This window comes from Thalia democratica, chromosome 7 (genome assembly GCF_965202585.1).
Source record: "Thalia democratica chromosome 7, ktThaDemo2.hap1.1, whole genome shotgun sequence".
NCBI classification, from domain to species: Eukaryota; Metazoa; Chordata; class Thaliacea; order Salpida; family Salpidae; genus Thalia; species Thalia democratica.
Window position 1 is genome coordinate 36,461,125 of NC_139171.1, and position 72,089 is coordinate 36,533,213.

Genomic DNA, 72,089 nt, shown 5'->3' on the forward strand with positions numbered 1-72,089 from the left:
GTATGCTTCTGCATTAAATTTATGAAAAAAACTGTTTTCAAAAACTCAATCTTAAAAGGTTTAAACCAATTAAAAATTAAAAACTAAATTTTTGCACAACTTTGTGTAAACTTGTTAGTTAACTTTCTACATAAAAGAATAAAGTTTAATTTGTTTGACATTTTAATTGACAAAATTTAATTATACTATAATAATAATTTCACATGAAGAACTCACTTAAATGCATACATAATAACTTCATTATGACTTGTATGTCTTTCCTAGCAACTGTTCTGAATGCAGTAAATAAAACTTAAAAGCTTAACATTATTGTAAAAAAACCTGCAAAAAGAAAGTTTAAAGAAATAGCTAAAGAAATATCTCAGATCAAAGTACAACTTAATGCCTAACAACTGAAACAAAATAATCTCAAATTAAAATTTTTTTTATGTCTTTTAGATGTTCATACACAATCTATTTTAAATAACTGAAAACATAATTTTGATTTTAAAACAATTTCACATTACCTAATAAAAAAATCTTAATACTGTTTTTTTAAGTATGCAATTTCTAAATCAATAGTTTTAATTTTATTTTCAAGTTTATTTGCGTTGTCCTTAGCAGCTATTCCTCTTGCTAATAATCCTTTCATTGCTTCTAAATCAGACTGTTTGTTGGCATCTGCAGTATATTTGTCATAGTCTTCATTCAAACATTTGAGTTGCATTGTAAGTTTACTTTTTTGTTCTCGTAACTTGCTCAAAGCATCACTTTTATTTGGAACATTTTTAGCAAAGCGCTGTTGCTCAAGATATGCCAAATATTGGGCCCTAGAAGATTTTACAAATTTTAACAATTCAGAACTTAGTTCAACTGTGCTTGGTTCTAGACTGTTTGCATATAGATGATCTGTGATCATTCTTCGGGACCTTATTGTCATCTCTCCCATATTAGTTGATATTACTTACTTATTTAAGCTAAAGCCCCGTTCAACACTTGCCTGGCCATTGTGAAGCACAAAAACAGCCTCAAGGACTCTTGTTAAATCTTTATACTTGCTTGGGATATCGAGTGTGTCAAAATAAAAGGTGTCTAAACTGTGACTTTTTTCAAGAAAATTTTCAAAAAGTATTTGAGTGTTAGAAGAACTTAACAAATCAAAACTACATAAGTAACTAAAAATAAAAAGTTTATTAGAACTTTTCAATGAATAGTTAACAACAACTTTCATTTCTCTAAACTGTTTGATTTTACTTAAGTAAATATAAATTTAAAACTTAAAAAAACTACAATGCTAATACTAAAAATATTGAAGAACTAGCCGCAAGGCTAAAAAAATTCTAAATAACCACTTAAATAATAAAAATTACTACTTTTGAACAAGATATTGAAACTGGATTAACTAAACCTCATTCTAGATCTAAAAAAAAAATTCCCTGAGATTTTCAAAAACTTCCCTGAAATTTAGAAAAAAAATCAAAACTTCCCTGAGTTTCCCTGAGTTAAAAGAAAAATGCCAAAATTCCCTGAGTTTCCCTGAGATTCCCTGAGTTTCCCTGAGATTTTCTACAGTTTGAAAATTCCCTGAGATTCCCTGAGTTCCCTGAGTGTGTGGCAACCCTGAGATAAGGTTATAATTCAGACTTTTAAATTTATTTATAGTTTTAAATTACTAAACAAGTATTTTGCCTTACAAGTGACAAATCTGTTAACTAATCAGGTTTAAAAAAAAACAATTTAATACAAGGTTATTAAATTTTATAAGTAAAACTACACAACTTGACTAGATAATCTTCAATTTAAAATTATAGTATGTTATGAAATTTTGTACCTTTAATCTTAAAACAGCAAAAATTAAAAATTACTTTTATCAAAAAAAAATCATAGCTTCTTCTATTTATTACTGATAAATTTTTAAGCAAACAAACATGTTGTTTACATTAAATATTTAAGTAAACAATATAAATCCAAAAAAGTAACCACGTTTTTGTTTAAGTTAAAAAGTCAAAGTTTAACTAATAACTTACCAAGGTTATTTTAAACTTCAAAACTAAATTTAAAGTTTTTTTGATTATTTAAGTGTAGCTTTTTTTATCCTCATTCAAACCTACATTACTTCCAGTTAGCTGGTAAAATCAATGGGTAGAAACTGTACTATTAAATAATATAAAAATATATCAATAAACTTTTATTTTGACTATGAACCATTAACACCTTGTACAAAGCTAAAAATGAAACATTATTTTAAGTTAAAAAATTCAAATATCTATTAAATTATACTAAATAAAAAAAGCTACAAACTTTATCATTTTCCATTTAAAAAATACTTATAACCAAAGTTCCAATTGTGACAAAAAGCATATCAGCACATAACTATGAATTTTCAAAGCAGGCTGTTTTAAAGAATTATTTTTGAATAGTGTGGTTGTAAAACTTGTATTTTTGCACTGAATTTGTTTAAACTAAGTGCTTTACAGTCAAAGCATAAGAAAGCATATCAATTCCAACCCTTAAATTTACAAAAACTCTAAAATGACAACTCTGTTTACAAATACCTAAACATGTATACAGGTTTAATTCAATATTTTACATACTTACACATAGCATATTGACAAATATTTTTAAAAGAAATATTAACATATATCAAGTTTGCAATCACTGTTTGAATATTTTCTCAAGGAATTTTTAATCATTGTTTTCAAATAAAACTTTAAGTTTGTGTCAATATAAAGATATTTAAACCATTTCTAACCAACTGAAAATTATATAGTTCGTTTTATATAATTATATAGTTTATGTTTTTTTATAGAAAGTCTAAAACAAAGATGATTTAGCAGTAGTAAATTATTTTTCTAAATTCAACTATTTACAATCATTCAGTAATTTCTAAACACCACATATGTTTGTTTTATTATTAATATGACTAATTATCAGCTGTAAACAAAAAGAGTTAACAATACAAAATCATATTTAATTTAAGAGATAAATATATTTTTTACTCAGCAAATGCATAATTAATCAAAATATCCCCAGTATAAAAGATTACATAAACAGTTTTGTGATAAAACTACTCACTTAAACTTTTATTTACATTTTTATTTTTAACCAACTTATAAATTAAAAACTCTAAAACTTCTATTTTGAGTTATTTTTTGTAAGTTTACGATTATATTTAATAAAATTAAGTTTTGAAATCTTATTTATTAAATGTTTGCTTACTTTTCTTTGCAAAAAAACAGGATTAAAAATAATGTATAGTAAATTGGTAGGCATTATGAAAACTTAAAAAACTATTCACTTAAAAATCTAAGTAACTTAAAGTTGATTAGAGACACAATAAAACTATTTGAATATAAGCATCTTTTCGAGTTTTTTTTTTAATATTTTTGAAACTATATACAGGGTTTCCTCAAAAACTTTACCATTTAATTTTATATTTTGTCTATTTCCAATACAACTAAATTAATTAAGCCTTCAACTGTAATTTTTTTAAATAATAAAGCTTAAAATTCTAAATAAAAGAATTATTATTAAATTTAGATTAATTATTAGTTAGTAGTAATTTTTTTTAGGATTAAATTAAAAAAAAAAATTCTTTTCAATTTCTTAGATCTTTTAAACATTACAATGAACATTTCCTAAAAATTTGAGGTAGTTATGTCAAAAGACGCAGATTTTTAGTGATTTCTAGTTATTTGCCATTTTAATTTGCACCTTCCATAAGTAACCTATTTTAGTCGCCCACTTTGACATGATATATCTCAAAAATAATTTTCAGTTTAGAAAATCTGTAAAAAGAAACTTGCAGCTTAGTTTAAACACGATAAAATAAAACTTCACTGTGAAAATATGAATTAACCCTTTGGACACAGGTCAAATATGCACGAAGGGTAAAATATGCTCCAAGACACTTTTGCACAAACACACTTTTGCACAAGAGTAAATATAAAAATATTATCAAAAATTTCTATAAATAAAAAGTAAAAAAACTAAAAGATAAATTAATGAAAAAAAATAATAATAAGTTACCAACCAAGGGTAAGAGTTAGGAGTAACAATGGTAATGAAAATAAATACGAAAATAACTAATAAACACTATTATAAAAAATAACTAAACAAAAATAAAATAATTAAAAACAAAAAAGTTACCGTTTGAGGGTAAGGGTTAGGGGTAACAGTGACAGTAAAATAAAAAAATAATAACTAATATAAACAAAAAAAAATTTTTTTAATAATCAATAAAAAACAAAAAGAAGAAAAAAAAATGCTACTGACCAAGTGTAAGGGTTAGGGGTAAGAGTATTTGTAAAAATAAAGCAAATAAAAAGTTAAAATTAATAAAATAGAAAAATTTAAATTAATAAAAAAATGTCTTTGTGCAAAAGTAACCCTTTGAGCATATTTGACTCCTACCTCTCCCCCCTAAACCCTTAGTCAAGAAAAACTATCATGAATGACCTTTATTTAGCCCAAGTCATCTTGAGTTTTTTATCCTTCAATAAAAATGTTTTTATCTCTGGCACAAACTACTTATACCACATAAGCATTTTTCTTCTAAACAATAAAAAGGAAAGGTGTACAGTCTCCACATAAAAAGATTACTATGTCTGTATTTATTAAAAATATTTTTTTTGAAAACGGAGAATTTTTTCAAAATACATGTGTAAACTTAATGAAACTATTTTAGTTAATTTTAGCGTTAAAATTATATTCTTCAAATATTTTAACTTATATAATTAAAATATATAATTAAATTCTCATGTAACAGTCAGGGTTGCCACTCTTCAAGTCAAAACTGCCAAGAGTCATACTGAGATTTTCAAACATTTTTAAATAGCCTTAAAATTATTTTTTTTTTTAAACTGGTTATAAAAAACCAATTAAGTGAAAATGGATATATTAAGACTCATTCAAGATCTAAAAAGTGGACTTCTTATTAAACTAGGGTTTTCACTATTTTAACCGATAAAAAAAATTCCTAAGTGACCTAAAACTGTCCTGAATCATCTTAAGTTTCTTTAAATCTATAAAAAATAATTATTTTTCAAAATTAATAAAAATCAAGCTCTTTAACAAACTAATTTATAAAATCAAAATACAGTAGATTCCCGCTTAAGTACGCAAATTGAACCCGACCAAAAAGTGCGTACTTAGCAGAGGTAGTGCGTACTTTTTGACGACATAGTACAATATGAAATTTAATTGTTTGTTTACTTACTTACAACTAGCTACCAAATAATTAAGGCAAATAAACAAGTCGTTTTATTTTAAATAACATTTAATACATAATTCTAATCTGCAGAATTTTTTTATAAATTTTAAAATGATTTATTTTTTCTATAAAAAGTTTCTACATATTTAATACATACATTTAATATAGAAAGTCAATGTCTCTCAATGATTCAAAAAAGAGTATTAAGCCATATTTTTTATATTTTGTTTTGTTAGATGGAAAGTACCAAACTAGATTGTGTTTACCAAAAATTTTCAAAACATCATTTATGACTTAACTCAGTTGTATTTGTAGGTTTTTTTAATTTTGTCATCTAGATTTATTTATTTTTCAGCAATACAGCTCAAGTATCATTATACTTTTCACTAGTTTTTTAACATTTAATAACAGGACTGTCACAATCTCAGGCCACTTAGATTACTCAGGATTACTCACCCAAGTTCAATAGTTGTGAAAGTCTCAGGCTAACTCAACAGGTTGACCATTCTACCTGGAAATATATCCTATATAATAAATATATAATAAACTGTTTTTATTTTTGTCTTTTTGGATAAGTGCGTACTTAAGGTGGGGTGCGTATCAAAAAAAGTGCGTACTTTTTATATACAGCGGTAGTATACTGTATTGAAACTAAACCAATAAAAATTTTATTTAAAGTCAATAAAGAAAAAAATTATTCTGAGATTTTTTTTATGTTAAAACTATTGTGAATTGAAAAAAGTATCTTGAGTCAGCCTGAGTTTAAAAAACAATTCAAAATATCCTGAGTTATCCTGAGTTTGTGGCAACCCTTTGGTAACCAACTTGATCTGCCCTATATTTTTGAAGATATAAACTATATAAGGCAAATATTTTTTTATTCATTTTTGCATACAGGTTTATTATTTTAAGAATAGTTTACAAACATTGAAGACAAATAAAACATTGTAGACAAAAAAATATTATTTTTATTGTTTTCTCAAACATAACATTTAGGTTTGTCTTTACAAATTCAATAAAAACAAAACACAGTCTCAATTTACCGAAAGCTTGTGGTCTGATAATCAAAATGGTATGAGCTTTATGTTAACTTGAGCATGTCTAACATCATACTTAGGTCAAGGCTAATGATGTCTTAGACTTTAGCGGATGTTTCATTATGTCTTAAAAAAATGCACTTCTTTTTTGTATAATTGTTGGTCATATGTTTTGATTTTTCAATGTACAACTCAGAAAGTTTTCAAAGCCTGAATTAGGACCCTTTAGCCATCAGGCTGCTCATATAATGTAACACATTTTCGCTTATAAAACATTTTTCTATTTCAAAGTTAGAAAATAAAAACAAAATTGTTGTGCAGAGTGACCCTCACCAAGTCCAAACTGTAGTGTGTTTAAAACATACCAAAAAGATATTTTATATAGGAAAATAAGAAATTTAATAAAAATTCTAAGCCATGAAAACTAGCCTGAGAATTACAAAAACTTCATACAAGTCTAAATCAGCCTTAGTTTCTCATAAACGTTCAAACTAGTCAGAGTTGGCTTGATTTAACCTGAGGCAGCCTAGATTTAAAAAATTTTTAATTTATTCTGAATTATCCTGAGTATCATAAAAGTGTAGTAACCCTGTTTTCCACTACATATTTTTAAGCCTAGTTTATTTTACTACACAATAACCTCTTGCAAATCTACTCATTCTTGTTTGCTATGCATTTTAGAAATCTCAAAACATAAATAAAAATTATCTTTTTTTGTAGTTAAAGTAAAGGTTTTTTTAGAACAGTAATGAAGAAACATTTTAAGAAAATTTAAAGTAAATATTTTGAAAATAAAGATTACTATTTTTAGTTTTTGTCTTCTACAAGGAGCCTATGGAACTCTTCAGCTTTGCTCTTTATATTTTAGGTGTCTTTGCCTCCCTTTTTATCTTTAAGTTAAACTATGTTTTATATTTAATATATATTAATGATAAAAATTAAAATGTAAATATAATTTTAATAACAGTCAGTGGCAAAACTCCTTTTTCTGCAGAACAATAAACATGTAAAATAAGTTAGCACAGGATGTGGTTTTGTGTGGAAGGGTGGAACATTTTCGATTAAAACTAAAAATAAATAGATTTAAATAATATTAACACCAGTAAAATACAGTGATTATCAATTAAAAATTCATTATAATGATGGTTTGAAGTAATTTTTACTTACTTATTTTAAAGTATTAGTATCACTAAGAATAATTTTCTTTCCTGCGCCTTCCACCTACAGATTATAAATTGTTGTATATAGTTTTTGTAAATGTGTAATCTTTTATAGTCAATACATAAGTTTGTATATTGAAATTTATTTTGTTAATGTTATTTGTGCATACTAAGTTATATTTGATCATACAGGACTATTTGTTTGTAATTTTTTTTACTATGTTATAATTATTTTTTTAATTTTCATTGAATGTAATTTTCTTGTATCTTTTTGTGTGTATTGTTTAAGCAGCTCAGGTTTTAATTCCCGAGTCCATCTTCACACAATAAACTCCAATAATAATAATAACATAATAACAATAATATTCAATTCCTCAAAAAATATATGGCATAAAACTTCATTCAGATTCAATAAGTCTCTTATTTATGGCTAATTTATTACTTGCCAACCTGTTAAACCTGTTTTGCACACAATGCAGAAAGATCTTTCTCTTACTATTTACAAGACAAGTTTAATCTTAGGTAGTCAAGAAACAAACTAGAAAAATACTTTTTTTACACTTAAACTGTTTTGTTAAAACAATGTTCTGATTTATGTGCAAGTTGAAAGAAAATTATTTTTGCCAAAAATAAAGTGAGAGAGCCCTTGTACTGTATTTTAATGAATTCATTACTAAAATAAAACCAATATAGTAAGTATGATTGCTACCTCTCTTTAGTTATGCACTTTTGCTATAAACACAATGTGTGTAGATTCTAGAGAGGTGACTGAACTTTTAGTTATCCAATATATTGATATTTTATATGATTTTAGATTTTCATAATGTTTCCATTTTTTTCATTTGGATATTGTTATCACTTTACTAGTGAATATTATTTACTAAGCATTCGTTTTTTAAATCTATTGATATCTTGGAATTGATTAATTTATACATTTAACATTTATTTTTAAACATTTAAAATATTTTATAAACAGTAATTCTATTCAAAACTGCATTTAAAAAACTAATTATGGCTTGCTGACCAAAACGTCTTTCACACAGGAATGATTGACCACAGTTGTGAACATTTTTGTCTCCTTTTATTTAAAATTACAAAAGTTTTAAGATTATTAAAGTAAATACTAAAATTACAAAAAAAAATATTTTTCTTTAATTTTAGGTTATTACCCTTTTTTAAAACATTTTCGTTCAGTAAAAACCGTTATATAAAAACCAGTTACCATTGTTTTTTAAATACACAATAATTAAGTTAGAACCGACTACAGTTTACCTCCACTAAATAAACATATTAAAAATATATAACCGCGTTTAGTTTAACAGTATTTAATAATATATCAAATAAGTACTAATAAGTTTTAACTATCAATACAACTAAAAAAATTTGAATTTTTTACTTTTTAAAAGTTATTAAATGTCAGTAAAATACGGCAGTTCGTTTTTAGCATAAACGTGTTTTTGTAAATGAAACAACTAGCGGGTATTTTATTTTAATTGCAACGTTTACCAACTAAAAGTTTTATTTCAATACTAGGACTTATTAAGTACGCAACCTAGTCTAACAGAAAAACTTTAAGAAACAAAAAATAAAAAAATATTAGATAGTATATTTCTTGTATTTGAAAAGTAATTCTGCCAATATTAGCCCAATACTAGCATTTATTTCAAGACTAAATGTTTAAATTCTTTACAAAATAACAAATAAAGTAAACAAAAGTTTGTGATAATAATTATTTCTTATAACAGTTTAGTTTAACCGTCATTTCTAGAATATACAAAAAAAACTTTTTTTCTCATTTGTACTTTTCTTCTAGTTACAAAAAAAAAAGTATAAACGGCTTATTCAAATAAAACGAAATTAGAGTTTGTTTGAATAAAATTCTGTTTAATATTAAAACAATTAGAATTTTAAAAAATCTCAGTTTTTTGTCCTGTGTAAGCATATTAAAAATAAATAATTTGAAATATTTTTTTAATCTAAGAAGTTTTACGTAAAGACGTGATCTCTAAATAACATAACTGAATTAAAAGAACAGAGTTTTCGTTTTTTAAGTCGATCATTTCAATAAGTCTAACTTATGCATATAATATAAAATAATAATAAACGAGGTTATAAAATTTTAAATAAACACATATTTGGTTTTGTTATGTTTGCTCACAAAAACTATTTTAACACGGTATTTTAGTTTTGGATATTTATTTTATACGTTTTTAAGGTGCTTCTAATCAGAACATTCCATGTTAAAAAATGGTTACAACTTTTAGTTAAAAACTAAAACTTTTTAATGTTTAACATTTTTTTATTAGAATTTATATATGTAGGTAGGCTAACTTTTATATAAAACTTAAGAAAATAATTAAAACAAACAAAAAATTTTGAGTTAGGTTTTTAATCAATATTATGTACGTAGCAGTTACCACGACTTTTATAATAATAAAAAATAAGTGGTTTATAAAACTGAAGATTATAAATTATATCATACATTTAAAACAGGGGTTGGCAAACTGCGGCCCGCAAAGGGTAAATCTGCGGCCTACGAGCATGTAAATGTGGACCGCTAAGCAAAAATACATTGGAAGTCAAACTTTTTTCGGTAAAAAGGTTTCGAATTAATTTGACTAATTTCGTTTTAAGTGCCTGTATAACATTTTAAAACAATTAAAAATCTTTTGCTTAAAAATGTGAAAAAGACAGATAAAATTTTGAACATTAAGTTTTTCTCAGTTTTATAATAACTTTCTTCGTACAACAGCAAGTTATTTTCTAAAAAAAGAATGCAAAAAATGCTTGGATTTAGTAAGTTAGTGATATACATGGTTGACAAAAAACTTGAAATTGTGAAAAAAAACTTGAATTTTGAATTTAAACTACTAAAAACCTTGAATTAAAAAAAAAATCACTGAAAAAAAACAGGAAAAACCCTGATTTTTAGATAACTTTTACATGTTAATGACACAAAAAACCTATTGTATAGATAAGGTTATTTTGTCATCGTCATTTTTTTTAACAAAAAACACATTTAAAGAAGCTTTACGATATCTTATCTATGTCATTATACTATTTAACACTTTTTTTTATCTTAAACATAATTTTTGACTAAAAACAGATCGTGAGAAACGTGTAACTTTAAAAACTGGAAGACTTTTTGAAAACCTGGATAAAATTTACCAAAAATATTTGGCAATCCTGTATATAATACCTTTTTAGTAAATAAACTAAGTGCAAGTGTTTTCAATTTTTTACAGTAGTTAACTAAAATGTCATTTCTTGACAGTTTAGGTATTTTGTTTAACATGTATTTTATACCTAGGTTTCTTTTATAGATGTTTTATCACTATAAGTTATACTTGAGTGTGCATAAAAACATTTAAAATAAATTGCAATAATAATAATAAAGTAATACGAAATAAAGTTTATTTTAATTTGGTTTTGAAACATTTTGAATATTTAGAACTTTTCTTTGTAATTTAATTTAATTTCCAGGCACACCAATGTACGATGATGATCATATTTCAAACCACTTTTTTGTTTAATAATTAAGTTAGGTTAAGTGTACTTTATGCAAAGTTTTCTATTATAACTATTTCTACATGTTATATCGAAGTGTGTACAGACACATTTATAACAACATAAATAAGACATAAATTAAAATAAATTTTGTTGGGTGTACATTTTTATTTTTCAATTAATAGTTTTTTTTTGCAAAATAAGTTATTTCCTATGCATTGCACACTACAATACACAGACGCTGTTTTTTGGAACTACCTATATTAATACAAACTAGATTTAGGGATGGTAAATTTATTAAGTTTATATATTTTTAATCAAAATAGTTCAAAATGAAGCAAATCAACAACTAAACATTGCCACAAACTCAGACTAAGTCAGGAAAGTTTGAACATTTTTCAAGTTTCATGCCAATTTAGGCATTTTTTCAGTTTTTGGCTTGAATTGCTTTTTTCATTCTGAAATATCAGGCTAGTTTTTAGTGAAACGGATGAAAATTCCAGAAGACAAAATTGCACGAGGTTACTAAGTTGCACGAAGACAAAATTGCACGATGGCACAAAATTGCACGAAGAAAGTTTTGCACTAAGGGTAAATTTTGCACGAGTTACAATTTTGCACGGGAGTAAAAAAAAGAGATAAAAAAAATAAATGAAACAAAAAAGTCACTGACCCAGGGTAAGGGTTAAGGGTAACAGTGATAGTAAAGATAAAAAATAGTTAATAAAAACTTTTTTTAAGTAGAATACGTAAATATTAATTAATTAATTAAAAACAAAAGCTACCGACCGAGGTAAGGGTTAGGGGTAACAGTGATAGTAAAAAAAATAATAATGATTAAGAAAAAAAATAATTTTTAAAAAAAGTTACTGACCGAGGGTAAGGGTAGGGGTAACAGTGATAGTAAAAACAACTAATAAATAAATTAATTAATTAGAATTAATAAATGACTCATCAAAAAAAAATCAAACCATGCAAAAATGTCTCCGTGCATAAGTATCTTCGTGCAATTTTGTACGCTTGTGCAAATTTTACAGCTACCCAGTTTTTATTCACTCAGGCTGGATGTTTTGCTTTGAAAAGAGGCAAAGTAAAGTTATGATGTAAGTTTTGTTTAACTTACAGTTTGATTTCGATTATAGTATATGTTAAAAGTTACGTCTTAAAGCTGATAATTTAAAATTTATTTTATATTAATTGTATACATATAACTTTGAACAATCAGTGTTGCCAAAAAAACTTTGAATTCCAGAAAACCTTTTAATTAGACAACTTATGCTAATAAAATCTCGAAGAGCCTGAATCTTGAGAATTTCTAATAAAACCTGGAATTTAAACAATTTTTGCATGTTTTAATAATTACTATAATGATCAGTAAAAAATAAGTTTTTCTACTCTATTAACGGCTTAGTAAACTTTGAACTTTCGTTAAAAATGTTAAAGAAACTTATTTGTTCATTAAAGCTGACTTACTATAATTTTTTTATTTTTTATTTAAATTCACTGTTAATAAACTTCGTAATTTTTTGTTTTGTAAACTTTATTTTGAACAGGTTTGCCAAACAAACACGCTAGCAAGGGCGTGTCTAGACTTTTTTCACAATTTTTTTCAAATATTTTCAATTTTTTTTGTTATGAAAAAGTGGTTCAAAATATAATAAATGTATAAAAACGACCCATAAATGCTTTTCAAGTCTTGTATTTATAGAGAATAGAGTCTTAAGTAAAATAATAAAAATATTAAGTAACTTATTAAGTTTTTAAGATATTACATAGTTGATTAAGCCTTGATTATACTAGTTAAAATAAATTATAATCGAACAGATATGCGTAACTTAAATGAGCATTTAAAGTAATAAATTGAATAAAAGTAATACTTTCTTTAGTGTGACTAAAACTAAAACCAAAATTTTATTTAAATGTCACTAAAATTAAAACTGCGGCCCGCAATGATTTTGGAAACTTGAAATTTGGCACGCGAGCACCAACTACTTGCCGACCCCTGGTTTAGAAGAATGTAAATTAGTCATTAAAGCGGTTAGGTAATTAATATATTTATATAGTTCCTAAATAATTAATTTCTTAAACTTAAAACAATTACTTTAAAATTTAACGTAAATGTTTTTTAGAGGAAATATATAGTTAAGGTTATTTTCTAAAACTGTTACCTATTTGTATTTAAGTCTAGAAGTATGACGATTGAACTTTAAGAAACCGTTGTTTTAAAACCCCTAAAACTGTATAACTCAGACTATGGCATTTTTGCTTACAAGCTAAACTATAAAAAAAAGAATACTTATATTTATTTAACTTTATGCCGTTTGCTACCTACTTGAAGTAAAAACTCTAGTTAGATCTTAAGTATTTACTTTGTTCATAAATAATATTTATTAATTTCAACTACCATACTTTTTTTTCGTTACGTTATGCTAGTTAAAATTTTAACTAAAAACAAAATAAAAACTGTTTGGTTTTTTTTTTTAGAATCAACCAAATGGTTTACAAAAAACTTTTCTAACATCTACTTAAGTAAAGGTTGTCTAAGTTTAACCTAAAAAGATAAATGACCAGTTTGAGTTACTAAAACAACGAATGTTTTTTTCTTTTATAATGGTATTCTCTATAGCTTTACAAATAGTTTCTAAAGCTAAGCTATAAAACTTTAAAAAAAAAACAGTTATTTTCCTATGTTTTAAATTCTTAATTGTTTTTTTTTTCAGTTTAAAAGTATTAAAGTGGCAAAGACACTTGAGCAAAATAATAATTTTATATCATTAATTACTTAAGAATTTAAATATGCAGTTTTTATAGTTGAATTTTTATATAGTACTAAAATACTAACTTACAAGCTGAGTGTAAATGTAACCAATCTGTTAACTTTTTCTTTTATTGAGTTTCCGTTTTTTATACATTTTTTACGTAGGTGCAAGTACTATGTTTTCACATAGCACACTATAAAATTCTAAACTAACTGTTTCAAGTTGTAAATAAACTTACTTTAATACTTTATTTTATTAATTTTAACAGTTCAAAAATTATGTTACTATCATTAACTCTTAGAATAAGTAGAGTTTTTTAGTATTACGTTATTATATATTGAAGTAAAAGAAAAATGAGTACTTTGATTGCAAAAAACTTTGACTAAATATTTTTTATTCTTTAAATAATAACTTATAATTAAAAATATTTAACTAGTATATTTAAGTCAAAAACTGTATTTCAATTAATCTTAATGATAAAGAACTAAACTATTCAGTTTAACTGAAAGTGAACTTTTTTAAGTAAACTTATAAACTTTGAAGTACTTAAGTTTGAATATTTAGATTATATTTATGTTTTTTTACGAATGAAACTTATTAGATAGTTTTTTATTTCAAACAGTAGTAAGTAAAATAGCAACAAAAAGTTGATATTTTAAAGCTTTACGTAGCAAGTTCAAAATTCATCATATTTAACTGAGTAATGTTTTGAAACAAGTACTAATTTGACACATAGGTTTAAAATACTTAAAAAACTAAAAGTATCTGTAACTAATACAACTTAAATAAAATTTTCTTTTAGTTCTATGCTAGTTATAAAAAGTTTAAAAAAATCATTTACTTAACGTCAAGTTCTACTTTATATATAAACCTAACTCTAAAAAACTTTAAATTGTAAATAACGAAGCTTTATTTTTTTACTGCAAATGATTGTTGCACGCTTTAACTTTATTTTTATTTTTGCTAGATTTGTGTAGCCAACTTGTGTTATACATTTACTAAATAAACCAGTTTAACATTGGACAATTGGTATAACAACTACAGTGTTAAAAATTTTGTAGCCATACTAAATTGGTTGCAGCTTTGACAGTAAAACGAGCAAATGTGCCTTTACAAAAAAGAGATCACCTTCCACACGCGCGAGCTGCAAGAGCTCCACAAGAGCAGGAGGTCGAAGATCAAGTTCAAAGTGATCGACGAGCTGCGCAACGGGAGGTACAGGATCGAGCTGGTGCAGCTGGAAGGGGTCCCGCTGAAGCTGGTCAAGAAGAGCTGCGGCGAGGAGAGGTGCAAGAGCTTGAACAGGGAAAAGAACATGCTGAAGGAGGTCGAGCACGAGAACGTGGTGAGGATGTTCGCCCACTCGACAAGCTACTCGTGGGCTCACAGCTTCACATCGGAGATCTTCGTGGAGTACTGCTTCAAGGGCAACTTGAAAAAGTATTTGAGAGGAGTCAAGAGGATGAGCAAGGCGCTGTTCATGCGCCAGTCGAAAGCCCTGCTGCGCCAGATGTTCGACGCCGTCCGTTATCTGCACTCCAAGTCCGTCTTCCACGGAGACCTGAAGCCGGCCAACATGATGGTGACCGGTCAGCTAACGCTGAAGCTCATCGACTTTGAGATGGCGGGAAAGTTCGAAAATGGCGTGAAGATGTTCGCGGGCACGACGAGGGGAACCACCTCGTTCAAGTCGCCCGAGTGCCACTGGCGGATGCCCCGGTGCCCGGCCAAGTGCGACGTGTGGGCGCTAGGTGTCGTGATGATCGTCGTGCACGCCGGGGAGTACAGGTGGCACCGGCCCGATCACAGCGACCGGGACTTTGCGTGGTTCATGGACAAGTTGGAGGGCGGGCTGAGGGACGGGGTGAAGCGGCTGAGGGAAGAGGAAAAGGAGGTGGTGATGATGTGTTTGGAGAAGGACCCGGATGTGAGGAGCGAAGTGGGGGAAATCGTGAACACCGATTGGTACAAGAACCAGGGGGGCGCGTTGTGAAAAATAACGAACTTGCAAATCATGAAAGCTGATTTAATTTCATTAAATTTTACGGTTGAGATAACTGGCTGCTTTACGATGTGCAATCAGTAGCTGGTAAATTTACAGACGTTTTACTTTTTAAACTGCACTTTTTTTCTATTGCAATTGGTTTAAAACAAACTTCAAACTAGTTTATTTTAAGAACAAAGTTATGTATTTCAAAAAAAAAGTTTATTAATAGCTAACAACTACCGTTTTTTATTTCAAAATGTTGAAATACCTGTAAATATTTATATTATTTACATAAATATAATAATAAAGCAATTGGTGTAGTTTGTAATCGAGCACAACAAAAAATTCTATTCTTAAAAATTTTGTTCATAAGACCTGTTGTATAATAAGAAAAGCTTATAATATACAAAATGTATGCTATGTATTAGATACCTATAAGTTTTGTACTCTATTAATTTTTACTACAAAAACAGACTCAATAGTACAAAAGTTTTTATAGTTTAAGTTTATTAGTTCTACAACTTTTTCTATATGATTACAGTTAGTTTAAACATTAAAACTAGCTGATATTTTGCACTTATGTGCATAAATATATAGGTTAATTTACAAAACAATTAAAACAAAAAAATAACTTTATTTGACAAAACTTTTTTATATATATTTTTTAAGTTCAGTAAATGCTGACTACTTTTTTATTATATTTAAACCGAGACTAAGCAAGCGGTTAATCAGTGGAAGTTTAGTCACTGTTATTGCTTTTAGTCATTTATTTTCACAGATAAAAATGCAGAGTTTAGTATAAGTTGCAAAGTATAATGTATTGTATTAATAAAGCTTTAATTTTTTTAATAATATTATGTAACTGTATTATATATAAAACATCCGTAAAAAGTATTTGCATAGGTATATAAAAGTATTTAATGAAACTATAGTTAATAAAATGTGTTAAGTCACTGTACTACAAGTCATGTAAATTTACAAAAACAAAATTTTATAAACAATTTCAACTTATTTGAATCTTTCTCAAATTGATTATTATCAAAACAATTAAACTCCCTTTATAAACTTATATATAAGTACTTTAGCCATTTAAAACTCATACATTTATTTAAAGTTATTGAATCATTTCCTAATTAACATTTTCTACTTAACTTAAAATACTTAAAAGCAAGTAAACTATATAGTGCTTTTTTCTTGATAACTTGCTTTTAATAGTTAAAACAACTTTATTGGTTCAAAAAGTTTAAATTAATGTAAATTTTAATGAATTTAAGATAATATGATTTTATTTAACTGTGTTTCGTTTAATTTGGCTCCCAAAAAGTCTTAAATATACATGCTTCTAAATTAATACGTTTTTGGTATGGTCTTTAATTATCGAGATATAATTTATTTTGTAATTAATATACACAGTAGCCAAGTTAACTGATTGTTCTTTAAAATAGTTTAGACATATATGTACTAAAAATAACTTATTATATAAACGATTTATAGTTCACAAGTATGGGTAAAATTTAGCTGTGCTGTAAATAAATATAAATATATATATTTATTTATCTAACTAGTTATATAACAACAGTTTTATACAGCCGTTTCGTATAATATATTTCTACCTCATTTATTCCTCAGTAAAGCTTAAGTTTATTAAACACGTTTTACAGAAATTTAAAATTTGAAATTTTCTTAAGTATTATGACGTAGTGATAATGAAGGTTTTTGTGCAGTAAGCTAAATTTAAAAAATACACTGACTTTAGTTTTGTTACCGGTTTAAGAATTTGTGTATCTAAAAAAAGTTAAAGTGATTGCTGTTAAAAATTTTGCAAAGTATGGAAAGGAAAGGTTGTATTAAAAAATGTTTTAAACTGCTCGTGTGCTTGGCTTAATTTCAATTTGATTTGATATTTAGTTAGGTTTGATTTTGCTAAAAAAACATTTTTGATAATGAATGATTATATTTTTTCTTTCGCTTTTCTTGTTTAGTGTTATGGTCTTGTCTTATTTATCAGTTTTGATTTTTTCTAACTTGCAAAGTCTGCAGCCTAATTTAGTATAAAATTTTGGTTTTGTCCTGTTTAGTATTTCCTACTTAATTTTATAGTCTGTAATATTATCTTTTAAATTCCAAATGTAGTTTGCCAGTTCTGTTGTTTGTCTTTTATTAATGGTAGTTAATGAAGATTTTAAGGTTCCTATATCTTTGTTTAAATATAATGTTTGGTTTCTTTATTGGATGTTACTTTTGCTCTATAGATTATGTTAGAAACTCGGCCTTGGTTGATAAAGGGCAGGGTTCTTTGGGGGAATTAAAAAGTTTATCTTTTGTATAACTTTTATTGTTTATATTGTCTTTTTTTTAATTTTATTGTTGTTATTTTGCTTCTAAAATTAGTTGTGCAAGTGTATGATATTTCAATTGTGTTGCGGTAGAATATTTTTTATATGGATTGTTTTCATCAAAGGATTTGATAATTAAATTTAAATGTGTTTGTCTATTTTAGAACTTACAGTTAAACTAAACAGTGGGTAGAAAAATTATATACATATTTTTTCTTTGTCTTTTATTTCTTTTTAATAGAATGGTCTTGTCATATCGTAAAGTATCTATTTTGATACGTAATATACACTTTAAAACCTTTTATAATGTTTATTTAATCTTTAAGTCCACTCTGCTGTTCATAGCAATAAATGCTTAGTTCAATTAAAAAATAATTGGAAAATAAACTTTTTAAACTATCAACTTAGTAGTTATTTTATATTGTTTCCGGTAACCATGTATACATCTTAAGTATTAAACAGTGATCTACTTGATCCAAGATCCGGCAAAACAAAAAGTGATTTTTATTGTTAAGTCAAGCACACACAAATAATCAAAAAATATAAAAAGTAGCTTAACTAAATAAAAAACTGTTTAGTAAAAATCTTATTGTTTGAACTTTGCTATGTATATATAAGCAAATAAAGCTTCCGTTTTATCTAATTTGAAAAGATTGTTTTCTTTATATATTAATACTTAATTCACAATAACTCTTCCTTCAAAATTGCTTGTTTAACAAACTTTTAGCTGTTAATAATACATTAATTTGTGAGTTGTTCACGGCCTTTAGCTGGTTATAAACATGATTTTTAACACTTTTAGGAACATTTTTATTGATTCTAGTTTCTAAATGCTTCGACTTCTGACCTATACGGCTGTTTAAGCAACATCGTTTAAACTAAACAACTTGTATTTATTGGTCATAAGATCTTTATCTGTTGTACTTAGAACAGAATAAGAAGCAAGAGCTGGCCTTGATTTGGCTGCAAGGTATACTTTTTTATCAATTTTTTATACTTTTTAAACTTGGATTTATTTAGCAACAATTATGATTATTCGTAAATTAAGTTTAATCAAAGTCAGCGTTAAAATGAAAACTGCTATAAATAAGTATTGAGGAAACAAGTGTAATTTTTGGTTTTACGTGTTCTATATGGCCCTTTTTGCTTTTTTATAGTTCTATGCAATATCATTTTATTTAAAACGAGCAAGTTATTGCATTCTTTATTTTAGAGTTTGTAAGAACAAAAAAACATGACTTATTTATTTTTTTTATAAATTGGTAGTTAGAAAAAAGAAATATGTCTTTACTTGTTTATTTGAGTTCATACTACTTAATAACTACTATTGAATATATCATTATTTAAATATACTCAAACTACTTAGCTTTATATTTACTTTAGCTTTTTTAACTTGACTATTATACTCGTTATAGCTTAATTGTAAAAATTCAGACGTTTGCGTAAAGCCTATCTGCCAAATTTTTTGGATATATACCTTAAACAAGGTAAATTTTTAGACTTGCAGAGTTTTTCACCGATACTTTACGCGTTTGACAGCTATTTTTCAACTAGTAATGACTAGTTTGTTATCACTGTCCCTGATCCTTTATCTAAACCAGGGGTCGGAAAATTGCGGTCCGCGGACCAAAAGCGGTCCTAAAAGCCAAAATATGCAGCCCTCGAGGTACTTAATTTAATAATTACTTATTCCTAGTGCTCTACGTTTGCTTACTTTATCACACTTTTGGTTTAAAGAATGCTTTTATTATTACAACTACTACAAATATTTTTAAATAACCGTGGCCCACGGAAGACCATTTTTATACAGTGCGGTCCCTTAGCAAGCTTTTCTAGGAAAATTTGCCCGCAAAATTTAAAAGGCTGCCGACTCCTGATCTAAACCTTGACACTGAAAGTACTATCCTGTTAATAATTTAGTTTTAATTTTTTTTAAACTCACAAATATTTCACCAGCGTAGTTTTGAGCTGTTCCCTTTAACATTATATCCTTAATCGATTGAACAAATTTAAAGCTAATTACAAAAAACTGGTAAAAAAACTAATTGCAAAAACTAATATTACTGAATCAAAATATGAATTGAATAGATGTAAATTAAAATTAACATGGTTTAGTACCCTACATAAACTAAAATAGATATTTTTAAACTAAACTTTAAGTTAACAATAAAATCTATAAAAAAAAATATCAATAATTTTACTATAATTTTAAATTGAATTTATTTTGATAGCTGTGATTATAAAAATAATCAACATTTATTTTAGGCCTATATTAACTCCATTAGTATAAAACGACTTTTCTAAAATGATAAAAATCTAAAAACTAAACAAAAAAAACCAGCAGTAGAGTTTTTAAGATTATTCTGAAACTATAATTTTAAATCAGTTGCTTTTAAACAGTGTTCAGTGTTATAATATATTTAAGTTTGTTTTAACTCAAATTAAACTTATACAACATACACAAAATTTAAAAATGTTTGCGAAATGTTTATATAAAATCTAGTAACTAAATCTTTTTTGTTATGGTAGTAGTTTTAAAGCTATAAAATTTATAAAATTTTGTTTTCTTCATCTTAAACACATAATAAAATGATAATAATATTTTAACAAAGTTTCATTAGTTATCTACAAATACTTACTTATAAAATTTTTTGATTATGTTTTATGTTGATAATCTATATTTTTGTGCATTAGAACAGATTCTTTGCTCTGAAAACAAATTAACAGTTGTTTAAATTAATATTTAGACTTTGAAAATATCCTATTGCTTTTAACGTATAACATTTATACAAAAAACTTTTTGTTTGTTAAAAATAAATAAAACTTTTAAACACCATTATCAAAGCTATAACTGTTACTTTTCGTATGAGAATATTTTAAGACAAAACTTAATAGCAATAGTTTCTGCGCCTAAGGCTATAAATCTTACCTTCTTAAGTTCAAGATACCAAAAACAAAGCTAGTTTATTGTAGTAAGCATAGAAGAAAGTAATGTGTAACGTTTTTATCTTAATTTTTTTTTAACAAACAAAACCAAATATTTTACAATAATTTTTAAGTTAAGAAGTTTGCTTATGTATTTGTACTTCATTTGTTTTAGTTTGTAAGTAAAAACAAGAAAAAAGTTCAAACTAAATTTTACAATAGAAACAGCTTTTATTAAAAATTAATATAATTAATAAAAGGTTTTATTATACTTTAACCATGCAAAGCAAAGAATGTTTTTTTTAAGATTGGTTTTCATTTTATTTCTTTTGTTGTTATTAATTTCTGATTAAACAAAGTTGAACTCATTTTTTTAGGCATGTTTAAGTTTTTAACAACTATTCTTAATGAATTTTAAATAAACTAGTTAAGAAGAAATTGTTTTTTGTTTTTTTTAAACGGAGCACAAAATAATAGTTAAAAAATAATGTGCACTGCACACAAGATTATCAAACTTTTTTTTAACAAAAACTTCAGTATTAAACTATATTACATTCTGTTATTGCTTTTGTGTAACTTATTCAATTTTATTTAATTTTAAATCTTGTAAAAAATATGAAAATTGAGTTTAATTGATTTTAAAACAAATTATCTACCGAGCTCAGCCAGATCTTGATTTAAAAGAATAGTTTTGTTTGAACGGCTTTTTTTTTTGACGAAGGTAAATACATCAACTTATTTTGTTTTTCAAGACAAAAAAATAATTTTTGATACTTACCTACAAATTTCAGCGAGATTTTTAAAGCAAAAACGTTAAAAGCCAAACCTCTCATAACAAAGTTTAGCACCTTACTCTTACTACGATGCAACAAATTTGATGAACTGTAAAAAGAAAAACGTCAAAGCTAAAACGTCATGGTCCTTTTACGTCATAATTGTTATCATTGGGTTCATCAACACAGCAGTTTGTGACGTCATGCTGGCAGACTACAAAGTGGAAATAAAGTGGCCGGGAGGCTTCGAAGGGTCGGTTCGGATCCCCGCTGTGCGCAAGTTCAGGTTCGGGTGGGTCTTCTACTTCCAGTTCGACGTTCCAGTTTCAGGCTTCAAGGTTTGTTTTTTTTTTTGGTTAATTTTTTACAGGCAAGGTTACCTAAAGTTGAAACTTTTAATTTATTAAGAATTTACTTGTATAAGTAGGTTATTTGTTTACGAATGAATCAAATCATGTTTTTATTAAACAAATATTGTAAGTGAATAAAAATCTTCAAATTTAACAATGGGTGGTACTTTTAGGTAGTATCTAATTGCATTTGTGTAACTTTTGAAAATCTATATTACACATTTATTCTATTTCATTAAAAGTTTAAATTAAGTTTTTAAATATATAAGGGGAACAATTTATATTTACATTCGCTCAACATGAAATTGTTATGATAAATACAATTACCTCTCAAATTTTTTATAAATATCTACAATCATGGATTATTATATTAATATCAACTAAAAATTACTAACTTTTTTTTTTAATTACTTTAGTTGATGTTATATATATTTTAATTTAAAAAATTTTTGTTAGGGTTTTTTTGAACTGCAAAAACCTTTTTATGCGCTGTTTTCTTGGCACTTTTTGAAAACATAAAAGTCAATAACGTTTTTTTATTATTACAGTTTCATGAAGGTTATTTAGCTGGCAGTCACTACGGTGGGAAACTTTTTGTAGTCCTTCCTTTAAACCACAACAAGTTTCTGGACATTGACGCACTCGGGTACAGAAAAATGAGGTTTCAAGCAAGTGAGCGTTTTTACATTCAAACCTCTAGATTTCTATTTAAGAAGTCATACTTTAATGACTCATTTGTCTAATCGCTCTACAATTTTGTTTTCAAACTTCCCTTTATTTTCAAGCTACAAATTTTTGGATTACAGAACTCGAAGAAGACCAGGAGCCTCCCATAGCGCAGGTGCTGTTCATAGCTCTGAAGGACAAGTACGAAACAGTTCATGAGGGGTTGATGCGCGGCACTGGCGGCGACTTGAACCAAACTGCCCTCACATTACCACCGTTTGTTTATTGCAATAAAAAACAAGCCAAATTTAAAAGTTTTATATGTTTTTTTTTATGAACCCTTTGCTTGAGTAATAAATAATTTCACATAGATACTAAAGATAATAGCTTTTGTTAGACACGAAAAAATTATTTTAAGTGTTTTTGTTGATATCTGCATAGGCTGTTTAAAAAAAATATTAAACGTTATCAGTTGTGTTTGCTATAAATTTAGTTTTAAGAAATTTTTTACGAATTCTAAACACTTTAAAAGTTCTGAATTGTGTTAACAACCTATCTAACATCATCAAAAAGTTAAATAGCTTTAATAATTCTCCTTTATAATCCGTCTAACTTACAAGCTTTTTTTTTTCTTTATTTGTTGCAACAAAATAAAAGTTTATTGATATCTTTTAAGGTAATAAATAAAACTTGCTTTTATGCATTACAATATTTTCTACTTTATTACTTTTGTGCAATGAAAATATAGTTAATGATCGTATGAGTAACAATGTATCCGATGTCCATCACGAAATATTCTACTTTTTTCATAATAATATATTATTAAACAACTTTTGTTAATTTGTTATAATAAGTTATCTTTTTTTTACACTAGTAATTAAAAACAAAATTACTTTTGTTTTGAAAAAGGAGTTGTATAAAATTTTACAAAACCAGTTAAACTTAATGCGTAACACTCTTAGTGACATTTCAAATGTGTAACTTTTTTTTATGAAACATGTAGTACTGCGTGAATAAGCTTTACCTTTAGAAAACTTTTACTTTTAAGTAGAATTTACAAAGAGTTTCAAAAGATTCTTAATAAAAAATCAAACAAATTAAAACAACCTATCACAATGATTTTTTTTTCTGAAAAATTTTTGAGTAACAATTGTAGAACTCCTGAAACCACCACACTGAGCACAACACCGACGTATGAGAAGGAGTTCACAACAGTCAGTTTGCATTGGTGGGACCTCACACTTGCGACTACTACCACCAAAAAGTAATTGTTTTGTAATCAAACGACCTTGACTTTATAAAGTTTTAGCTCAAAATTAAAAACAAGGTTAATCTTATGGTTTTTTTTTTTTTTTTAACTAAGTGGTGTTGTAAAATATTTATGAAGCGATAAAAGATGTTTTTTTTTTTTAAACAATAACTTAAAATCTAACCAGAGAGGAAATGCATCCAAACCAAATCACCACCACACCGGCCACCATAGCCAGCCTGAACTTTGCCTACAACCTCGGTGAAGTCATCAGCCACTCTCTGAAGTTCTTCAAAGCGCAGCGAAGCGGAACACTTCCCAGTGACGTCGACAATGATGACGTCACGTGGAGATCGCACTCGGCGATACGCGACGGATCAGACCGCGGGCTGGACCTTTCCGGGGGATACTACATAGGTGCAAAGAAGAAGTTTTTTTAATATTTTAATATGCTTGTGCATCATTTTATAATACGTTTTTCATACAACCAAGTATCGTTGTAAGGACAGTAATTATTTTGTTCATGTTTTAGTTTAAACTCAACAGCTTTAGATCTTTCATTGTTGTAACTAAGATATGACTACTAGTTTTTAGAGGCATTATTTTTTAAAATTTAAACAAAAGTTTAGTTTTTAAGTATTTTTGAAACCAAACGTACTACTAACATTGGCTTTTTTTTCTTTAACTGTAAATCATTAAGGATTAAAATATAGAGTTACTACATTTCTCAGACGGAGGCTACGTTAAGTACGGGTTTCCAATGGCTTTCAGCACAACTTTGCTGGCGTGGAGTTTTTTAGAGTTTGAAACTGCCTACAAAGCATCTAAACAATACTACGACACTGTGAACGCTGTTCTGTGGTCCGCTGATTACTTCGTAAAGTGCCACGTTTCCACTTTTGAATACTTTGGACAAGTTAGATATTAATAATAGTTTTTTAAGTATGTTTTTTTTTTTGCTTAATAATTTTTGATAACGTTTTACTTCGGGCTAGTAGTGTAGTAACATATATGTTGTAGCGTCAGTTAAACTTTAATATTTTACTTCAACTTAAGCTAACGTAATGTGAAAACGAATACTCAAAAATGTATCTTTTCATAAAATATTTTTTTTACTTTAAGGTTTCGTTAGAATCACTTGAGTCTGGTTTTTGGGGAAGACCGGAAGACATGGGCCACACCCGTCCGTCATTCAAAATAACAAAAAGAAATCCGGGTTCCGATCTGGCTGGGGAGACCGCTGCGGCCTTGGCAGCTGCGTTTTTAATCGTGAAAGACTCGAAACCTGAAAAAGCAAAGTGAGTTAGCTTAGGTGTAAAAATTTAGGAAAAAAAGATCATTTTTGTCAGACATAACAACATTGAAAACTTACAGTTAAAATAGTATGAGTTGAGTTGTGATCTAGGATAGACAAAACAAATTTGTATCCGTTTTAGGTGATTTTAATTTTAAGATAAGCCAAATAAAACTATGCACACTTCTTAAACAATTTAACATTTCGAAAAAAGGCTTAATTAAAAAGTTTAATCTTATATTTGTTGACAAGGAACTATTTGCACCATGCAGAGAAGTTGTACAGATTTGCAGAACGCTACAGAGCCACTTATCATGACAGTATTAAATTTGCCAGCAACTTCAAGTAACTTCCTAATTATGTTTGACATTTAATTTTTGTACATTTTACAAAGCAGTTTTTTTAATGAATACTATCAAGTTGAGCTAAAAAAAATACACTAAGAACATAAAGTTTTTTAGTTAAATTTAATACAAAAATTTTATGTAAATCTTTTTGTTTAGCTTTTAACATCACTTTCGTTTACAAAGTGTTTTATTGTTTACAAACTTATATAGAATAAACGTAATACATCATTACATTACAACAGATCAAGTGGCTATTATGATGAGCTGGCTTGGGCTGCAGTTTGGCTGTATAAAGCTACCAATAAAAAAGAGTATCTTGAAAACGCTAGAACGAGATTGTTGCTGAGTAACAAGAATAACAAAAATCGAAACAAGTTTGATTGGGACCATAAGCAAATAGGTGTTAACATTATGCTAGCACAGATCACACAAAAGTTAGACTCCAAATCTTCTTTGTTTTTATCTTGATTTGATAACGAAAAAAAAACCTTAAGCTCAAAAAAAATTGCTATAACCGACTTGATTATTTTTATGGTGCACACATGTTTATAAAATATATTTTGTAATATATAATTGATCTAAAAAAAAACTTTTTTTTTTGCTACAACCAATTTTTGTTTGTCAAACTCTTACCAACTCTCTGCCAGGCCGGTCTACATCGAAGAGGCGACCAGGTTCTGCTTGTACATGCAGCCGAAGGGCGGCGCCAGTTACACGCCTCGCGGGTTGCTGTACCTGGACGAAGTGAGCCCGATCATGCAGGCCGCCAACGCCGGTTTCGTCTGCCTACTCACCGCCAAGCTGGGCGTTCTGCCGCAGAACCTTCAGCTGTTCGCCCACCGCCAGCTCTTGTATATCTTAGGTGTGTTCTGTTAGCGACTGTTCAGTGAAGCGTAGCGCACATTTAGGCATATAGCGTTAAAAATGGTTTTACATCGTTTTTTTTTTTTTGAATATTTTTGTTTTAAGTAAACTTTTTTTAAATAAAAATAGTAAAAATATTTTTTTTAATGGATTTATTCTTAGTAATTGGTAAATAAAAATTAGTTTGTATACATTATGTTAAACTAAAGCTTGCAGCTAGTTGGATGATCTTTACAATTAATAATTAAGACCAAACCTACTAGTTTAAACCTAATCGGTTTTATCTGCTATTCTAAAATTATATAAATTAAATGTTTATATTTTAGATATTAAACGTACCTTATTTTTTAAAAACTATCTAATATTTTAAGTGCATATTAAAAAAAGAGTTTCAACTACAACCGGTAAACTATCTTTTTTAATATTTTTTGTTTTAACATTTCACAACAAAGGTCACGGCGGTCGAAGCTACATGGTCGGCTTCGGCAAAAACTTTCCGAGGAAACCCAACCACAGGGCGAGCTCGTGCCCCGCGCCCCCCGACGTCTGCGGGTGGAAAGCCGCCAGGTCACCCGAACCGAACCCCCACGTTTTGTACGGAGCCGTCGTTTCCGGTCCGGACAGGTAAACGCCAGGTTTAATATAAACGTTTATCAAAATTTAAATTTATTTGTTTTTATGTTTTTTTATAATTTTCAGCGCCAAAAATTGTTTCAAACAGTTTTATGGCGTTATTGACTAAAGTTTATGAAATTAAGACAAGTTTATTAATATTCACAGTTTATTTTTCATTTTTTTTCAGTTATCCCTTTTGTTAATACAACTTTGTTTGGCAAATTATTACTTAAATAAAATATTGGTCTCTTTTTTAAGTTAAATAACTTATACTTAAATGTTTAAAATTAAAAGTACTCAAAGCTATTCAAAAACTCACTTATAAAACAATACCAAACCAACTTGCTACTAGGTGGGATAATTTTGTTGAGGACGATCGGCTGCACGAAAACAACAAAGTCTCCATCCTCCACAACGCGGGAGTGCAAGCGCTAGCAGCCGGAATATTGCAACTACAAGTAAGCATCATTAGTTTCTGAACTATTTATCAAGTATTCGAACAGTGTTAGCAACAACAACTGAAATAGGTGACGGGAGAAACTTATTCGGATCCGAATCCAGACGAGTTCAAGGCTGCCCTAAACAACTCTTTTGCTGTCAAGCACGACTTGAGTGAAGTTTTGCACAAGTCTCTGCTTTTCTACGAGTCACAACGCAGCGGCTCGCTGCCTGCAGAAAATCGGATTTCTTGGAGGCACAGCGCATTTGTCAACGACTCTGGCGAAAACGGTGAAGACTTGAGGTGAGAGCGTTCAAGAAATTTAAAATGCTTTAATGTCGATCAAGAGAATATTAACTAGCAATTTCTTGACAACTATATAAAACACTGTTCCAACTTTTGTTATAATCGGTTCAAAAAACAGCTGATTTTTTCTTTAAATAGACTTAAGTCCAAAACTCTAGTTTTAAACTTTAAATTTTGTTTGTTCAATCATAAACTCATCCCAAAAACACACTCTGTTCAAAGATTTATAAAAAAAAACTACAACATTCGATTTTTCAGAAGCAAAACGATCAGAATTAAGACTTGATTAAAAACAAAGTCTAACTACTACATTATTCAAGAATCTAATAAATAAGATGCAGAAATATAAATAATACAAAACACTGTACTTTTCACACTTTAAAACTGAACTAAAAATATTTATTTAAAAAAGTATATAAACACATCTATTGCAGTTTGAAACTTTTTTATCTCTGATTGAATAAATTTTCTTTAAATTAATAATTTTAAAGTATAACAAACTTGTGTGTTTTATATTCTATTTGCTTCGGCTAAAATTATAAGAAAACACCGGATGGGAATCTGACCGTAGTCGAAGCTACGGATTAGACACCCGTATCGTGCTTGCGTTTTTGATTTTTTAGTGATTAGACTACCACGGGAGTTGGTGGTTGCAGCCAGTTAAGGTTTTAAGCAAACAGGCTCAATTCGTGCGTGCCTTTCGCACTACCAGAATGCGTACAAACCGGATCCCCTCGCCGGAACTAGATTTCTGCTCCAATCGCTTTCGCAGCCTATAACAGCTCACCACACTCTGTTGGTCTCAGGGGAAATCTCCTTTGTGTATTGCTGCTAGCGTCAGGTGTCTCGACTTTTAAGGTCTTTTAAGGTGGCCCTCTTTGACTTTCCCGCATTTCCTTTTCTCGTCCCAGACTTTATTTTATGTTTCAACTTCTCTTAATAAAATTTTTGTATACATTTATTAAGGTGTTTTAGTTATTAAAAATATGTAAACCTGTGTTTGTTAGTTAGTTTAACATTAAAAACTCTCTATTTTTTAGTGGAGGATATTTTGATGATGGTGGCTTTATAAAGTTTAACTTTCCCATGGCTTTTACTACGACTGTTTTGAATTGGGGGCTTTTGGAATTTGCTAACTCGTATAATATGTCAGGTGAAATAAACCAAGTTCTTCGTGCTATCAAGTGGACAACAGACTATTTTATAAAGTGTCATGTTGAAGACTTCGTTGTTTATGGACAGGTATGGTTCTATAGTTATATGTCTATTTAACATAGCTCATTATCAGTTTAAGTGTATTTCAGAACTAATTGAGTAATTATTAGTCTTAATTTCTATGTTGATAAGAATAATTTATTGGCATATTTGCACTATTTTGACATTTGTTTTTATACCGTTGTACTATGTTCTACTTAGTTGTAACTAGCACATCCTACTTTTTTTTTTCATATTCTAAATAATTTTACACTTTAAGTTTTACTTCTTAATAATAAAGCTTGTAAATAAATTTTAGTGCTAATTTTAATAATATTGCGCTATGATTCCACAGGTTGTCACTTTTATTTAGTTTGTGGATTCTTTTGTAAAAATATCTGATAAGAATAAGATAGATTTTTATTTAAAAGACATTTTTCACTTACACGTAAATTACGCATAAATAATACCTAGGCAAAAGTTATACTTAATCCAAATTCGCAATCTTTTAAAAATGACTAACCATGTAAATTGACGACTACCACGAACTAATGCCCTTTTGAAATTACACTCTTGTTTAACTTTATTGAAAAGTAAAATATTTAAAAAAATATTTCACAGTAGTAACACAAACTAGGTTGGTGTTCCTTCGTTAGAACAGAAGTACTGGAACAAGCCGGAAAAGACGAGCGTGAAACGTCGCGCGTTCAAACTGGACAAGAACAAACCCGGCAGCGAGTTGGTGGCAGAGATGGCGGCTGCGATGGCGTCCTCTTCCATTGTTTTCAAAAAGCACGGCAACGATTCGGAGTACTCCGACGTTCTTCTGAAACACGCTGAAAAGCTGTTTGAGTTTGCAAGGACCCACCGGGAAGAGTATCACAGGTGGGCTTTTAGACGCAACATAAGTGTAGTAACATTTTATGCTTGAAAAGTGCTTACAATGTAAAAGCTGTTTAACTATATAACTACTACTTTCCGAACATAAACAAAGCTTAACTAGCTGCAGCAAACTAGAACAAACTGTCAAACAAAATTTTGAAAGTTTAAAGATTAAATTATTAATTGTGAAACTTATGTTTTTCAAGGAATTTTTCAGTTTTATTGATTATACATATTTTTTTAGTTTCAAAGCTAGGTAATTAAGTTTTTTGTTTCTTTTTTATTTATTCGTGTTTGTGTATTTTTTGTTATGTTTATTAGTTGTTTTTGTACATACATAATTTTTTTAGATTATAAAGCAAAAATTTAAATTGTTGACATTCTTTTATAGTTTCTTAAACTACCCATCTTAAACTTTAGCTAACAGAGTTATTTCACTTTTTTTTTCTCGATTTAAATAGGAACAACCAAGTGTTTTAAGCTATCTTTTCTTTTCTTAACCAGCTTTTACCAAAAGAAGTAAACTTATCTCTAATTACTTTTAAATAAGAAAGTACACATTTTCTGGGTACAAAAGTTGTTTTTTAGTTGAAATAAAAGTTAATTTAAGTTTAAACAAATAAAACATTATCATAATTTAGGTCAATACCGGAAGCAGCTTCGTACTACCGATCAATTTCCGGCTACGGGGACGAGCTCGTCTGGGCTGCGTGTTGGTTGTTTCTGGCCACTGGTAAAGAAAAGTATATCAAAAAGTTTGCAGAGGTTAACTGAGTTATTGTCAAAAAAAAAAATTTACTATACTCAAGTATTTAGTTCCTAAAAGTTTTTTACTATTAATGTTAGTGTGAAGTAACTTTTTTTTAGACTACAACTCAATTCTTTTAATAAAATTTATATAAAAATTTATTGAGAAACTATTCATTGCAGCCATTTTATGATGAGTTTAACCTCGAGAGCCGAGAGCTGTCAAGCGGCTTCACGTACGATGAAAAGACACCGGCAGTCCAGCTCATTTTGTGGCAAGTCACAGGAAAGCAAAAGTACAAGGATTCGGTGGAAAGATTTTGCAACCAGTTTTTAAGAGGAAACAAATATGGAAAGTAAGTTTTTTTGAGAAAAGCTTTTATAAAAAACAATAGTTTTGCAAGTGCTGTTAACATTTGTGCTTGATAAATAGATACACGAAGCTTGGATTGTTGTTCATCACGAACCGCACTCCACTACAGCACGCCTCCGGTGTGGCGCAAGTCTGCGTTCAGGCAGCCAAATCGGGCATCAACCCTCACGATTATTTGTCGCTTGCAAGGCAGCAGGTCCGGTACGTGCTCGGGGACGGGGGGAGAGGCTCCTACATGGTCGGGTACGGATCAGTTCCGCCGAAACAGCCTTACCACAAGTTGGCGCTTTTCATTATAATGTACAAGTTTTTTATTTAACATAAGTTAGTATTATGATACATTACTTGGTACTAGGTACATAAGAGCCATGAAGGACACATATATTTTGAGAAAGCGAAATATTATTTTTTAACACATTCTTGTACGACGTTATATAAACTTAGTTTTCTAAAATTAGTTTTGTAAACTTAACTCAATAGCCGGCTTTATGTGAATAACACGTTTTACAAAAAGTTTTATGTTTTAAAATAATCTTTTAACTACCAATAACTGTTTTCCATCTCACTATACTTTTAATTACTGAAATCATTTTAAAAACTATACACTTCATAACTTATTCAACCATTTATAAGCAAACGACTACGCTGAAACATTTTTAGAGTTTTTTAAAAATTTTATAATTGTAGCTCTTTTTTTATCGTTTTAATAGTTCTATTGCAATTAAAATGAGGTTGTAACAATCTATTATTAACATATTCTTTCTTCGTCAACATTATAATTTAGCTTGTATTTTAGCTTTTCTGTTTATATAATTATTAATATCGCTAAAATAAAAAAAGCTTTTAAAGTATTTAATATCTAACTATTAAACTAGTTTGTTTACCTTCAAAACAGATTAAGTTCTTGCCCAGCAGAAGGCGAATGCGGTAAATTTTACTTAAAAGCCCCAACACCGAACCCAAACGTACTTGTTGGGGCAGTAGTGGCTGGTCCTGACTCCAAGGACAATTTTGAAGACATAAGAATTAATCAGCGGTTATTTTCTAAATAAATATTTTAGCTAAACGTACCTCTTTTTATTTGGTTTAGCCTCACCTTGTGTAAATTGGTATAAAAATTTTTAAATTTACTCTGAGTCTTATTTTTAACTAAACAGTGCACTTTTTGAACAAATAAATGTTTTATACTAAAATTAAAAACTTTTTAGATGTATTAGATTAAGGAAATAGATCTAAAGTTGAAAAGTCAGATTATTAGGTTCTTGAGTATTGTAATTACTTATATTATAAAGTGTTTAGCTTTCTTTTCTTTTATTTCGTTTAATTTATTGTTTTATTACTAAAAATTTAAATATTAAAATAATAATAAAAACTATGTGTAATAGCTCGTAAGAAACTTTATAAGCATATGGTGTACGACTCGATAACTGAAAGGTTCTTTTGTACACCAGGTCCTTAGACCAAACCTTTCGACCGCTTTTCTTTTATCGTTCAAAAAACAATATGACCAGTATAAAAGAAAACTAAAAAAACATTTCAATATTTTATTTTCAGGTACACACGGGTTTCTATCACACAAAATGCTTGCTTCCAATCAACTGTCGCCGCTCTTTTGCACTTCGAGCAGAACCCTCTGCCAAAAACTACGACGAGAAAATACACAACAACTACTTTACCTGAAACGACAGTGAAAACGACAACTGCTCAGCTGACAACCAGGTTTGAAGACAACAAAGCAATAATGGAACAAATAGGAGTTGATAACGTTGCTCCTGATAAAGACGCAAATCTTACTACAATTGAAAGTACTACCTATTTGCAGACAACTACTATTTCAACTTCAAACACTAGTGTAAAAGGTACTAAATTGTTACTAAAACATGTTATTGAAAACTAATAAAAGCTAAACTTTATAAGCTAAATCGTTTACATTTTTACAGAACCATCAACTGCTTATACTGTGTCAACTTCTAAAGCAAAAAATATAACAACTCCAAAAACCTTCTCTTCATCTTACTATAAAACAACTTTTGAAACTGTCACAGAAAGTAAATTGCAAAACACAACAATGCAGACTGTTAAACCGACAAACACGACTTTGATCAACTTAATTTCATTTTCAACTTCAGCAACTACCAAAAGTTATATTTTTGAGAAACTAACAGATTGAAAACTACATGAAATCTTTATAAAACTACTGTTCCGTCTGTTTTTTAGTTTGGATAGATTAAGAAAGCTTTTTTTGTTTATTTTTTTAGCAATTTTTAGTATTATAAACAGACCATGTATTTTGAAATATTTTTTTCAGAGATCCCTTGCAAATCTTATACAATTTTTGATATTTGTTCAAATGAAATACCTATTTTTGACTCAGTAAGCGAAAATGAATGCCGATACAAAAAATTTAAGGTTTGTTGAATAATTTTGGTAATTCAAAATTTATAACTTTAGTAAACTACTTAGTTAAGTTTTTCTTAGATAACTTTAGGCTTTAAATTTTTCAAAGTCTTACGTATATAAAGTATAGTTTAAAAAGTACAAACTACTTTGAATTGATTAATTTACACGAATAACAGAGGATATTTTAGTTTAAATTTTAAAAAACTTTACTTATAATAATTTAATTACAAATTACTTTTTAAATCAGGTAGTTGTAACTTTTTTTTAAGTTTTAAATGTCCTAAAGTTTACATTATCATAATTGAGATAAACTTTACTATAAACTTATAAAAAAACTACGTTATATAGTAATATACACAAACATCTTAATTACTTTTTAGTATTAGTAAAGTATTTTACCTTTACACTGGTGTTAATTACTTACAGATTAGTTTACAGCAAGGTTTCCTAAAATCATTCTCTTAAATTCCTCTTGACATAAGTTTTTTAAAAGTGCTTCTCATTGTTATATATTCATATTGCTTCTTTACTATTTAATTAACCATTAACTTTTTTGCCGATTAACTAATTGTTGTCCAATTTGGGAAACCCTGATATACAGCCTCTTTTAAAGATAGATACAACTTATAAACACTTCGTTGCCTTTAAAGTTTTAGATAATTAGCAATATAAATTAAAACTTAACGTTTACATCACTTTCGCTATTTATCCTTGATAGCATTTTAAAATAACTAAATGTAGTATGTGTTTGTTATATTTACACTTATTATAGAAAAAACAAGTTGTTAAGTTTTGTAAGAAATTAAATATCATCATAAAACTAAAACCTGACTTAATATTTGTACATACAAACTTGAACGCATTGTAATTTACTTTCAATAACTTTTATACTTCCTTTTTTTCTGAATTCGTTTTATAGTGAAAACTTTTTATACTAGAAAATTTTTCAACTGGGCAAAATAAAGCTTTAAACAACAGACTTGCGTCAACTTAAAATCTAACAAGTGTGTTGGAAAGTCTGCAGACGTTTGGAAAAGTTTTGAAATCTGGAACAGCCAAGCAACTGGCTGGTTTACAAGGGAAGAAATGAACTGCGTTGATAAAAACACAAGTAAGTGCTATACTTTTTTTTAACTATTTTTAATTAATACAAAAGTAAAAATAAACTTAAAATAAGAACTTTGTGGTAAAAAGCAGTTTTTGTTGTTTTTATTTAGATATAATTATATAGATATATAGAGTTTTACAAGTTTTTCAAAAGAACTTCAAAGTTAAAAGTTTTAACAAAAACTACTTTATTAGTATTTTTACTGACTTGTATGTGTAACTTATAGGCTTAATTTTCTTAAAACAGTTTTTAAACTTTTCAGGAGAGATAAAAGAATGTTTAACTAGGGCAGTTCTGTTCACATTTGAAAGTTGCAATACAAGCGTTAACGTCACAAACAACATAGAGTGCAGGTTTGACAGTAACAGTCGTTATACCAAAGACTTAAAATTTAAACTTAAGTTTAATTAAATTTAAAAAGCATTAAAAAACAATCTATTTTCTATAATATTTTTTAAACTAACTTTACCATATACAAATATATTTCTTCATTTACACTATGTAAAATAACGTTAAGTAGTAAATTGTTGCTTTATTCTTTGTACAAGGTAAGTAAAACTACTATAAGACAGTTTTTAACTTTTGCAATATACAAAACTCTAATAAAAGAAAATAAATGATAACAAGTTTATTGTCTTTTAATAAAGTGTTTGAAAGTAAAATTTTAGAATTACTTTTAAACTTTTAACAAAATGAGTATAAACTTCTTTATTAATAGCTACAGCATCAAAACGCTAAATCTGATTTGTTATATTACTTTTGTTTCATTATTGAATTGTTAAAATTAAAACCCGTTTACTTTGTATCAAATATAGCTGGGATGAGTATCAAAGCTGTGTAGAAAACAAAGTAGGACATTGCAGAAAAAGGTGGAAAACTTTTGATGTGTGGAAAAAAGAAAATGAAAACAGAACTAAATACTTTAATTCTATTAAAAATGATTGCCATTCTTCATCAAGTAAAAACTTTAAATCAAGTTTTTATTTATTATTATGTGTACTTTTATTTTCCAAAGTTTTAGTTTGACATTCTTGTATTGATATTAGTTTATCTAAATTATACTTTGTTTTAACAGCTTATTTTTTGCTATTCTAATGGATTATACCTTTGGAAACAGATAATTAGTTTAATTTATTTTTGTTTAAACATTTATAAAATGATTATTTTACTGCAGTTTTTATTTTATTTTTACTTAATCCCGAAACTGTGACTATTTGTACGTTGAAAACGAAAAGTACTTACTTTCTGTGATCATTCCTAATTCAGATTGTAATTTAAACAATACGTTTTTTTGTTGTGAACTGTTTGTTATCTTGTTTAAGTAAAGCAAGGCTATATTTTTTTGCTTGATGTTTAAAAATCAATAAAAAACACAATACTAAATATTTTTACAAGTGGTAATTTCTTACTAAGTGAAACTTTTTATGGTATTGATTATTAAATAACACAAACTTTTTTAAAAAAAAATTGTGTTTCCAATATTAAACTGTTTTAAACTGTTAGGAGAAATTAAAACTGATCCGTTTTATTTTTCAACTTGTTTTGAATATGTTTTTGTTTTATCAATAAACTTGAGAAGCTTCTTACGTTCAGTATTTGTTATAGAATATTTGTTTAAGTCGTTAGTTTAAATTTATAAAACTTACTTTAACTTTTAGAGATTCTGTTTTTATGTACACCTTATATTTTCAAAACTCACTTAAACATTTCTTTTCGTTAATTAACCAACTTTTTCTTTAAAAAATTGTTTTTTCTTTTTTAACCTAACTTTACTTAAACATTATTTCAATATAATTAAAATTTTATTTTTGTTCATTTACAAATAGTTCTACTTTTGGCTTAAAAACTTGTATGTATTTGTAGCATGTATCAAACTTTCATTGTTTTAGTTTTAATTTTCTATTTGACTTTTTCGTTTTATACGCAATAACTACATTGTTATTGTATGTATGGTATGTATAATAAGATATTGCAAAACTTGCATACAAAATAAATACATTTGTAATAAATAAAGTGAAAGAAAACGGATGATTTTTTTATTTCAAAATTTTCACAGTTTGTATTGATTTATAGAACTGTGGAACAGCCTAAAACACTTTTGTTACTATAAATTGAATAATTTTTTTCCTTAAAAACTAACTTAAAAAAACTTTACTAACTGTTTAAAACTCTACAACTTGGAATTTTATCGAAATAATTAATAAACTTTTAGAAAATGTTCGTAACAAAGTTAATAAAGTTTACAAACATGAAAACGAATTGTTAGTATCATTGACTTTAAAAAAAAAATAACTACAAAAAGTTTTGTAAACATGAAAAAAGTAAAACTTATAACACTACCATTTTAGAAAAGACTTAAAGCAATACTTAAATATTTTAAAAATAAAAAAAGTTGTTTCATATAGCAGTGTTTTTATAAAAGTGCGCAGATAATTTCTATGCATTTAAATCTTTATTGTGCGGTTAAAAGTTATTGAATAAATTAGTTATTAAATTTTAGAAAACTTTACTTTTTATAATAGCTTTGTTCAAGAAATATGCAAAAGTATTTTTGATTAAGTTTTTCAATTTCAATCATTAACAGTTTTATGAGTAAGAAATAGTGAAAGATAACACAAGTATACTATTATGTGTCATAGTTACTAATACAGTAACAAGTTGTAGAAACTTTTAAAAAAATATTTTGAAACTTTTGTTAATTTTCATAACTTAAACCAAATAAACATAAAACTATAGGTATTAATGTTACGTCTTCAGACTAAGTTGATCGCTAAATTAGATTTATATTTTTAAAATTTCTTTAAGTTAATATACAATATTACTCAAATACGTTTTTATAGAACGGTTATACAAAAAAAAACGCATGTAATAACCTTATAAAACAAAACAATTTGAAAAAACAACAGCTAAAAAGTATGAATGCCAACTTTTATTAAACAAGAATACTTTAGTTTAAGGTTATATGAAACTTTAAATACTAGGTTGCATAGGGGTCTTCTCAAAAATTCCATTAAAGAGAAGACTAGAAGTTATGTGAGCAAATTTTTTTTGGCTAAATATAAGTTATTCCAAGTAAAAAAACACTTAAAACCGAACAAGTAAATAAAGTGATTTTCGTTTTAAACGAGTTTATTCAGTTTTTTATTTTTTTTGGAAACGAATATTAAAAAACTATTAAAATACAACTAGTAAGATACATGAAGTAAAATTCAATTAAGATATGATTTTTTTTCTTAGTTAAATTAAAATCAAAAGTTAAACAAGCTTAAAGTTGAGTTTTGATCTTACACATTTCCATGCAAATAGAAATTAAGCTCAATTTTTTAATTCCCTTCATTTTTTACAACATGTTTTAAGAGTATTCATAAAATCTCAACATTCTGCTTGTGCAATCAGGCTAGAGCATCACATCGACATAATGTAGTCTTTGGAACACCTTATCCCGAGAATAACCGACTTTACACATTCGCTGGTACGCCTCCTAATGTTCACATTGAACTATTGTGACTGATAAAAAAAACTCTTTAAAAGATTGGTAAAAGTTGATTTGCTAATCTTTTCAAAACAACGTCAACGTAATTGCTTTAAGCAAGAATTTAAATTCGACATAAAAATGAGTTTACTAATTTTATCATTAAAAAACATTCCCCGAAAGATTATAAAACTAAAATAAACAACCCCTGTAAAATAAAAAAATGACCCTGGAGTCTATTTGTATATATTATGAATGGTGTTAATCATTTTTTACTGTTTTAATTACTTTAGTTTTAAGGTGTACAAAATCGTCAATATTTTCTAGCATGATTTTTATTTTTTGTGTTTGTTTCATTTAGCTTAATTAAAGATTAGTAATTGTTATTACTGAATAAAATAAGCTTGGCTAACCTTACAAAATAAATATCATTTTTGAATTATTAGTAATAATTTATGGTAGTTTTCTTCTTTTGTCAGTAATTCTCACTCATTTTAACTTAACGATTGTAATTAAAAATTGGTAGCCGAAAGTATTTTACTATTCTATTGAAAAAAAAGTTTATGAGTAGTTTGTTTTTAACATATATTTTTTCTTAATTAGTAACAGACTTTGTTATACTCTATAGTCTACAGCTTGTATTTTTTTGCACTAAAAAGTAACACAAATTGAAGTTTTAAAAATTAGGCTTATTAACTTAGGCTATCAAGTTAAATACTAAATGCAGCTAGCTGTTTTACTATAACTCTCAGTGTTAACAGGAAATACTTAATCACTTCATATATTAATTTATTTCGTACTACCGCACATTAGTATTTAAAATAATATAAGTACAAGCTTTTAATGAAACTAATAAATATCTTGTAAAAGTTAACTAAGCAAAAAAGCATGTATTTCAATTAACAAGTAATACAAAACTATTTTGTTCAAAACAACAAAAAAACAAATATAAATTTGTTACCTTTATATTGAAATGTTTTTGATATAAGTACTTAAAATTATTTTTAAGTTTTGAAGTATTTTAAGTAGTTTTAACATTAAATTGTTATTTAAAAACTACTTAAAATTAAAACACTAATTTTTACCTAAAAGTACTTTATATAAAGTGTGATGATTTTCAATAAGCACAAAACTGTATTTTTAAACGGTCTTAGTTTACTTGGAGCCTGTGATTTAATGATCCAGGTAGTTTGATAAATACTTATTGTGTTCTTTTTAAAAGTATGATCGTTTTGAGAGTATTTATAAAAATATGTTCATAAAAAAAAAATTCGCAACAAAATATAAAATAAAACTCATTTTAAGCAAAAAACTATCTTTATCTTACTACTATCTCAGAAATTGTAACAATTTTCTATCTTTTTTTGTATCATTTTCTTCTTTAAATTATTGCATAAACATTTAAAACTTATAATTTAGCTTTTCAACACAGGCTTTACAAAAATAGAATTTGCTTAAATGTAGCTGTTAAATTACTGCTTTATATAGTTTTAAAGTATTGAGTGCTCTTTTTATTTAGGGTTTATGAAATAAAGAAAATTATAAAAAGTAATATAGCTGAAAAGAAAAAGTTAATAGAATTTCAAGAAATATTTAAGAGCGCTAAGGTTGGAATTAATACTAGGATCTTACTTATTAGTTCTTATCTGTTAGTTCTGTTTTATTCTTTAGTGATCACATCAGATGTTTATTTAACACGATAAAAATCAACGCTCGAAAATTTTGGCCAAGGAACCTGTTAAATACTAAAACCTTTCCGTCATCAAGCTACATACCAACTATTTACTTTATCTAGTTTTTGTTATAAAACAAACAAAAAAGTGTTGTATAACAATAAAAACCTGCGATTTTCTAAAAAAATGCATCTAAGACGAAAAATAAACAACAAAGGAGAAACAAAACACAACATGACATTCTACTCAGAATAACTTTACATAAAAAATATTGTGTTTATATGGTAGATTAAGTTTTGCTTAAAACAATAAATTTAGGCTTATTGACTTGTTTTAAATAAATGTAAATGTATACTTATAACTAAAGATATAACTATAATAAGATATATCACGTAAGCAAACAGAAGAAGAAACACTAAAATTGTTAATTAAAATAATTACTTTAAAGAAGAAAATGATGCAAAGATACTAATAATAGCTATGATATCGTCAATTTATGTTTTAACAGTATTTTAGTTAATATCATAAGTGTTTAACTTTTTTGAAGCAACTACATCAAATACTTTGTAAATGCGCTTTTACAATATTGATTTATTAGATAAAACCTTATTATTAGACAAAGTGTAGTTAAAATAAAATAGTACTCTCTACATCTTAGCTAGACTAGATTAATGTCATCAGAACACTATAACATAATTACCAGCGACTAAAGTACAATTTTTTTATTTGAACTGTTTTTTCTTATCTTTAAGATTTTTATCATTAAAAGACTATAAAGATCTTTCATTTGTTCCATCTATATAATATAATTAATTATTTTTTTAAGTTTCTTGATTAATAAAAAAATATATAAATTAATTCAATAACAAGCATACTACAACTTGTTTTTATCATATATAATATTAGCACTTAGGCTAACTAGTACTATTGTTTTCACAGAATGCACTTCAGCTTTATTATTATTATTTTTTGTTATTGAAATTAAAACGGAACAATAGCTTGGGGAATTTCCCTCATTTCAGCCGCAAGACTCTCATTCCACATTTCGACAACGTCAGCTACTTTTGCACCGACTTCATCAAATCGTATTCGAGCTTCTATATGCTTCACCATTTTTTTATAAAACTCTACACCTATAAAACAGATTTGTTTTTTAAGAAAATTAATAAAACAGTATAATACGAGCGTAATAGTTTACTTTGCAACAAATTTAAACAGATAAAAAGTAGAACTCTAAAATAATATTTTTTGATTTTTTTTATCTGTTAGAAGTTAGATGTATTACATAACGTTAAATTTAGAATATATATTTACTTGCTTAAAGTTTTTTCAAAATTTAATATTTTGGCTTTAATAGTTTTATTTTAAAATAAATAAATAAACTTACATTCTTCTGAAACATCAGCTTTTTCTTCCCAGCCAAACTTGTCCTGAAATGAAATGAGTAGAGAGGACAGGACGGGCAAACAAGATGAGACAACTTTCACTATTTCAGGAGGTAAGTTTGTAAAATTGATGATAATCTAAAAGTTTTTTTTAAATGTTCAGATTCTGTTGAAAAATATAAAAACTGATTGTCATAAGTAAAACACGTTAAAATATTTTTCAAGTGCGTAGTACAGTTAATAAACTATGCTGTTTTAAAATATAACTGATTTTAAAATATACAAAAAGTTTACCTGGAAACTGTTGATACTCATTATTGCAAGTGTGATTAATAAGTTCGCACACTTTAGACACTTCCACATTCTAATCCAGCTTTGTTTTTCTTTTCTAAGAAATTTCCTTAGACGGTTCATTAACAGTCTACTATCGACGTTTTCAATTTTTCCGAGCTGTTAAAATAAGTTATTTTTGTACTAAACTTTAGTTTTGCTAAAAAAGATTATTTGCCAAAACAAACATTTTTTAATTAAATATTTTAATATTATTATAAAACATTCTTGTACAACTAATAAGTAAATTTTTTTACAAGATTTATTTTAACGTAAGAAGTTTTTTTTAATTAAATTTAAAATAAAAGTTATTACAAGCTTCTGTCTTGCTTGTAATCTTTGAATTTACATTTCAAGTGTTTTTAGTTTTTTTTTCACTTACGGAATGAGTTTGTTTTAAATTTTACAACAGTATAGCTTTCAATACAATAGACAAGAGCAAGTTATAATAACATTAAATTAAATACAAACTTACTTAAAAGTGTTCAATAAAAGTTGAATATTTATCTTAGTTAGCTATTTGAGTTTTCACTTGTTTGCATATTTTATAAAGAATTGAAAAGTTCTTTATACAATACTTTTGCACTTTATTTGTTTTATAAGTTTGTTCAACAATATAAGTCTAAAAATTTTTCTATTGAACTTATCACCAAAAGTACTTATTTTATTATACACTAACCTTAATTGGAGCATCAAGATGTTTTGGACCAGTGTTAATTATTTCGTCCTGTCGTTGTTCTTTGTCGACATTATTTTTTGTCATCTAGTTTAGTTGATATTAAATATTTTCTTTTTACACAAATAACAAACAGCTTTTTCAGGTTTCTGAGTGATGAAACAGTTTGAAATAGTTATAGCACAAATAAAATAGGAAACTAATGTTTTTAATTCTTTAAGTCATTCATAAATTCTTTTAGCATTCAAGTACTTCAAAGCGTTATTTAGTATATGTTTTTGATTTAATGTATGATCTTGATGAATTACAACCTAAGCTAAATATTTAATCGAAAAATTATTTTGTATGCCTGTTACATTGAGTTATCTTACTTTTGAAATTATTTACTAATAACAATTTGGCAACCGATAATGTACGCATTTTGATCCCATGCAAAAAGGCGTACCATACTATTTCAAGGTAAACTTTACCCTTTTGAAACCTGGTAATAGCTACTATTCCCTAATATTTGATAAAAGTCCAACTTTTAAAACTTTATTTTTAAATATAATTACTAAATCTTTTACAGGCTTTATTATAAATGCTTCACAAATGTACAATTAGCTTAAACAAGCACATAATCACTATCAGCGCTTCTTCAAAAAGGCAAATTGAAAACAAAAAAGTTCTATTAAAAATAATGTAAATTGACTTTTAATGATATAAAAAATATTTGTTATGATTTAATCTTATTTTAATCATGCTTTTGTTCGTTTGATTTCATTCATTTATTATAATATTCTTAAAAAAATAAATTTGTATAGCACTCATTTTTGAGGTTTAGTGCGTACCGTACGCGAGTACCTTATTGAATACTGTACATAAATACACAATAAGTTATTTTATTTTTTAAAAGCTCTCAAAGTTTTTTTTTGAAACACAAAATACAAACTAATTTTTTTTTAAACTAAAAACTCAAAAAAACTTGTTAAACATAAAACTATAGCAGCAATGACAGTTAGTGTTTTTAAGAACTAAAATGGCTATAAATAAGAATACAAACTTCTACATTTTCAAAACACTTTGCTTTTACTTTAAGTATACTTTTTGTTTAAGAAATGATTTCAAAACTATTACTTAGTATGAAATAGCAAGTGCTTACCAGCAATGATTATGTAGAGTTCGACCGAGTTTCATTTATAAAATTAGGTATACGTGAGTTTATTACGTCAAAATGATTATAATATAAATTTCACACAAAACATTATGAGTCGCTTACATTTTATACCCACATACTTTTTTATTGTTTAAATGCATAAATTTTTATATGAAGTTGTGTTTATCAATACCTTAGTTATGAAAATAATTATTAGAATACGTGATAAGATACAAACAAAATATAAAATAAGAACGAATCAACGAATCGACACTAAAAACTTTGTGTTTATAAAGTATTTTCTACTCCTTAAAAAAAAATAGCGTTTTTTAAAGCTCGTTAATCTATTTTAATTCTTGTTAAGTTGACATAATAATTAATTCAAAACTTTTGATAGTCTCGTTATAGACACTCTTTTAGTGACAATGCATTTATCAGTTTAATTATAAAAGCTTCAACCTGTACAACTATTTTTATTTAACCAAAAGCACTATAAATTGTTATCTTCTTAATGATAATAATTAATATTAATATATTTTTTTAAGATAAAAAACTGGTACATACCACTTTTACGCGACTGAAAAATTGCAATCAAAAACTATTTGTTCAACGAACTATTTACTTCTTAACTTTAACTTATGCAGGTAATTTATTATAGATAGAAAGTATTTTTTATTTGTAAAATTAATTTCTATCTTACTGTTTTTCTAAATCTTTGAACTCGATGTCAAGATTAGATATTACTTTATGGAAATATCTTCTTATCAAAATATTTTTTATTGTTTCGAATAGAAAAAACAAATAGTTTTGCTTAAAAAACAACAATCCACTACTTTTGATAGGAATATATGTTAAACTGTTTCTGCAACACACATAATAAACTACATCTTAACTTTATTTAGAATTTTTTTTTACTTAAAACTTGAAATACTTGTTATGTTCACTATATGTTTAACTACTTTAATTTTAATCAATGAATAGATTAACTAAATTGTTTGAATATATATATATTTATATTTTTTTATATAATAATTTAATTTTTATAATTTAATTTATATAATATTTAATTTTTTTATATAATAATTTTTTATATAATATATATATTTTTTTTAGTTAGTCTATAATAGTGTCTTTAATTGACTTAGCAGATATTTTATTTTTATAGACATTGTTTTAATTTAAACTTGCTTTATTATAATTTATTTTGTTTTGTGTTAACTTATAGAATATACCCAATTTTAGACTAAAAAAACTATGTTTTTGTAGAATTTAGTTTATATTGTATTAGTATACAGAAATTTAAACTTTTCCATTTCATACGCTTTCACACAAAAAAATAAAATTTAAAAACTGTAAGAGTAATTTTATAGTTTCTCTACAGAAAAATTAACTCGTTTTAAAATTTATTAAGTTTTCTATTTTATTCGTTACTTTACTGGACAAGTCGTTAAACTGTATCTAAGTTAAATTGTATCAAAGTTAAACTGAGTCCTGGACAAGACCTTAAACTGTATCCAAGAAGTGTACGACTCGATAAGCGAAAAGTTTTTTTGTACACTAGGTCCATGCACCAAATATATTTGAGTGCTTTTTGTCGTTACGATATTTTTTAATTATTGATCACAGTTGCTTTTCGAAATTCCAAAAAAAAAATCAATAAGCTTCCTTAATTTGCACTTTTTTAATTCAGTGTTAAAAAACTATTCTTGTAGTTTTTTATAACAATTATTAGTACATTGTACTGTAATAAATATATTTTAGGCTATTTTTAATTCTGTATATAGACACAAAGCTTTTTTATAAGATTGAAAAGAAAAAACAAATTTTTGTAACTAAGCTTTTTTAAATGTTGTCTGCTTGATAAAATTGGTAAAGTTTCTTTTAAATAAAGCGTTCAATGACAAAATATAGATAAAAGATTATTAATGGTTTGGAGAGTTAAAATACTGTGAGTTAAAAAGATTATATATAAATTTTGTATGAAAAACATTGTTTTAAAAAATTTAAAAGATTGCATACATAGCAATTTAAGAACCTTTATAACATTTTAAGAACCTTTATATAATTTTAAGAACCCATTTTATACAATTTTTTTATGTCAGAAAGGTGAAGTAAAACAATTATTGTCCTAAAAACAGTACGTGCTATTTAGAAAATAAAATATAAGCAGATAAACATAAAACTATTTTTTTTAATTTAGATTACTATATTTAGAAATTTTAATCATGATTTAAATACAAACTGAATCTGATCAACCCTCTTTTAAAGATATATGTGTAAATGAAATTAATTAATTTAAAAATGAAATGTAAGAGTAGTAAATAAACAATGACCACACTATGTAACTTTTTCTTTAAAATTTTGATTAATACGTGAAATTGAATATAACATTTTACTTATTTTGTAGCATAATTGTAAATATAAAAATCTTTACCTAGACGCAAAAAGCCTCTTAAAAATAAAAATAGATAAATTGTAGGAAAAGTCTTTCACAGCAGAAGTAAAATAATGCACACATGCTAAAAGTAAAAATGCTCATAAAAATTATAAACTAAATTACTTTTGATAACATTGATTTTCTTAAATTTGTTTTACACTTATAAATCTTAAAATTGGGCGCAGAATTTTTTTTTAACACATAGAAAAACTACTAAATAATTTAATGATTCTTTTATAGTTTTTTATCATATGTATTTAGTCATCAAGGTTTTTCTCAGTTCTTAGCAGGTGTTTAAATGTTTTAAATGAATAAACTTATTTGGTCATAGTAGTAAAGTACGCTAGCTAATTTATATATGCTTATTAGTCAAAAAAGAAAAACTATTAAAATCATGCATTAAACTTACAGAGTTTTTCAAAATCTTATAAACATGTGAGCTGTAGAAATTAATTTGTTATTTTCAAGTAAAATAATAACTTTATGTTAGGTATTCAAATTAATGTTATCAAATATTTGTTATGTTTACATTTTTTATATAGATAAAACTTTTATTTGTGTTCTTTTAAATTTACTAGTAAGTTAAATGTTTTTAGCAGTGTGCAAAAAAACTTGATAGCGAATGTATATAAAAGTGGTTTTTTATTTATAAAATTAAGCTATAAAAGTATGCCAACACTTTGTTAAACTTTTAAATTGTAAAATAGTTTACTCTCTTTTTTTTTACATAACTTTAATAACAACTCAAAAACCTTATTGCGTAATACAATTACATATATTAAGTAATGTTATTTTTCATGCTTTACGTAAAAATATAACTCGTGTTCATTAATTACAAATTTATTTATTTTACGTCAATATTACTAAGATAGCTTTATAACACAAAATAGTTTCGAATCATTTTCTTTTTAATCACAATAAGAACTTTTATCAGCTTATTAAGTAAAAAAGTTAAATTTTTTTTTGTAAATCTGTTGTGTTTACTATGTAAAATAGTTATGGTAGATAAAAATTTACATTTAAATGTTTTTTAGATATACCACTAAGTAAAACGTTAAACAAAGTTGTTAAACAGTTTTTTATCGATAGTTGAAGACAGTATTTTTCATTAAGAGCTTTTTTTTAGACTAAGTTAAAAATTACTACATATATGTTTTTAAATATAGTTTCTAATCGGATAAAAATTGTAAAAATGTCAAATAAAGTAAAACCAAAAAATTTTACTAATAAAAACAAAAGTGATGAACAGAAAAATTATGTCGAAACTTTATCAGATAACAAAGGAAACAAAAATTCTGAAGAGTCTAAAAGCGATGTTAAATATAAAAACAAAGCAGACGAAGTTATAAACAAAAACATTACCGAAGAAATTACAAAAACTCCTTTAAAAAACACCTCGAATCCCCCTTCTAAAATTGATGAAAATACAAAATCTGAAAAAAAAAATTCAGAAATTGCTGATAACAATAAAACAGAACAAAAACTGAACAAAAATAAAAGCTACAATATACAAGAAATTTTAGAAATAAGCTTATCTTCTTCAACAAGCTTAAAAAGAAACAACAAAATTCAAAAACCTGAATTTAACATAGAACAAAAACATCAAAACGATTTAAAAAACAATAAACAAGTACATGTCGAAGTTCATGAAAATGAAACAGATAAAACAAAAAGAACAAGCTTAGTGGAAAAAGAAGTTAAAACGGAAAAAATAAGTTCAAAAAGTATAAAACCTTTTGAAGGGCATAGTCTAATTTTTCTATTATCTAACTACCAGTTTTCCTTTGAAATTGCTATAGTTAAAATTTTATTTTTAGTTTACAAAAGCAAGCTTTACTGAAGTTCTAACTATAAAAATCTTAACCTAAGTACTATATAAAAGTTACATTGTTAAAAATTTCAGATGACGACTCACATGCTTCTTCTGACACATCGACAAGTAAAGACACTCTCCAAGTTATCAGTGAAACAAACATCCCTGAGTATGCATGTTATGTTTGTTGTGTTTATAGAAAAAATACTTACCATTGACATCTTAGAAATGAACTAGAGCTGGTTAAAAATCAACGGGCGCGCCGCATGGCATTGCAAAAGCATGACAACTGCGTCGAATGCGCCAGGTCAGCAGTAGTTAAGGCGTCAAAGGATGAAAGAAAAAGAAATGGAAACAGTGACGGATTGGAGCGTTTGGACAATCCAATAAAAGTTTTTTATATATTATAAAATTAAACATAAGTTAATCATTTTTTTTCAATTTATTCTAGTATTTTAAACTATTTTTTAGAACTCTAACTATGTACTGAACATTTAAAAAAAAACTTTTACTTCGAAAAGTTTTATACCAGTGCATGTTTTTTGCCGGTTTCCGTTTGAAATTGAATTTTACTTATCTAGTTGGGGAACTGTAATTTAGTAAGAGGTCACGATATGATGAGAGACTTGAGGAAGAACATCAAAAGAGAGGAAAGAAGCTGGGTTGTGTTGTGGAAATGTCTCAAATGCGCAAATTTGCTCATCACTCTTCTCATCATGAGCATCAATTCGTTTCAGGTTTTTTACTTAATTGTTAAGTTTCTAAAGTCGTTAAACTTTAAAAAAACTAATTAATATAAATTAAAAATTAAAATAATGATAAAGTGCAACTATAAAAAGTAAATTTAGCTTCTTTTTGTTTCTTAAAACCAAAAACTAGTTACTACTATATCAAATCTAAAACAACTCTATCTTAAACTATTTTATAAAAGTTTTGTACGTACACATGACCTTACAAATAATTTTTGTCGTATAATATTACATGGGTAATAATCTAAAATAATCGACTTTTAATTTTTGTTTTATAATTTTATATACATCATAACTTTCAGTACACTTTAAAACATTAACTTTTGTAGCCAATAAAATAAAGGCATTTTTTGGCACAGCAACCGGAACATTTCCTTGACGATCTAAAACTAAGATAGATGTTGAACAAAAGTTTAGTCAAAATACTGAAATAATATCACATTAGACTTAAGAGAAACGTTAATCAGTAGAAACAAACACATTTGTCTTTTTTTTTTCAACAACTTTAACTTATTTTAGGTCCTGGTTTATTCATTAGACTTGCCTCCAGAATGGGTGAGGCTGTTCGCAACTTGTCTACCGGTTCTGTCTTCGTTGGTGCTTTCATTTCAAAAAAAGTTTAGATGGGATGAAAAAGCTGATGTATCAAAAGAAAGTAATTTTTTTTCATGTTGAATAGCTTAAAAAGCTTACAACTTATTTTGTACGTCTTTTCAAATTTAAAATAAGTTAAAACGAATTTTCAACCTGTATTTTGATTGTATACATGTTTATATTTTTATATGCGATCAAACTAGCTTTTTGTCTTCAATTGAAAAATTTATAAAGTCTTTTTTAAAACTTAGCTCCTTGATTTTTTTTAGGTGTGGAGTTTTACAGAAAAATGATGAAGCATGTAAATGCAAGGATTCGTTTGGATGAAGTTGGTGCGAAAGTAGATGATGTTGTCGACCTTTGGAATGAGAGTCTCGTGGCTGAAATGAAAGAAATTCCCCAAGCTATTGTTCCGTTTTGACAAAAGTTTATACTTAAATTTAAAAATTGTCTTTCGGAGATTAAAGAAAATTGGACAAGTGCACAGGGTTTTGTTAATAGAACTAAAATTTCATTTTATTGAAAAAATTTAAAAAAAAAATTAATAAACGGTATTTATTGCAAAAGTTTATTTAACATAAAAAAATTAAATTTTTTATTTAATTTTCAAAACAAAAACTTTATGTACGGAGAGAATTTTTTTTTTTGTGATAACTTATATAGTTGTTATTTACTTTAAATTTTCGAATACCATTGTTTTTTATTTTTATATCTGTCAAGGCAGAAAACAATGTAACAAAAAACATTCTTTCATTAAAAAGTTTTATTCTCTTATTTGCTTACAGTATTTACAAGAATATCTTTTCATTACTAGATTAAATATGAAAGTAACGTTGGTTGTATAACATTTTTAACTTGCTGCTATATCGCATAAATATATGCACTGTTGGTCACTTAAAAAAAGTTTCAAAATTAAAAACAAAGTTTTCGAGGTAATAAAGCTGTTTAAGTTAAACAAAGCGTGTACCCAAGTTTAAAAAAAAACTACTTACAACGTACTTTATATATTTTTTAGCACTGAAAACTATCTCAGTTGAAAATTAAAACTAACGGTTTAAATAACTTTAAATAGTTTTTAAGTAGCATAGCAACTTTAATTAATTTTTTTACAACAATTTTCATTATAACGAGAAACTATTTTTAATCATTTTAGTTTTATTTTTTTTTAAATATAGCGCAATAGTAGTTAAAATATAATAAATACAAATTTTAAATTAAAGACTCAAGTATTGAAACTACTGTATGATTTTATTTAGCTTCAAAATATTATTAATCCAAATGAAAGCAGATGTTTTTATCAACATTATTTTTTCAGCATAACAAGAAGTATACTTTATTAATGTTTTAATTTTAGAACTGTTCTATGGTATTAAATGGTTTAAAATAATTTGAATTTTCTAATTTTTTAAACTAATTATTACCACTCTGTGTTACCTGTAATTACAAAAACATCAACTTTTTAAACTAAAAAATATATACCTATTTTTGTACGTAAAAAAATTAAAACAGTTAGTTGATAGTTACTTAAATTACTTACATACTTTTCTGAATACTTTATCAATTTAATTGATCCTTTACATACTCTAGTATTAAACAAAAAGCAATTACATGAATTTTTGTGCTTACTAAAATTACATCATTATGTTACAAGAAGATAATTTTTAAAGTTACGATATTAGTGTATTTTAAAATCAAAATGTTTAGCAGGTAGAATTCAAAAATAATATGTGTAAAAATTGTGCTTAGATTAATAAAAGAAGTAGAAGTATAAAATTTGTTTTTTCAAAAACAAGTTTTTTTTTAAAGCCTTCATATATAATTTTATACCACAAAATATTTTGAACAAGTGTTTTTAAGATCTTCTGCTTTTGATTTTACATAAGGAAAGTCCATTTACCAAGTAACTTAGTGTAATGTATCCAGTTCTGCACTTACATTTAACTTAAGCCTGTTGCTCATCTGACCCACCTCATTTAATAGCAAAATATTTGAGAAATTCTGTACTAAGCTTATTAGCTCAGGTACAAATAAACAAAAACAGATCCAAGAAGCACTATTAAGTTTGATCATTTATTTGTTCTTAAATGTTTAGAGACTTTTGATGTTTGCTATAAAATCTAACAGTAATTTAGACTAAACCATTTTTTCCTATTTATAACTTAAGTTAATATAACAGCTTAATTTTAAAATATTTTAAAAGTTTACAACTAGATAAAAATAGAAATATTAATACTTTGTTAATTTTTTGTAGTAGAGTTATTATTTGTTAAAAGTTTTTTTTGTTCAATTATTTTTAGAATTTTTGTATTGTATATTATATAACTAAACTAAATATATATTTAAATAAGCTCTATACATTTCAATAAATGAGCAATCTTTTTTAGTTAAGACAAATAACTATATAAAAGCAAACTAAGAAAGTTTTAATAGTAAAACAAGTGTTAAACGTAATACTTCTTTTTTAACTTAAATAGATTATGTACATTAAATTTACATTTAAAATTTTTTTGTAACTTTCTGATGAAAATATTTTTTACTAATAAAAAGTGAAGAAAAATTTTGTGTTATTAATAATGAAATACTATCAACTCGACCTTACATAATTTTTTTACGCGCATGCGCAGTATATAAACCAATTAAAATTAATAGTAAAAAGCCATTTTCTCACGTGATTTTACTACTATAATCAAAAGTTTTGATGCATGAAAACCTTCTAGTGAAATTAATCAATTAGTTGTAATTTTGTCCTTTCTAGTTAATTTAGAACCATGGAAAGTCCCCAAGTACATGTTGTTTCATCTTCAGACGAGAAACCCAAAGAGGTTTCTGCTAAACTCACTAATGGAGGCCCTGATCATGAACCTTTGAAAAATGGAGTATCAACTCAAGAAGTTGCCACAGATAAAACTCATGTTGAAGGTAGTCTAATCAATGCCACTGAGAATAATGAAAAGTAAGCTTAAGCTATTATTCTACCTGTGTATTTTATAGGAAAATAAATTGTTTCATTAGTTTGTGGTTTAATATTACATTTCAAAAACTGCCTAAAGTCTTAAACTTAGCTAAAAACAAATTATGATCAAAATAAAAATTTTAAACCAAATTACCTGATTTTTTAATAACAACAAGTTTTTTACCTCCCCTTATTAAATTGTAAATTTAACTTATTTTATGTCAAAACTACCTAAAATTAAAATGTTTTTACTCTTTTTTGAGGGCATAGGGGGTCCAACATTTTATTTTTACAACTAAAAATAGTAATGGCTCTTATATGAAAGCAAAGTACAAACTACCAGCCAGTTTTTATAGAATTAAAAGAAAATAATTAACTTATGAGGTATTATTGTTTTTGTAAAAAGTTTGATAGAAAGCTATGGAGTGCAATTTTTTTGGGGTCATTTTCCTCAGAAATTTTAAAAATTAGTAGAAATATAACTTCTTGATTTTTTGAGCTAGAGACCTTAAACTTTCAAGGAATGTTCTTTTTATAGTTTTAAAGACTTTGAATGCTGCGGAATTATAAATATTAAAAAATAATAATTTATCATTTAAAAAAAGGGGGTTATTTTTTAATAAAATTTTTGTTTTTCAAAATAAAAAATTTCAATTCTTAAATCTTTTTGTTAAAATCAATAATGGACTTTTTGTTAAATTTGAAGAAGATTGGTTAAAAGATGACAGAGGAGATATATTTTTATCATGTAGTCTTTTATTGCATTTCTGGTTTGCGCCTTTCATTAGGAACCTATTGAGGTCACCAACTTTGATCGCTTATATCTCAAAAACTACTTTTAAGTTTTTTAAAGCGGTTAAAAATGTTTGTTAGCTCAGATAAAATCCAATAATATAAGATCAACTTGTAAAAATCAAGTGTGACCCCTTATGCCCTTAATCAGAGCAAAACTTATTTATTGATAAGCTTAATGAAAATTTTGATGAAAGATGAATATCCTAATATCTTACTGTATTGTTTGCTGTTTGAACTTTAAATATTTAAATTAAATTAATACCTAATATGTTAGAAATTACTGTAGCACATATTAAAATGTAGTTTTCTCTTTGAACCATATTAGTCATATATTTATAACTACTTTAAATATTGTTCAGTTTTTTAATAAAAATATACATAAAGTTAGTGTCAAAGTTGTTTTCAAACGTACATCTGCAACTTAGCACAATTACTAGCTTGCATGTTTAAACATAATTTTTTAAAATACAAGAAAAGGTATTGTATTCAAAGATAAGTTGAAAACTTTGATTTTTTAAGTATACAACAATTTCCAATTTAGTGATTATACCAGTTATGTTTTGAAAATTAGCAAATTGTAATTGTATCTATTTCAAAAGCATTTGTTATTTTGAATATAATTAAAGTAATAACAGTTATAATATAGTTATACATCAGCTCACTGCAAGCGCTCTGCATTTTTGTAATTAACTAAAGACAATTATTATTTAAGTCTACTGTTAACAGTTTTTTATTTTATATTGTTCATTAGATTTAAGTCTGTTATAAACTTCTATTTAAATGGTCTTTATATTTCAGTTTTGATTTCCAACTCAACTTAAGATATTTAAATTTTAACTATGCTATACATGATATTTGTTTATGTTAACAATCTTTTTTAATGATTTTTTTTCTAACAAACTATTTTGAATAGAAGAACAATTAACAATAAGACACTAATTATCTCATAAATGAATGCCTTTGCAAAAAGCTTAAATTGCTGTTGAATAGTATTGATTTTAAAATTTCTAACATAAGTTATCTTAATTTAAAGATGTAAAAACTTTTTTTTTGCAAACAGATTTAACTATAAGTAGTATTTTAGATAAAAAAAAAACTTTATAAGTAAAGCTAATAGACAACTACAAAATTAACCTGTGCCGAACAATTAAAAACTGAGCTTAAAAAAAATGTGCTTATAATACATAACAATACTAAGTACCTTAATAATCATGAAGTTTCCTTCTTTCTTAAAAGTTGAACTTCTTTGTATATTTATTCTAAGCTATTAAACAGTTTTTACCATTTGTCAGAACTCAAAGTAATTAAAAAAGATAATGAAACAAATACACAGTTTTTATTTGTTATATTTAAAAAAATTTTTGTTTTAACAGAATTTTCTAAATAATGCAGGGAATATTTCCTGAAAGTTATAGGTAATTATCTCTAATAACATAAAAGGAAATATAATTTTAGTGTAATATTCTTTTTTTTTTACCTTTTTAGTTTGCGCCTCTATAAGGGACCTATTGTACAAGGTGGCCACAAAACCTGAAAAAAAAAAAAAGAATCTGACAATTTAGGTTAGAAAAACCCAAAAACACCTAGAATACAACTTTTATATGTAAGGTAGTAAAGTTTTGATGATACAATCTATCTTGATGGATAAAAATTTGTTGTTGTCATCAAAATTTTTATTTATTAGCAAACATATTTAAAGTAGCTTTAAAGTATCTTATCAATGTTGTTACACTACTTAACACAGTCTTTGACCATAACCTAAACTTTAAAATAAAAATAAATCCAAGAACGTGTACTTTCAAAAACTTTTCTAAAAACCATTTTTCAAGAAACTCTTACTATGCTACTAGCTATATCTCAAATAATTTAAGTTGAAGAAATTTGTGAAAAACATTTCTTAAAAGTCAATCAAATAAGATCAAGTTGTGAAATAAATGATATACCTCCACTATGCTCTTAAAATAGTTTTTAAAATTACTAGAAAGCTAATTTTCGCATCTATTATCTATCAAGTTATTTTCTATCAAAATTTTAACTATCATAATCATAACTGTTAATATTTTTTAAGCATTGTTTTTAAAATTTCATGTTTCTTGTAATATGATCCTTCCATGTTTTTATTAGAAGTTGAAATGTCAGAGTTTAAGGGCATAAGGTGATCTGCATTATTTTTTCATGAATTAACATTAGCCTTTTAAATAAAAACTTTGAATATGATCTAGTATTCAGTTTTCATTGAAAATAGAAGTTTTAATTTTATGTTTTATTAGATTTGGTAAAAGGGGTAAAAGAACATAATCCAAAAAATATTAATGAATTTTGAAAAATTAGTAATAAAGAAAATTAATCTATAAGATTTATATTTTTACTAATTTTATACTTTTTGAAATTTGATCTTATTTAAATAGTTTATACTAAGCAACAAGATGCTTTTTACATAAATTTAAAATAACTTTTGAGATATAGCCGGTCAAAGTTGGAGGCAACAATTTGGTTTATTATGGGAGGCGCAGACTAAAAAGGTGTATTTTTATAAATAGGAATCCTTAATGGAGGCGCAAGCGCACTCAGGCTGACTAAGGCTTAATGATTTTTTAAAACTTCTGGCTAAATATCTTACTAAAGTTGTGGTCTATTATTTAATTTTAATGTTTTTTCTTTTAATTAAAATTTGTATCGTTATTTCATCCTTAGCCCATAGGTATTTTAAGAAATTAATAGATTTTTATGGTTGATCTTATCTTAAATTAAAACTTTTTACCATTCTTAAAGACTATGGTCAAGCGTGTTGTTACTAAGACTAGTTTTTGGTTACTTGGGCTAGCTTTTTTGTCTCAAAAAGTAGCAACCTTTGTAGTCAATGCGTGAAGGAGTTATTCACACCTAAAAAATAGAAAAAAAACTATCAACTAAAAAATTAAATATCTAAAAAAACTCAAGTTGTACAGTAAGTTGTATAAGAAATTTAATCACTACTGATTTATAACCTAAATATTAAAAGTAAGTTGCAATTATATATAAACAATATTTATAAGTCGTTCTTACATCATTGTGAATCTGTTAAAAATTAGAAAAAAGAAATAAATTTATATAGACTTATGCCATAGACTTTGTGTTTTTGTTACAAGAATTAAAATAGAATATAAAAAACATTAAATTGTATATATTAAACTATTTTAAGTAAAATGTGACAGTCTTATCTAACTATTAAAATATATTTGATTTAGTAAAAAATAGTTACAGACATATATAAGAAACTTCTTTTTTTAAATGTTTCAAAACTTAAAAAAGATAACTTAAAATTATTTTTCTTTTATTTTAAAGCAACTAACCTCAAGTTTTCAGAAAGTATTACTTGCTTTATTACAAAAAAAGACTAAAAAAAATTATTATGACCAAAACTAAGAAGAACTAGCTACATTTTCTTTAAATAATACTTGAAAAAATCTATGGGGTGCAAAAATTGTTGAAAAGAGGGTAAAATTAAATTGAATTTTTTTATTACTAAAAAATAAAATTAAGTTATAAATTAGTTGTGTTAAGATAGTCTTGTTATTTTCATCCGTGTTTCGATTTTTATCAGCTTCAATTATTTTATAAATTGTGTAACTTTAAATGCAACCAGTTTTTGCTATGCTTCAGTACAAAAGCAACTCAGTATTCTTCTTAAATTTTTCCAAAAAATAACATAAGTATAATCATGCAAAAGACCTAAAACACTTGTTTTTTTTACTAGTTTCTTAATTATACAACATTGTTTATTGAAAAAAACACAAGTTAACTAAAAAATCAATGTTTTTGCTATTTCGAAATCAACAATAAGGATGCAAATGTTAAACTTTATTACTTAAAAAAACAACCGTTTTAAAAATATTGCTTACAGCAACCTAAAAAACAATGGTTCTGAATACAGTTTACAATTTAGGCCAGAAAACAATAATTTTAACATGTTAAGTAGTAAAACTTCGTTTTGAAACAAAAATCTATCTAAAAAATATAACAAAATACATTTAATTTTTTCTTAAATATATTTGAGTACTTTTGTTGTAAGCTTTATCAGAAATTGTATCTAACTTAATTAAACTGAAATAAAATTGAATTAAAATTATACTGTAGTTAAAAATTTTAAATTATAAAATGACGTAATGGTCAAGTGTAAAATTATCTAAATGCTTATACTATAGAGCTTTGCTGTACTAATAAAACTAGTTTGACTAAAATTAAACTAAAATAAACCAGCGATAAAATTATAGTAAAACTACACTTATCAAAGATTTTTAACAAAAAACTAATTACTTAACAATAACTTAATATAAGGATTTAAAAAGTCTAGTTTGGTATACGAACTTTTTCTGCTTACATAAACTGGGCCTTGAAGATTGCATAAGGCTTCTAGAATATGTAGCTGGAAAAAAGTTGTTCAAAAAATCTATCATATAGATGAATTTTTTTTTGTCTCCATCAAAATTTGTTTACTAAAAAATACATTTAAAGTACCTTTAAAGTATCTTTTCAATGTTTTATACTATTTAACACAGTTTCTTACCTTAAACTTAACTCGAAACTAAAAATAGACCCAAAAGTATGTACTTTGAAAAACCTAGAGGAAATTTTGGAAACCTTGAGGAAATATGCAAAAACATTAGGCAACCCTGATTGCAGTCTAGTGCTTAGATTTTGACAAAAAAAATTTTTAAATTGCGTATATGCTTTACTTAAAATTTTAGGTTAATTATTCTGAAAGGTTTCAAAAATTTTGTAACTCGAAATATATTTTTGAATGAAATAAAATAAAAGCAATGATATTTTTGTAGGTTTTGTAGATTCATTTTTTTTTTTACTAAACATATAATTAAGAAAAAAGCGTAGAACTTGGTAATTCAAGATAATTAAGTATGTAATATCAGTTAAAATATACACTTGAAACCTTAACTAAATTAAGTTAAATTGCAGCAAAATGTTTGTTGGAGGACTTTCTTGGGACACAGTTACCGAAGGATTAAAAGATTATTTTAAGCAGTTCGGAGAAGTTCAAGATTGTACCATCAAGAAGGACAGCAAAACAAACAAATCCAGGGGATTCGGATTTGTTCTTTTTGCTAACAAAGAGTCTGTCGACAAGGTTAATAATGATAAAAAACATTTATTACATACTTGTTCAAAACAGTTTGAAATGTAAATACTATGCAAACCCTAAATATTAAATAAATTAATTAACCTTTTAGGTTCTCAGTACATGTGAACATTTATTAGATGGAAGAAAAATTGACCCAAAAAGAGCAGAAGCCATACGCAAAGATGGAAAACTTTTTGTTGGAGGTATTAAGACAGAAACTGACAATGAAAAAATTAAAGAATACTTTTCAAACTTTGGTGAAGTATGTTTTCAACTAGTTTTTTATTCCAAAAATAACTATCCAAAATTGTTCCTTAGAAGTAATTAACTTATCATTAACAAGTTTTGACTTAAACTCTTCATAAAATAAACTACATGAGTAAATATTCATTAGTTAATTGTTGTATGTAAATTCGAAAGCTATAAATCAAATTGAAGTCTCGTCAAAAAGTTAAGTTCATTATATAAATACAACGTTGTAAACGAGCAATTAAAGCCGTGTAGTGAATTTTCAATGTGTTACTATTTAGAATTTCAAATTAAAATTGAAACTTATTATATACTTTAGATTTGTTTGTATCTTTTAAACTGTGTAAGGTTTGAAAAAAGTAAAACATGCACAATAGAAAAACTAAACTTTTTTTTTTAAATCGTCTAAGAACGACAAAATTACATTTTAAGCCTTAAAAAAAACTAAATTCATAAAATCTTAATTTAAGTAAAATAAAAAAATTGTTTATGACTTGAAAAATTCAAGTAATAACTAACTAAAAATTTCTATGTTGAACTAAATTCAAGAAAAAATGAAGAAGTCTGTTTTGATACAGACTTGTTTGAGTTGCAAATAAATTATAAATTTGTTGTTTCAGTATTTGAAAAAAACAATTGTGCTTTTCTGGAAGCTTTTTTAACTAAATGCAAAACAGTCACAACCAATCAAGATCTTGTAGCTTTTAACTAACAACGCTACTGCGTGCAATAAAATCTATCCCGTGTAAAAATCACCAGATTGAAACCATGGAGAGGCCGACGGACAAGACCACCGGCAAGAACCGCGGCTTCTGCTTCATCACCTTCAAGAAGGACGGGGTGATCCGCGAGTGCTGCGCCGAGAGCGAGCACAAGCTGGACGGGCAGCAGATCGACGTGAAGGAGGCGGTCAACCAGATGGGACGCAACCAGAGAGGTTTCATGGGCCGAGGACACTTCATGGGAAACCGTGAGTTTTCATTATTTCTAATTCCGCTTGAATTCTGTCACCGAAACAGTTCTTTGGGTGATTGATAAAATCTGAAAAAATTAATGTAATCATAAAAGAAGACATTAGTCTACAGATTAGGCTAAACAAAACTTTTAAGTTAAGTGTTATTGATTTTTTGATGCATGTCAACTAATTTATTTTGGTAGTTTAGTGAATTTTCAAATTCTAGGTGGATGGAGCGGACCATGGCCTGCACCAGGTTTCGGTTTGTACGGCTATGATAATATGTACAACGGCGGGTACAATAACTTCCAGTATAACAACTACAATAATGGCTACAACAACCACTACAAAAACAAAGTTAGCATATACACCTGTGATTTTACTTGGTGCTTAGTTTTAAGTAAGGAAGCTTGAATTATTCAGTGGTCGATTTTTTTTCAGTTCCTAGAACTTGTCGAGCTGATATTATCTATGGTTTTTGTTTTAGTAAATATTTGGTGTGTAAATATAGTGTTTTACTTTTTAACTTTTTACCACTTGATTCAATTTTGTTTTTAGTTAAAAAAAAGGTAAATAGATTAAATGTTGAACGAGTTCTTAAAATAGACTTTAGTTATGAACGAACTTAAAAAAATATCCAAAAAAAAAAAACTTAAATTATCTTAAGATCTCTTTTGTAGTAGTTCACTTTTTGAACTTGAGCTAATTGATAACAAAAACCTGCATTATTTACAGGGTCGCGGTGATGCCAACAGGACTAATGGCGGCAACGGTAATTGGGGAAATAGGAACCAAAATAATTGGAATGGCAGCAACGGTACCACCCGTCCCAACAATGGTAGGTACAACAGCTACCAGAACTACCATGACTATTAGAAGGTTCGTTTAAAATTAATTAAAACTACAATATTATACTTATAATTTAAAGCATAACTTGAAGTTAAGCAATGTTTTATAATTTTCTTTGTAGTTAAATTTTTGATCTTTTTAAATTTCAAAACTGTTTTCTGCCTAAAAAACAGTCTGAATACATTAAAATCTGGGTTTATAACATAGTATAGAAATGAGCTTTTTTTTAAATAAATTCTGTCTTTACAAAGTTTTTATCAACCATTTTTTTTGTTCCTTAGTAAAAAAACGTAAAGTAAGTAAAACATGGAATATTTCAAATACTTTTTATAGTTCTAACTGTAGCATACGTTTTAATTTTTTGAGCATTAAAATAAGCCAAACGAAGTTTCATATTTTTTTTTGTAAATCTAATTTTTGAGTTCTTGTGTAAATTTGCAACAGACTTTCCACTATGCGACACCCAAAAAGTACAATTCAACTACTGCAAATTTTTCGTCATTTTCTCCTCACACTTACACCACCGCAACACCTACGACTAACTTCACAACGACTCTCACTACCAAAAGAATAGCTACACTGCAGTTTGAACACGAGAGTGTGGCGCAAACACAACCGACATCATTCTACTGTCAGAAGCATTTTGTTACTTCACACACATTCTCACTTTTGAATGCTTCCTCGCTACTCTTGTGCCATACTTCAACTGCTGTAACAGCCTCGTCTCTCCGTGCTTGTTGTTTGATTTTTTGGAAACCGCCCTTTCGCGCGCTATCTCAATCTGTTCGCCACCAATCTGAACACCTCTATACAGTCCCAGCTTTTTGTTTTACGTACATCAAAAAACGACTGACGATGTTTACTCGAACCTCTCTCTCTCTATACTACGTCACTAGGAAATGTTGTTGAATTTGGAGTTCCATTCGTTCGTTGATTTTGTGATGATGACTTTTGAGGGTGCACCTCTCATATCGTTGTAATACAGTGTCGCATATTTTCAATAGTCGTGCACCCTTTTGTTTTGTTTCCATATCATGTGTTGTAAATTTACCCTCTGTCCTTTTTCGTTCTCTTTTTTTTTGACGCCCACTCGTGTCGTGTTTCACTACATTGTTTTTCTCCTTAGCAGAATCGCTGTTTAGTTATATTGATAGATAATTAGATAATTGTGCTTCTGCGCTTAGCGAGATGCGCGAGTGACTGAATGCGGGTTGAAGAGAGTTTTGAACCGCGAGTTTTTCACAGGAACTTCTTCGGGGTTCAGGTTGCGCACTGAGCATCGCGCTTTTCATCATGTCGATTGGCTGCTCCGCCCCAAACTTGGTTGTTATAAGTGTTCGTGCGCGTAATGTCCAGTGTCACCCCAATCTCTCCGCTTTAAACCTGCATCGTTGATTGTGTTAGTGTGTGAGCTTAAAACCTCTTTTTTTTTTGTTTGCTTTTCGTTCCTTTCGTTCGACTTTCGCGTTTTTGTTGTGATGCAATTTTTTGTTTCAGTGTAAGACGTGTGGTTGATTGGAAATAAAACTTCAAGGCGACAAAAACGTGTTTGTTTTATTTTATTTCGTAGTATTTATTATGAAGTTCTGTTAACTATAAATATTATACAAGAAACTTATTTCTCACATAAAATAAGCTGAGTCTTGCAAAATGGTAAAATTATTTTTTAGCTATAAACTCTAAATCAAAAAAAAAAAAGTCCACTTAAATACTTAAAATATTTATATATTAATAGTATTTATATATATTTAATCAAATATTTATTTATTTATAAGAGTAATATTTAAAATTTATTTGAGCATAGCTGTAGTACAATTTCTGAATTAAACACTTAGCCTCAGATTTCCAAAAATAAAATAAGAATGATTTTGTAGATTTTTATATTCATCATTTTTTAAACTAGAAATGTGGTACGTATTTTGAATTGTTGTCTTAAAAACTTATAAGAACCTCAATGCTTATGCCCAAAGGTATAATGCAAATAAAGTAGTCAAATATAAATACCAAGTATTATTTTATTGTTAATACATTTAATTTGAAGAAAGCGAACATCTTAACAATCTCGATAACACCAAGAATGTCAATCCTTAAAATATTTGGTTTTAATTTAAGAATCGGTACAAGCTTTTCATTATTAAGTTTTAAGATCTCTGAATATTAGTCAAGCTAAAAATATTAAATTAATGTTTCCCTTAATACTTAATTACTTCAAAAATGGTTGATTTTGATGATCCGGTTAAACATAGTCAAAAGACTCAAAAACTTTGAAATACGAAATCGACGTTAAGAAAAATAACTGCTAAGTATTTTAATGTTTGCAATAAAATTATTGGTATGAATAAAAATATAAGGTAACAATATCAACTACTAGTTTATTGATTAAAATGTTGCACTTAAAAAATATTTTCTCAAATAACTGTTGACGATTGTAGATAATAACTGATTTTATTGACTAGAATTTATTTTATAACTCCTAAAAATTGGAGCTCACTTAGAATTAATCTGTAGTTGAAATCACTAAAAACGTTTGTTGTATTTAGCACTAAACAATAACTTTTTGTAGTACACGTTATCCGCTATAAATTTAAAATGTAATTAAATATTGAAACCTTGATTCTTTTCACTACATAAGATAAATAAACCATATATCAGGGTTGCCACTTTACCTGGAAAAAACTTGGAATTCGACAATTTAGGCAAAAATAACCTGGAAATTTTTTATGAAAAAACATATTAAAGTAGCTTTATATTATCTTTTTCTTTTATACTATATAACACAGTTTTTTACCTTAGACTTAACTTTAAAACAAAAATAGACCTAAAAATGTGTACATTTAAAAACCGGGAAGAAATTTTGAAAACCTGGAAAAATTTTTGAAAAACAAGTGACAACCCTGATATATTTTAGTTAAGTAAATTTTCTACAAAAGTCTTTGAAAAAGGTTTCGTTGATAAAGCTTCACTTATCGTTTAAATAGCTTTTATGCTTAGGTCAAATATTATTAATCCACTCTGATAAAAAGTTTAAGTTAAAATACATAGCTACAGAATTGCTAAAAAACTGAAAAGCTAAAATAAACCTGGAATTATAATTATAAATGAAAAACCTATCGTAAATAATTTCTGTGTAATTAATTTTGATTTTAAACGTTTTAATGTAGCTTAACAGTATCTTATCATTGTTGTTATACTATTCAATACAATTTTTTACCTTCAATTTATTTTAAACGAAAATATGTTTTTTTTTTAACCTGAAAGAACATATACAGACACATATGGCAACCCATTAAAGAAATGCTAAAAACAGTGAATCATAGCTGAATATTTGTTTGTTAAAATAAAAAAACTAGCTTCAAAGTTAAACAAATAATGTTTATAGACAAAGTTTAAAGTTGTATTATGATTATAGTCATTTGAATAAACAACTCATTAATGAATACTAAGGTTCGATTAACAGTAAAACTTAAGTTTGACTAAAATAGAAAAACCGTAATATTTAGTCCGTAAAACTAACAAAATTTTATCTAATTCCGGATAGTATTTTGCTGTATGAGTGACAAAAGTTTTTAAGTAGGCCAAAAGTATATTACCTGTATTACATACGTTATTTTAATAAAAATATTATTAACAGGGTTGCTATAAACCCTTGAATCCTGGTAAAACCTGATATTTGAGATATGTTGAAAAAAAACCTTGAACTTAAAAAAAATAACTAAATAACTTAGTAAAGTTTTTACACGTAAAGTTATGTGATTTTGATTTGTAACGAAAAGTTTACCAAATACAAAATTTTTTATGATATATAAAATTAATTATTATTAAATATATATAAATTATCACTACTTGTATATTTTAAAGTTTTAAAGACCGTTTTCTACCTTAGAATACAATTTATAATTAATAATCCAAATTAGTTATTACGTGTGCTTTCAAAAACCTTGAAAAATTTTCAAGAGATCTTCGGTAACCCTGTATGAACTAAAATTTTAAAGGTAGCGCCGGAGATGAATAAATTTATAAAGTCTGGTAAAAATAACGAAATTGATAACCTGTTACATAATATATTAAAAAAATATGTTGCGAGAACTGAAAAACCACAAAAAGGACTAGAAATGTGTATAAGTTCTTGTAACAAATATTTAGAAAAATATTTAAATACCCTTAATATTTTATTCAAAATTAAAAAAAAAATATTTTCATTACTCGGTAAACTTATAGTTTTTTAATCAAGTTAGTTTTTTGACTAAGCAGTAAGACCATAATTTAAGACCAAAGTTGAAAAAAACTAAATTTCCTATATCACAAAAAATATAAAGTTTATATAAAAAAAAACTTTACAGAGTAACAAAGTTAATTTAATTATGCATAGTAAAAATAACAGTTAAAATATATATATGTATTTTTCGAGATATGTTCCGAGAACTAAAAATAAGCCAAAATATCCAACTTTTTCTATGGGCTCTAGCACCAACCAAATAAACCCAAACTAAAAAAAAAGCATACTCTATTTCAGCTCTATCATTTGGCTATTATATATTGTAAAAATATACTTTAAAAAACAAATAAATTAAACAAACCAACAAATAAATTATTGTGTTTTAAAAATGTTAATCAAAATGAAAATACTCAAATTTCCACTTATTTTAGAACGATTGTAAAGTTCTAATCTTCACTTAAGTTGAATTCTCTTGATTTGATTTAGTTGTTGATCTGTATTGTTTGTATACTTAAAAGTTCTAAATTAGAACATGACATATGTTAATTCCGCACTATCTTAAATAATAGTTGCTGAACTTTGAGTATGACGTAAATGTAGCGGTTTTAAATGGTAAAGATTCTTCAGTCGTTAAGCGATTATTTTTTTACAAATAAATAAAGAAAATTTAAAAACAGATAAATTCAATGATACTGTTTACGAAAAAAAGGATAAAGTGACATAGCAAATTTAGAATAATATTTTCTGTACAAGAATGTCTTTAAAAAATAATATAAATTGGAAATTCTTATGTTACAATGATACAGTTGTTATTTAGTTAATGTAAAAAAACAAAACAAAAAGTAGTTTGAATAATTTGATGTCGCATTTATGTCTATATGTATTTATAAGTTTTATATATAGTATTTTTATATATACAGGTGATTTTTATTGTGAAATCTAAAATTGTCTCAATGATTCTAAGAATGATACTACTAAGATTTTAAGGTCTAGTTTAGATGTTTTAAAAAATGAAACCAAAATAAAGTTATAGCTTTAGTATGATAAGTTTTAAATGTTTAGTATGAATAAAAAATTGAAAAGAAATTGATATAATACATTTACAGAATGCATAAAAATGTTTAGATTAAAAACATGTAATGTATATTTTTTTACATATCAAGACCATTTACTTTTACGACCATTTCTTTACAACTTATAAGCGTCGATTAAGTATTTGTGTAAAATTCCTATTTAAAAAACATATAGTCTAAAATACACTAAACAGCTTAATTGGCTTTATGGAATGTATGACTAAATGACAAGATCTAAAAAGAATTCTATTTTTATTTAAGAACTACCTTATATTATAGTAAGTAAAAAAAAAAAGTTATCCATCTTTTTAACGCACTTGTTTCTAAAATAGCATAAAAGTGTTGGAAATTACTAAACTAAGTAATTACATTGATGTACAATAATAAATTATTAGAAACACATGCATGCTTTGAAAATAAAATCGTACATTTATAAACTTTTTTTTGAACTTTTTAATAACTTTTTTTTAAGTATTGATGTAGCATACACTAGACAGTATGTTTGTTTAAATACAAATTCAGATTGATAACTAATTAAAAAATTGAATGATTAAAAAAATTGTAAGTCAAGTATTTTAATTGTAGAACCAAGTTGATAACAATAAGTCTCCAAAAAGGACACTATTAGCCACTAACTAATCGATAGTATTATAAACTTTTAAAATAGTAATTGCCGTAAAATTTAAACGTTCAAAGTTTTTTAAGGTCTCTAATTTCCATATAGAACGTATAAATCAAAACCAAAATAAACTTCGTTTTTAACCTTACATAAACACTAAAGTAGTTGGAAGCTTGTAGACTTGTTCTTCTACTATTCTCTTCTACTTATTCTTTATCCGTAAATCAGTTTCCGTTTTATTATTCTATGTGGTGTGCAGACTTAAGATTCGTATCCCAACGTTTTTTTCTTGGAAATAGAGTTTTAAAATAAAAAAAATTTCCTAATAAAAAATAAACTGTAATACATAAACAATGAAAACCGTCAACTAAACTAAATGAGCATTTTTTTTAAATAATAAAAAATTTGACTACTTTTACGTATAGCTTAAAGATAAGTTTTGCTACGTATTATGGATTTCTACTTTTAACTTGCAGACTGCGATTCTATAACTAATTAAAAAATGTTTTTAATCAATAAACCAAACGTTAAATATGCAACCTAATTTCATTACTAACTAGAATACTAAAATAGTTATTTTATCTACATAAATAATTTTATTAAAAAAATTAACTGGAATCAGCAGGATTTTATGTAAAAAATGATCTTGATCCAACAGAGTTCTGATTTATAGTTCCGGTTAATAACTTAACAATCTAGCATCCGAATCAATCTTATTACCTAAATTCAGTTAGAAATACTGAACACACTTTTTGTTATATTGTGAAGACTTTCATAATAACATTTACGATAAATTTTTATTATGATAAACAATACATTTTGAAATAAGCAACAGTTTTATTTTCGTGAAGGAATAAAACTATAGTATATTGAGCGATCTAGATTGCATAAGAAAATACCAAGTAAAATTTAAATAGAACCTTTTTTGGTCATTAGATTAATATATATTTTAGTTTTTTTATTTTAGTTGGATAAAGAAAACTCCTAATGCATATTACTTAAAAAAACTACTTTTTTTTTTTGAAAATTAAGGTGTACTTAAAGTGTTAAACTACTTAAAGTTTAAATCCTAGTCAAATCATACTGTAATATTGATCTATTAATGCTAAGACCAATGTACGTCTACTAAGTAATTCTTGTTTCTTACTAGTTCTTAACATAAACCACCTAATGTAGCTACTAGTTGTGTTTTGTACTAAATTTTAAACCTTATAAAATTAACCGTATATTGGTTCAACAATATATTTCTAAAACTGAACGCTTAATTATGTATTTCATATTTCTGTTTTGTTGTATGTCAATTTATTATCTGTCAATATATTAAAATCTTTATTATGTTATGATTAAAGCTGGAGTTTTAAACGGTTACTTAACAGGACCTAGTTGTGTAACCAATTATTCTAAAATATTTTTGTTTATAGTTTGAATATATTGCTGTAAATATAAGTAGCATCACATGTAATTTATTACTTACAAAAATATATTCTAAATAGTAACATAAGACATCTTCAACATATGGTTTATTAGATCAACGGAAAAAAGCAGAACAACTAGAAGGACGGTCAAAAATGAACATAGTTTAGCGAGTTAACCAAGACAAAACATTTGAAGAACAATGGCAACAATAAAAAGTCAACAAAAGCAGTTGGTGAAGAGACTCACGCCAAATACCTATACTTAGACCTGACTTTGGTATCTCGTTCAAGGTACTTTTTCTCGATCAAATATTCAATTCTTCCTTTGAGAACTTTCACATCTGGTTTGAATCTGTGACTGAGTTGCTCAATGACTTCACTTATCAAAATCTGGTGCTTGGCTTCCTTTTTGCCCTTCATAACACGAACAACTGCTGCATCAATTTCAAACTTTCGATCTAGGTCAATTTTCTTTTTTTCCTTTATTCTATCCTCTTTAGTTTCACCACGCTTCGGCAAGATTAACGGAATTCTTACCCTCTTCCTTTGATGAGTGAATTGATCATTCACTGAAAAAGTATCACTTTCAAGAACGTTTTTAGAGCCAGATGAGTTTTTTAATACGTTTTCTCCGTTGCTATTGGCAAGCGGTTTGATAAGTGATTTAAGAACGATGGTGAGCAGCTTGAAAGGAATTTTTGTTTCATTTGAAATTTGCTTAGCTGTCATTTTAAGTTGCTGGTTGAAAAGCATCAATACGATCATCTGCAAACTGTTAACTAGAAGCAGTTTGTCGTTTGACTTTCTGGTCAACAAAAAAAAGTTAAGTTCACCTTCCCCACGGTCATTTAACTGGGACAACTTTCGACCCTGGAACTTTTTAGTATAAAAATCATTGAACAACTGAAATGAGTCAACCAAGGTTCTTGGCAATGTTGGCTTACACAGATCTTGTTTTGGCCACAAAGACGAAGTTAGGACAGTAACAGACAAGTCAATGCTTCGGCTTTTCTTGTTGTTACTTCTAAACTCTTCGTTGACACCTGTAGATACTTCCAAGTCTTTAAGCATTCCCTCAAAAACTCTTGTCATGCTCTTACCGCATCTAATTTTAAGCTTTTCTATGAGCTTTTTCTCATGGTCGATTGAAGTTTTATCAGCAGTCAGCCTCTTGCTAAGATGACCTTTGAACATTTTTTCAAAATAGTCCTTGTCGTGCATAAAGTCGAAAATGGTGAGTGCTCTGTCGAATGTGTCTGACAAATCGACATCTGAATTTTCCTTGCTAACTTTTCTCAGTTCCATATCAATATATATTGATAAAAATGGAGCCGTCGTTGAGAACTTGTTAATGACTTTTTCATACTCCCCGTTTATAGCCTTATAAAAGTTGTCATCGCTTTTAAAGCAGCTGCACAGAAATCCGTCTAAACGGTCTTTCAACTTTATAAGGTTTTGAATTACCAGTGAAGCTTGTTTTTTGTTATCTTCCTTCATTATAGCAGTGCCTTCTCGGTTGAGATAAGTTTTCACGCACTCAATCAGCGGCTGCAAACCTTTGTCGACCCTGCTCATCGTAGAGTACATGTTTGCGAGTTGATCGTTCAAATCTTTGCTCAGCATGTAATCCGCACCGCTACTCTCTTTTGAAATAATTTCATTCAGATAGTTCTCAATCAGCTCTTTTTCAAGAACTTTCTCGTTTTTTTCGATGCTTGCTTTGGTTGTGTACAGCTCATTTCGAGCTAGTTCAGCTTTTATTTGAAGCTCAACAAAAGTAATGTAGTCAATGGCTGAGCTAACTACTATTTTTTCCTCTGACAGCTTCTTGTAGTGGCAAGAAGATTGTTTGAGAAACGCTTGTTCAAATATGCTTTCGTACACGTTTATTTCGTTATCATAAGAAAGCTCATTGAGCATTTGGCAAGCCGTGCTGACTGATTCCAACCTCCTGGCAATTTCAACACGACATTCTGCTCTGTGATCTGCGGTAAACTTCAGCAAAGTAGTCTGCAACTTTTCTTTCACTTCATGGTTGCAAACAATGAAGTCCCGAAACTTTTTCAAACCAAGATGTATGACTTTGTCCTTACCAGACTTCTTAGCAAGATCGTTGTAGTGTAAAAATGCAGTGTTAATTCTGCTCATGCAACCTTTAAATTCATTCCATTGGTTTTTCAGTATTGTAAGAAAGTCATCATCAAAATAACGTTGAATTTTAACCATAACAACTGAACTGAGGTGACTTTGTATCTCATCCGTCAACTTTTTATTAAGCTCATCACCGTAATCATACATCATCACATAGAAACAGGCTTGGTAAATTTCACTGAGATCATTGTATTCAGTCTGCCCTGTGAAAGCTTCTTCTACGAATTTGGTCATCTTTTTGCTTGCGCCCTCCAAGTCAAAACTTTTGCGCTTGGGCTTCCAGTAGCGATCACGGAATGCTGCCAAATTCGCAGTTTTCACAATGTTTCCCAGCTCTTTGACGCTGCATGCCATTCTAAGAGATTTATATAAAAGCTGTAAGAAAATTCAAGTTTAAGTTAATTTCAAACATTAATTTCACATGTTTAAGAGGCCAAGCAATAAACAAAAAATAGTAAAGCTTATTATTATAAGATATTCTAGATTTTCTGAATTTTTTATTCTATTAGTACAGCTTTTAGTTAACAACAACTAACAATAAAAATACTAATTTGAAGGTTAAACAAACAAAAAACTTTTATAACTAAAAAAACTTATTTTATTGTAGAGATTTACTAACATTACTCAAAAGATGTATGGAAAAAATTACTTAACATAATACTTCTACAGAAAAATCTGTTGAAATTGAATAACCTTTTCTAAATAGTACCAAGTGTACCAGCTGTATCAACTTAACTATTATTTTTAATATTTTGAGAAAAAGGTCCTAGATATTCAGTGCTCACTTTCTAAAATCAGCTAAACATAGACTTTGAAAAGAATGAAAATCACTGATATGCACTGATACCAGAGTATAATTCATTTTTTATATATGTACACAGCATGGATGTTATATCAAACTTTTGTACACATTTAATATGCAAGTATTAAAAATAAATTTAATAATATCACTGACAAAATTAAATTTTTATTTTAACAATAGTAATTAAGTTAAACAGCACTTCTGTAAAACAGATTTCATCATTAAATAACTAATTTTCATCAAATCTGGTTCAGACAGAACTCTTCAGTGACAATTAAATAGCATTGCTTTGAAATCAAGTTAGTTTAATTGTTATAAGTAAAATAAATTCATATTTGATAGAGATAATACTTAGCTGCAGACCATTTAAAAATGTTAAAAGTATATCCAGTTTTACATAGATATTACCTTTTGATTAACTTTACATTGAAGCAGAATACATGCTGGCTAAAAATATATGTATATATAGCTGCAGTGAAATCAAGCTTCATCAAACTGTAAACTGAAAAGCTGATTCATCAATCAGACTAGCTTGTTTAACAAGTAAAGTGAGTTTTTGGACTTTTAAAACTTTGGGTAAAACTAAAACTGGACAGCATTAATTATTTTCAGATCTATAAAAAGTACGTAACTACACAAGTATAAATATCGTTCGAAAATGTAAAAAATGCTTTTATTACTTCTTAAAAAAGTTTAACATTTCTCAATGATAATAGTTTTCGATGACTTATCGGATTTCAGTATAATGAAATACTGCTTAAAGTAATTTTCCGTTTAACTTTTAAATACAATAAATCTAAATTGTATAAAAATATTAAGATGAAACAGCAATGATAAAAGCAAAATGAATAAATGTTATAAAACATAACAGAGGTTTCCAAAGAATAAAATCTAGTTAATACAGTTTTTAGTTTTTGTATAAAAGTAATTACTTATAAGTTGTTTAACGTTGTATTGGCCTAGTTGTTTTAAAAGTTGTTTAGTACAGTTTTAGTTCAAATGATAATTCCATAAAGTCATTGATTAATTGAAACCACATACTTGTATTAAATTGGGTTTACAATAATTAAGTTTTACTTCAAACATTTGAATTTAACTTAAACTAAGGACGTAAATACACAGTTTCAAAGTATGCCAATGAAGATGAATTTTTACCACAAAAAGTTTTAAAAGTTTTGTATCAGAAACAAGCATTTATGGTATAAAATAGGGGTGAGAAATTTTTCGAGTTCGCAGGCCGAACTTTTAAGTAAAAAGCCGTGTAATTTTGAAAAGTGTTTTTCGAAAACTAAAAAACTTAAAGTTTTAAATAATTAACCTTAAGAAGTACTAACGTGTGCTTAAGTTTAAGTTAAAAGCACATTTTCATCTTTAAAAACTTTTTAGTTTGATTTGATTTGCATAATTGGTTTTAAGCTAAAAGGTACTTAGCAGCTAAAGATTTCTGTTGGCGGGCCGTATAACTTTAGTATATTATAACAAAATGTGCAAAACAGCACAACACAAGTTATCGCAAGTTTTATTGTTTTACGAATAAGAAAAAAGTTTTTAGACAAGAACTAGAACATTAGAGTACTTATACTTAGTAGATATGTATTTGGAGTTGATAAACTTTGGCAAAATATTACAAACTAGATAAAATATATTAAGTTCAAAACTTTAATATTTAACTCATTTAAAGACTATATGTCAGTACTACCTTTTAAATGTTTATTCGTAAAAACCTATATAGTGTTTAAGTTTTTAACGACAAATAAGTTAAAAAAGCATATTTATACAAAAAAAATTGTTTAGTCAGTCGATCAAGTTTTTTCAGTTAGTCAGCTAGTAAAGTTTTTTAAACTTAGAAACTTTTAATTTTGATACAAAAAAATGAGGTAATAGAAATTAGGTGCTGAGCGGATCAGGTATACTGAAGTCAGATACTATGTTCGCTAGAAGAGCATAGTATGTCTTGAATTTGCTGAAGTCTTTGAAAAGGCCAACAAGAAGGTGTTTAGTTGTGTTTATAACAAAAGGTAATAAACTTAAACTGCATCAGAAAAAGTAATTTTTATTAATAAGTTAGTTTAGCTTTAATATATATATATATAAAGTAAATCTAAGTTTGTGTTAATAATAAA

General features: G+C 26.8%; 4 protein-coding genes across 4 annotated transcripts; 3 read left to right on the top strand and 1 right to left on the bottom strand.

The window, feature by feature from the left end:
- Positions 1-14,756: 14,756 nt before the first annotated feature.
- LOC145841337 (serine/threonine-protein kinase Chk1-like) lies at positions 14,757-15,647 on the top strand. Its single transcript, XM_082948697.1, has one exon. The coding sequence runs from the start codon at positions 14,757-14,759 to the stop codon at positions 15,645-15,647; it is 891 nt and encodes a 296-aa protein (XP_082804823.1).
- A 6,056-nt stretch (positions 15,648-21,703) lies between these two features.
- On the top strand, positions 21,704-35,910 carry LOC145840151 (uncharacterized). Its single transcript, XM_082947299.1, has 25 exons — positions 21,704-22,013; positions 22,574-22,697; positions 22,832-22,967; positions 23,848-23,955; positions 24,128-24,357; positions 24,672-24,856; positions 25,063-25,238; positions 25,487-25,579; positions 25,824-26,015; positions 26,229-26,443; positions 26,898-27,069; positions 27,413-27,518; positions 27,588-27,802; positions 28,846-29,047; positions 29,637-29,884; positions 30,523-30,646; positions 30,812-30,984; positions 31,062-31,280; positions 31,897-32,037; positions 32,556-32,860; positions 32,942-33,142; positions 33,310-33,410; positions 34,380-34,512; positions 34,772-34,862; positions 35,325-35,910. The coding sequence occupies exons 1-25, from the start codon at positions 21,780-21,782 to the stop codon at positions 35,533-35,535; spliced, it is 4,335 nt and encodes a 1,444-aa protein (XP_082803425.1). The 5' UTR covers positions 21,704-21,779; the 3' UTR covers positions 35,536-35,910.
- Positions 35,911-51,478: 15,568 nt separating this feature from the next.
- LOC145840167 (heterogeneous nuclear ribonucleoprotein A/B-like) lies at positions 51,479-61,228 on the top strand. Its single transcript, XM_082947318.1, has 7 exons — positions 51,479-51,726; positions 57,475-57,643; positions 57,747-57,899; positions 58,646-58,856; positions 59,068-59,198; positions 59,577-59,720; positions 60,135-61,228. The coding sequence occupies exons 1-6, from the start codon at positions 51,542-51,544 to the stop codon at positions 59,715-59,717; spliced, it is 990 nt and encodes a 329-aa protein (XP_082803444.1). The 5' UTR covers positions 51,479-51,541; the 3' UTR covers positions 59,718-59,720; positions 60,135-61,228.
- A 6,028-nt stretch (positions 61,229-67,256) lies between these two features.
- On the bottom strand, positions 67,257-69,518 carry LOC145841338 (cullin-3-B-like). Its single transcript, XM_082948698.1, has one exon. It carries the CDS (start codon positions 69,516-69,518, stop codon positions 67,257-67,259), a length of 2,262 nt encoding a protein of 753 aa, XP_082804824.1.
- Between the last annotated feature and the right edge of the window lie 2,571 nt (positions 69,519-72,089).

Bases quoted from the DNA above. Each gene is read 5' to 3' on its own strand.
- LOC145841337 (XM_082948697.1), top strand. From the start codon at position 14,757: ATGTGCCTTTACAAAAAAGAGATCACCTTCCACACGCGCGAGCTGCAA.
- LOC145840167 (XM_082947318.1), top strand. From the start codon at position 51,542: ATGGAAAGTCCCCAAGTACATGTTGTTTCATCTTCAGACGAGAAACCC. The intron at 51,727-57,474 runs GTAAGCTTAAGC...GTTAAATTGCAG, and splicing joins GCCACTGAGAATAATGAAAA to CAAAATGTTTGTTGGAGGAC. The intron at 58,857-59,067 runs GTGAGTTTTCAT...TTCAAATTCTAG, and splicing joins AGGACACTTCATGGGAAACC to GTGGATGGAGCGGACCATGG.
- LOC145841338 (XM_082948698.1), bottom strand. From the start codon at position 69,518: ATGGCATGCAGCGTCAAAGAGCTGGGAAACATTGTGAAAACTGCGAAT.
- LOC145840151 (XM_082947299.1), top strand. From the start codon at position 21,780: ATGAACTGTAAAAAGAAAAACGTCAAAGCTAAAACGTCATGGTCCTTT. The intron at 23,956-24,127 runs GTAATTGTTTTG...AAATCTAACCAG, and splicing joins GCGACTACTACCACCAAAAA to AGAGGAAATGCATCCAAACC. The intron at 25,239-25,486 runs GTGAGTTAGCTT...TTTGTTGACAAG, and splicing joins TCGAAACCTGAAAAAGCAAA to GAACTATTTGCACCATGCAG.